Consider the following 62,894-nt stretch of genomic DNA (forward strand, 5'->3'; position numbering starts at 1 on the left):
TTTTTATTGGCCCTCGGCAAACTAGGGAATCCCGGCGATTATCTTGTCGGCGCGTGAAGTTCCCCGGCCCCGAGCTGCAGAGGAATTGACCCGCAATTGATACCAATCCACGGCAATCCATTACAGAGGCTAAGCGCACAAGTTGCATGTCTCATTATTGGCAATTTCAGAGCAGTTCGGGTAATTGCCCCAGCCTTTTTGCGGCGAGGTGGGTGCTGGCTGGCTCGGCATGACTGGGGCATTTACTCCGGCAACACATGGTATTTGGTTGCATCACGTACCGCTTAATGCCCAGATATACATATGTTCGCTCGAGGAAGTTGTCCCGGAAAGTTATGAAAGTTTCGCTAGTTCGGCGGTCATCAGATGAGTGTTTGTGGGTTAAAGATCAGTTAGGATCGGAATTTCAATGAAAAGTTGCACCACATGTACAAGCCTAAAATGTTTAAAAATTATTACCAGAAAGTTTAATAATTACAATTTAATATGTTGCAAAAAATATTAAAAATAATATTTTTTAAATTCACAAAACAATTTTGTTGTTTTTTTTAATAAATGAGATTTTATTTAACATATGCATACACTTTTTGAATGTCGAAATGATCAAAAAACGAAAAACAATCATTCGTAGGCTAGGTAAATACTTAAATGCATTTCAACGAACGCAATAATCATTTGGTGAGCTGCTGATATTGATGTCTGTCTAGTGTGATGGGTCTACAATCAATGATAAGGACACATGTTCAAACACTCCCGCTTACTCACACTCTCGCCGACACTTGCTATTTAATTACAACTGCATTCATTATTTATTATCAGTGGATTTACATTATTAAAAACACCAGAATCACTCCTAAAACTGTATTTACACGTGTTTACGTGATGCACTCAATAGGCAATCAAATGGATTTTATATATTTATTTTTACTTAATTTGTATTCATTGTATTTACATTCATTCTTCGTTTACTTGTTATGATTTATTAAATTCGCAAATGGTTTTCCAACAAAGGTGAAGTGTTTTTTAGTACTTTATTTATGTACAGTTTGGCTGCAGTTGCTTCGAATTATATAATATATTCTTACCTATGAAAAGATACCGAACAGAAAAATCAAACACAATAAAGAGTTCATTATAAACGCAAATTTTTATTATTACAAAATATAGAAAACTTTTCATACTCTATACACATAAATAAGATAATGCTTAAGCTTACGAAAAATCGTTTAAGAACTGAAACTTGCACTGAACATTTTGTGTTTTTACTCGTAATGGTTACTAAATAAAAAATTCGCTAAATTTTGCATTCATATTCCAACGAAAAAGGTCTCTAACCAAGAGGCATCTTTGAGATGCATCTTACGGAAAAAAAACCCGTCGAGAATCGAATTTAATTTTAAGTTTTACTTAAAGTAAAAATAAAATTGCTAAAGCACACATAAAAAATTGCCACACATCAAGTAAACATAGCTTAAAATTTTTGGTATATTTCTGCAAACCACTGGGAGTAGAGTTTCATTTATATATATTTATATATGTATATACGTGTATATGCTACATTACATATATAAATATTTCAACTATCTTATGTTTTGTCTTTTGAAAGGGCTAAGGAAATGTCTCTTTCCACTTTGTGTTCTTTCTCTCATCAATTTTCTTGCATTTTAGTGGTTTAAAAATTAAGTAGAACTCAGTGCCATTTAAATATTATACACATTCATATATAAAGACGTTATTGCCGCCATTTTTGGATTAAACTTTTCAAGTTCTCTGGGATATGTCAGCTGAGATTTGTGGCTCACAGCTGGGGCGGCCTAGAGAAAAAGTGGATTTTTTGAGAATTATGTACAAAGTTACAACAAAAATCTACAAATGGAAAATTATTCAATTAAGCTACGCGGCTCTTCCTGTTCTTTTTTTTACATTTTTCGTTAAACCTTTTTTTGTTTGTTTTGGGTCTTAGGATTTTTGGAGCGGGGCGGGGTATCTACAAGGTTGTTTTATAGCCCCATTTCTAGATGCATAAATAATTACACTACTTGACATCCACAATGAGAGGAACTTCGCTGATATCGATTAAATTTGGCGGCGATTGTTGCTGTTGCTGCTGCTGCTGATGATGTTGCTGCGGGGCTGTTGCTGTTGCTATTGCTGTTGCAGTTGCAGTTGCTGTTGGCGTCGATGAGGCAGATGACAGCGAACCAGCCGAGGACGACGAGGGTATTGCTGCGGTGCCATTGCTGTTGCTATTGCTATTGCTGTTGCTATTGCTGTTGCAGTTGCTATTGCTGCTGCCCGCGAGCAACATGCGCTGGTGATGTTGCTGCAGGCATTGATTTGCATTGACTGCAGCAGCGGCCATCATCATGGTGGCGGCATCGCAGTAATTAGACAGCATCGTCGTTGTGTTCACCGTGGATGTTGCCGCAGTCGCTGGTGTCGCATAAGCGGTTGTCGGCGTGGCCAAGTAGTCGGTATTGCTGTTGCCACTGCTGCTGCTGCTGCCGCCGAAGAAACCGCCTGCACTCATATGATTGCTGCTGCTGCTGCCGTTGTTGTTGTTATTGCTGTAGTTGTTGATCTGCTGATTGCAAATGTTGCCGACGCCGACGCCGCTGCCGCTGCCGCTGCCACTGCCGTTGTTACCGTTGTGGCAACCGCTGTTGCTGCTGCTGCCGCCGCCGCTGCCGCTGCCGTATGTTGGCTGCATGACAGCAACATTGGCGAGCTGGTCATGACTGGCAGCAACAATGTTGTGGCTGCCACAGCCAGCGATACCGATACCGCCACCGCCACCGATGCCGCTGCCGCTGCCGCCTCCGCCGGGATTGATGTTGAGCGTTGCAGCCGCCACAGCTGCGGCCGATGATCAAGTTGTTGTCAATTGGCGCCACATCGTGTGTCACATCGAAGGCAGATAGGGCCAGGAAAAACTGTTGCCGCTCAGCAGCATGTCGCGTATCAGCGTTTCAATTGGCGTTTTTCCGACTAGACGCACAAAAAACAATTGCTCAATGACCTGGCGAGAGGAGAACGGAAGGAAGAAGGAAAAAGATTTTAGTTAGGAGGGGAATTATTTAGTTTATATAAGGCTCTTTCCACTCTTTATTTTATGTGTTTCCAAAAAATATTTATAAATGAAACAGGGACTTCAAAGTTTAATTTAAAATCGAACTTGGTTTGAATTTCTGGCTTTGATTGTTACCAAAATATATAAATTAAGTTACAAATTTTTAATCTGAAAGCCAAAAAACAATATTCATTTATTATACTTTTTTAATTCAAGTTTGAGTATTAATCTTTAAGTTTTAATGACCATTGACATGAAAGTGCCAATCACATTAATACTTTCACTTGCAGAATCAATTGCCAATTATAATTTCATATTAATATTTAAAGGAAAACCCAGTTATTCCATTAAGCAAAAAATAAATATTATAAAATGTAATTCCTTAAATTAATTTTAAGTCTGAGGAGTAAATTTATTAATATGTATAAATCCATATTATAAAAGCAAGGTCTTTGAACTCGGTAATGAATTTTACTCTCTGTAACATTTTGGGAACCATTTATTTAGCATTCGGTAACCAATGCTTGGTTATTTCAATATTAAATAGCTTATCTCATACTTCATTAATCAAATAAACTTTGAATAGACTTACTTGTGAGGAGACAGTTCGCAGCGATGGTAGCCGGAGCAGGAGCTTGCCGAATCTCGTGGGCTGGTTGGGGTACTGCGTCCGGCAGTATTCCTCGAGGGCGCACTGGGACTTCTCTTGCAGGGATTCAATGTGCGTCACGTCGGACAGGCCGCAGGCATCTGAAAGACAGGCGAAGAAGGGATACCGTCAGTTTTGGATGCAAATGCCATACATGCTCGATAATCTTTGGGGCAGTTCACCTGGCGCCGGCAGAAAATTTCCAGCTTTCGATTGCCTGTCACGTCAAACCAATAACTGAACATGAGCGCCTGCCACGCCCACAACGGCTCAGTTCAATCGAGTTGAGCACACTAAATAACAACACAGCAACACTGCGGCAGTGGATCGATGACGAAACTGGGAGATTACGTCATGTCTACTTGATTTATGTTCAATTGAAGTCGCTCTACTGAGAACCGAACAAACAACAACATCACAGCGAGTACAACACTTGGGTTAATTAAATTGGGGAAAATTAAGCCCCAAGACAACGCCCTGTCCCCGCGAAAACCGAAAACAGAATACCGAAAACCGAAAACGATACGAGCCGACAGCCAATGAGTTTTCCGTCTTGTCAAATAGCCGTGGCATTTAATTACAGCAATGCCGGATTGCGCATACGCAGCGTGTGCCGTCGAGTGTTAATTGCCAGGCACCAAAAGTTTGCTTATCAATTGCCGCTGTTAAAACATCAACACAACAACGAACGAGCGGTTCTTCTATTTTTTATAAACGCTTATACATTTATGTGTACTTCTGTGTGTTTGACTGTTTGAAATTCAAATTAGACATCAGCACTTGTAAATTTGCATAGCTTTAAAGCGTTTTAAATGGTCGTTGCTGTTAAGAATGGCGTTTCGAAATTGCATATGAAATTTTGTTTGCTTAATTAGTCACTGCACATACACACGAGGACTAACTCGATTGCGCAAGGCGATTCCAAAAAAAAAGACCTGCAGCTGATATATCATTTAGCAGCCGAGCAGACTGAGCTAATGATTGGGCCATTTGCCAGCCGATATCATCGTGATTTGGGTTCATATATCCGATTGCCTGGCCGGCTGTCTGCGAATGCATGTCGTTAATGGCACGCAACTCCGAATCTACGAATCTTCGAGTATCCAAATCTCTGCATCTCCGAATCCGAGCTGGCCATAAAAGACGAGTGTCAGTTGAAAGGCAAAACCATGGCTTGTTGTTTGGCCAAGATCGTTTTGGCTCACAGATAAATGGAAAACATTGGGCAGTGGTTATCATATAAATTTCCTAGGCTTTTGGCCCCCACACAAAGCGCGTAAATCAGGCTAAATGATTTGTCGCCAGCGGCAGCAGGAATTCAATTAGCCATTATTAACCATTCGGTTTCATAAACAACGTCGAACAACGAGCCATGAACAGCCAGACGGACAAGAGGCAACGGCTATAATACAAATTAGACATGGTCAGTCCGGCGAGCTCAGCGAATCACTTCATTGGCCATGGCCATAATTGTCAATTGACTTTCCATTAGCTCGGCCGATCCCCGGGACCCTCGGAATGGGAAATCATAATCGCTGGCGGGGAAGGAGACTAGATGCAGTTGAAGTTGGAGGTGGAAACTGTGCCACAAAAAAAAAGCCACATTTTGGGCCTTCATTGAAATGCAGCGGAGATGACGAGGAGCTGGGATGCGATTTCTCGAAGCGGCGGAGGAGTTGGCATCGCCAAAGTGAAAGACATTCCACTTCCAGGTCGGGCGGCTCTGGAGAAATGCACTGCCACTTCGCTTCGATCGGAGCTTTCTCGAGGGGTTAGCCTCTCTTCTCGTCTGGGCTTTGATTTTTTTTTTTTTTTTAAATTTTTTTTTTTGCTCCGGCTTTTGTTAACTGTTTTCGGCTTGTAGTTATGTACGAGCTTGGCTTCGATTTGTATTTGTATTTGGTTTTCAGTTTTCAGTTTTCGGTACTCGGTATTCGGTTTTTGGTTTTGGGTCGTCGCAGTTACTAACTCAGCGAGGGAGAGATCGTGACCGCGTGTTTTAAATGCATAATGACCGTAAAGTAGTTGGTTGCCCAACCAACCAGACATATCGAAAAAGGAGCAGGAGAGACGAAGGAGTAACCGTCCGCGAAACGGACGAACTGTTTAACAAAATTATGAATTGCTGCATTATATTTTATTAGATTTGTGTTCTTTATGGGCTCCAGTTGTGCGGTTCTGGCCATTCGGGCAGTTCGTGCCGCGACCGCCAGAGAAAAACAGTTATAACTTTATTTAGTTTTAATAAGGATCGGGTCGTGTGGGGTCAACTGTGGAGACAGTGGAGCCGCCGAAGGAGTTCCGCTCTATCGAGCGGAGCATCTGGATCTTGGGCAAATACACGAGCGCCGAGCGAAAACCTAATATCGAAACGCGCCCTTAATGATTCTAATCAACGACGTCGGTTCCCGGCCCAAAAGTTACTGTTAATTGCCAGAGTCCCAGGCCCCAAAGGCACGTCGCCTGGCAATTTTCCAGGGGGAAAAGTAGCGCAGGCGATCAATGAGCGCCACAAAACGATTTGAGCGGCTCCGCGACTCCGAAACTCCAATCCCCAAACTCTGAAGCCAAACTCTGAAGCTTCGAAGCTCCAAAGCAGCGAGGCAGCGAGAAGCCAGCGAAAAACACACACAGAATGTTGGTCAAAAAGTGTGGCCAAGACATGAAAGCTACAACTCCTAACAACTGCAGCGAACGACAGCAATCAGCGGGGCGAGGAAGAAGAAGAAGATGCACCGCGGCGAGGTGAGGCATGCAACATTGGCTCTGGCAGCCGGAGGAGCAGACATGTCGTCAATGCGCTGCAGAAGATCTAGTAAGTCTATACCCGGTATTTTACTACCGCGATCGTGTCTCGTCTCCCACAATCTGCGACTTGCAACCATGGACTTCGCAGATTTGGGGAGCGGAAGCGGGGAAGGGGAAAGTGGGAGGGGGAGGGGGCTAGTGGGGAACAGCGATTGATCGGCTGCAGTTTATGGACTCATGCAGCCAATTCAAATGCAATTGCAGCTTGCCAGTCGGTCCAGGGTCTCAGCCAGCGAGACCACGAACTCCACGCCACACACGCCCCCTCAAGAGTTTGGTTAGCTGATCGCGGCATACACGGAGAAAAACTGGGAAAAGTAAGCGGAAAATAATCCGATAGGGATTATTTACTGATTTGTAAGGTAAAATGCTGATTTAAAACATTATTCAACGCATCACGCTTACCATTTTATAAAATTGAATATTATGGATTTTTAAATATTTTTCAAAGAAACTTCTAAATCTACAATTTATGTAAATAGCTTAAAGCAAATTGATTAATCACAAAATGTTTTATCCCAGATACAGTTTATAACACTTTGCAATATTTCAACATTAAAGCTTAGTATTTTGAAGTTAATGAAAACCCCTACAGGTCAGATATTTTCCTCAGTGCAACTTGGCCAAGCGACACACACAGCGTTTTGGAAATGGTAAAATTATTTTCATTGCAAGTTTGGCCAAGGCCTGGACTTGGACCATTGGTCCGTTGGTCCATTGGTCCACTGGTCGGCCGGAGTCGGGCTTGTAAGTAAGCGACATAAACGAGTGTTGTATTAATGTTCATAATGTGGTATCTCGACGTCAATAAACGTCGCCACAAAGAGCACGAGGGGAATGGGATATCTTTGAGCCAAGCCTGGCTCAGATCAGCGGAAAAACAATTGCGACGTGGAGCTGGACAGCTGGTTGACACGACACGAGAAAAGGGGGGAGTTCTAAATCAAAACCTAAGTTTCCCCCTTCCCTTAACGAACTTATAATCGCTAGCTTACTCTTAATTGCTAAACTTAACTTATGCTAAAGTCAAAGAAAAGCTCGATTCAGTCTATTTGCATACAAAACTTGAGTGATTTATTTCGCGTGGCACCTAATTGTCTAAAAATAAGTATGTTGTATAAGGCGTAAGGTTTTAAAATTATTTAAATTATTCGCATATAAGCTGGTGTGATTTAGTTGTGTGCGTGTGCAGGTTTTAGACGTGCATATGTGTGTATTCAGTGTGTGTGTGTAATCCCAAAGTCCAGAGTTTTGTTGCCACGTGCGGATGAGATTAAATTTTGTTTGTTTTTGTGAGAATAGCTTTTGTTAAAAATGAAATAAAAATGTGAAAAGATTAGTGTTAAATAAATGGGGGTTTTATGAAACGGAAAACTGTTAAGCTTGCTGAAATTATGAAGAATGACAATCAACAAAATTAAAAGTTTTCCATGACCTGAAAAATAATAACAATTCCATTACCTTGGGTTAAGAAAGTGCCTTAAATACTTAATCAGAACTGGTTCATCATTTTAAGGATCTAAGGCATATGCTTATTTGGTTTAAATCAATTCATTCAATGTTAAATGTTTGTAATTTAATATATCTGAAACTTTTTTAACTAGAAAATTGAGTTTTTGAGCGGATTGTTAACGGTCTACACAATTTTACACAAATCGTTTTTAATTTAAGGCAATAGCTAATTTCACGATGAAATGATCTTAATTTCTTTAAAATTAAAGAAGTTAATAGTATTTCATCATTGTTTTTAAAATGCTCAACTCACGAACAAATTTCAATGATAAAATTGTTTTAGTTTCATCTAAGAAACACCAAAAAGTTTATCATTGTTAATATTTACGGTACAATGTTTAATACGATCAGAAGATATAATTAACATGATCAACAAGTTATTTGTTTTTAACAAATGCTAGTAGGATCTCACTCAGAAATCATTAAAGTTTAAGCGTCTTGCAGTTAATGGCTAAGAAGCGGTGTTAGTCGAAGGTTGAAATCATAATACTTGTTAGTAAACCAAAATAAACAAATAAATAAATAAATAATACACTTAAAATTAGTCAACAAGCGATGTTAAGCATTAGTAAGCGATAACGAGTAAAAACACAGGCCAGGATTAGATTTTGTTTAACAGCAACAGCTTTATATATATTCTTAAGATTCTTTCTTTCTCTCCTCCCTCATCGATTCTTTGTTTTATCAAATTTTTGGCAAAGTTCACTAAACGAAACTAGATGAGATTACCACTAGACTAAACTATGCTTAGGGTAAGGCAATAAATAGGTAGAAACTAGCAGTAGGCACTAGATTAAGTACATTTACAGATGGATTCACCTAGAGGCTATAGATACAGATACATTTACATTTACAGAGGGTCGATCGACTTGGGTGAGATCCTACAACTGCCATCTACTACCGGCGAGGCTATAGGGCGAATACCTGTAACTGGGGCTGCCGAAGGACGCTCCGCCGCTGCCGCCCGAGTGGGCGAGGGCGTGGCCCACCCCCACGCCCACACCGAATGGCGTGCTGTGGTGGAACATATCGAAGGCCGAACCGAAGGCGGCGCGCGGTGGCGTCTGATAGTGGAACATAGCCGCCGCTGCCGCCACAGATGATGGCGTCTGATAGGCTCCACCAGTCAGCGAGGAGGAGGTGGAGGAGGCGGTTGAAACGGGAATGGGAGCGGGAAGGGGAGCGGAATTGGAGGAGGATGTGGGAATGGAAGTGGATGCCGTGGCAGGAGCGGTGGCCAGCGAATTACTCAGCGGCGAGGCGGTTAGGTTGCGGGAGGACGAACCGCTTTGCGATTGAGTAGGAAGCGAGGCGCCCAGTCCACTGCTATTGTTATGCCCGGAGGCGTCGCTGCTGGGGGGCGTGGCCTGGGCCTGGGCATACAAGCTGGCCAGCAGATCCATCTCGGAATTAGCGGACTTGGCCTGGCAGCTGCTGAAGGCGCTGCCGGCGGAGGGAACCAGCGGAGCAGGAGCAGCCGCAGCAGTAGTGGGTGTGGAACTCGAGGGAAGGGGATTCTGGGCCTGCTCCGCCTGCTGCACTGCAGCCTCCACGCCAGCAACGCTCTTCATAAAAGCAGCCAGATGGAGGGGAGCCTGTTGGAGAGGAGCCTGCGACTCCAGCTCCTGGCGGTTGAGCTCGTCCAGATGCTCACGCACCACACCGAGGACATCATCGTTGGTGGCGGAGGGGGAACCCTTGGCGAGGAGTGCTGAAACCTTGGCGAGCAGCGCCGGCACATCCTTGTAGAGGATGTCCAGCAACTTACCGGTGGTGAAGAGCACGATCGCCTTGAGGCAGGAGTACTCCGCGGAGTCGACGTGCAGCGCCTTCAGCTTCTCCACCTGCTCCTGGAAGATGCGGATGTGGTCCATGAAGGCCACCACGCGGTCGGCGGCCATCGGGGAGGCGTGCAGTCCGGCGGCGGCCAGCAGTGGCGCCACATGGAGCGGCATCGAGCACTGGCTGGCATTCAGCACGAACAGCTCCGACCAGACGAGTCGCAGCAGAGCCACCTGATCGGTGACCTGCAGCTCCGGGAAGAAGGGTATGTTCTTGGCCCACTCAACTGCCGAGAAGAGCAGCCGGGCGGCCAGTTCGCAGATGTTGTCGATCCCCATGATGTTGTTGGGCTGCATGCACTGGCCGTAGCGGGAGGTGGGGTACGGCTCCGCCCGCAGCAGCAGCGAGATGTAGGAACTGAGGTACGAGTGCCCGTTGAAGCCGGCGATGCCCATCGGATCCCCACTGGCGATTTGGTACTGGCCGTGCATGCCGGCCAGTCCGGGCTGCGTGGGCGGAACGCGGCCACGCTGGACAGCTGGAAAGATAACAAGGGATAGTTCGGGATTAGATTGGTTAAATAACACATGCAATTACACGCTAAGATAGTCTTAAGTTTAGTAATCTAATGGAAGTCTCATTTAACACATTAAACAATCAATGATGCCCTTTAAACTTTACTTGAACTGCGCAAAAACTATACTATTTGAAACCCATTTTTATAGAGTTTTAGATAAGGTTAAGTCTAAAAATCAGTAAAGAGGATATTGCATAAACTTAATTGCTTACGAGATTTATAATCATGGTTTTCTTAGCTAAAATTAATTTCATGTTCAATGTTGTTTATGTAGTTCTTGCAATGCCTATAAATGAATCAAGAAATATACCATCTACAAGATATGTAATCTCTTATATTAAAGATTTCGTTTTAGACTTTTATCAAAGTTAACAAATTCCAAAACACATCTTCGAAGAGAAGCAAGCACCCCGCAATTGAAGGACTCTTGTTTTTGTTGGGCTTATTTTGACCGCCACATCACACGCGGCACAATGCGGGGCATTCAGCTCTGTTGGCAAAGCTGCCACAGCTCACAATGCCCGCTATCTGGATATCTGAATATCTGAATATCCGAATATCTGGTCACCTCGATCTCAATACAGAGAACTGAGTTGCTGTTGTGGCTCGTCCTTTGTTGAGGCCGAGACATCGTCATAAGATACTTTCCTGCCACCCCAAAGATATTTTCAACCCCTTTTCCTGTGTTGTCTCGACTGCTTAGATATGCAAATTGAACTAAATACTTTCAACGCATCCTTCGGATACACACATCTTGCGGATACAGCAGATGTGGGGAGAGTCTTGGCAGATTTTAAAGAAAGAAAATAACGGACAGGTTTTTCGCAACCAGTGAGGCTTTTATAGTACACATAAACATTATAATTAACAATGTAAATGCTGAACAACTGAGTAGCTAAATGGAAAGTGAAAGGCCTCTTGAACTTTGGCCGGAAACGAAAATTCCCCAGAAATGGCGGTAGATGATGATACCGAGGAATATCTGAGGAAAGTTAAGCCCCCGCCACTTGGACACGCTCTCGAGTGTTTGGCAGCGAGTGACATGTGAGCGGGAACTTGAGCACGTGCTGGCGGCAGATTCATTCATTGGGCAATCAGCCAAAAGGGCAAGTCGGGCCAGGCATTATCTCGAAAGCCCACTCCGAGCACAAAAACCCATTGGCAAACCCTTCGCGCTGCTTTCTTGGCTGCTGTAATCTCGACCTGATCGCGGTTCAAAACCGAAACCACAGGCTTAGGCAGATTCTCCTTATTTTTGTTTTTTTTTTGCCTTTAGCTCCTTGGCTCTTCTTGTGGTCAGACAATATTTTCCCAGGCGCATAAATAAGGCACTGGACAGTGGACAGTGGACACTGGACAACCGGTTTGCCGTCATAGATCACCAAGTGCATCTTGTCGAGGGTCCTGCCGAATAACCCCCTCCCCTCTCACAATTACGCAAATGTATTGTGTAAATAGGTCTCCCCGTCTCGCTTCCTCCGCCGGCGGATGGACAGTGGTCAACTGGTTCGGGTGGTGCAACCCCCGGCTTAATTGCTCCGGCTGGGCGATAAACAAACACCTTCGGAACCGGGACAAAAAGGGATTTCGTTTGATTTCGCTGGATTTCGGGATGTGTCCATTGTGCGGAGTGACCAAAAACGCTTTCGTTTCCTGCGAAAGACGTTACGTTTTCCTCGATCCAGGTAGAGATCAGCGAATCCAGTTTCAGTTCCACTTCCACTTCCCTTTCCAGCTGCAACACCACGAGCTTCGATCAGCAGTCGATGCCTGTGCATTTTGGCCATTGCTTTGTCTTGGCTTAGTGCGGATTCGAATTGGCCTGGCCCAAGGCTCCGATTGCGTTGGCAAGATTGGGCCAGTGAGCTTAGGTGTGTCTAGGATGTGTGCTTGTATCTATTCAGTTTGCCTGCCAAGGTGTGGAGTTTCCATCTGGCCGTGGAGGTGTAAAAACCTTTGCCTGACCCACTTTTTAAACCCAGCTAGTCAAGTCTTTTCAACTAACTGAACAAACCATTGTCTGGCTAAAAATGCGTTTGACCAAGCCCAGGAATCGGGTGAATGCAGGTGTTGGATTGCAACCAGTGGAATTTCAGTGGTCAGAGGTTATGAGCAAGAGTTCACAGTGTTCGGATTGGTTCCCCTTCCCCTCAAGCGAAATCCCTTTAAAAAATCTAAAATAAATCCCAAATAATTTTACATAATTTTGCTACCCCTGAAAAAACGAGTTTTTGTGCAGGAAAAACTCTGGTTATTTGCAGAAGCCAACCAGTTTTATTCCTGGGCTGCCCAGCCCACTTCCCTTGACCAATTGACACTGCAATTTAATTAGAGCGACCCGGAACACCGATTCGATGTTGTTTTTTTCAGGTTTTGTGAGGCTTTTTGTGCGCCAAACCCGTACAATTTTCTTGACCCTGGGTCATTTCAGACGCAACCTTTGTCCCGCTTCGCAACTTAAAAAAAAGCATAAAGAGGGTAAAACTGAAGGAAACTCCTGTGCGGAATTGAGTTGAATTTTCTCACGATTTCTTGGCTTTGATAGTGCGGAACTAGTTTTACGCAGAACTTGTCATTAAAGAAATGTGACTCGACCGAACCCAAATCCAGAATGTGGCAAAAGGTGTTGAACTCTTTTGCGTTTAACGAGTTCTGGGGCAAGTACAGGGTGAGGAAATAGCCGACTTAATGGGCTTAACAGGTAGATCGGACTGAGGTTCGGACTGTGTCATTAGCCAAAAACTTGTCCGGTGGCGGCAACATTGACTTAGGTAAATTTCAAATGCTATTTTTCACAATCCGTCGCCGGCGACTAAATAAATGTTTATATTCATTTAATTACAAGTGCATTGAGAGGAGGCTGCTGTAGCTGCATTTTAATTGCCCATAGTCGCCATAAATTAACGTTTTCGTTCTTAACCCAAATCGATGTGTACACCGCACCACCACACAGCAGACCAGACATCTGAGTTGGTCGCTGCAGTTGCAGTTGCAGTTGCTTTTCGCCTTTGCCTTTGCCTTTGTTGCTGTTGGCTATTAGCATTTTGCGAAAAACCTGTCAATATTAGTGCAAATAATAACAGCTTAGCGTCCGCTAACTGCCGTGTATCTCTATCTCTATCTCTATCTGGATATCTCTCTGACTCCCTGACAGCCGCTAATTGTTAATGCTGACAAGTGTAACTTGGTATGGCCATATGACAGTCAGCCAGTCAACCAGTCAGTCAGTCAGTCACTTAGTCAGTCGGCCAGTCAATCAGTCAATCAGCGGCTGCGGATAACAAGTCTCACTCAGGTATGCCAAATATTTGGCTTGGCCGTGCTTACAAATTAGCTACACACATTGGGCTGCATTTGATTGGGTGATCAATTCACCTCGCGTTTCTCGCAGTGTGCCAATGCAATTATGAAGCGAGCGATCGGACAAGTTTGCATTTGATCTTCGGGGTCAATAAGCTGTGCAATAGGCTGCAATCGCCTGCCTAATTGTCTTCTCTATTAACCAAACCGACTTGCGTGTGGAAAATGGGAAAAACGAGTGGTGAAAAACCAAAAGAGCGAAAAGCGAATAGCGACCTGGGGTGATGCTAGATGCACATTCCCTGGCATAGTTCCTGCCACCCAAATAACTCAACTGATCCACACCGAACCGCATCCGAACCCGAACCCAATTGCTCGCCGCTGTTTTAAATTCCTAGCATGTGACATTTAGTCATCGCCGCTGCTCTACTTCCGTTCTTCGGCCGTTGATTTAATTTATTCTGTTTTGTTTGTCTCTCGGGTTTGACTTTTAATTGACCCCCAGCACATGGCATTTCTCTGCGCTGAATAACACACTTGTTGTTTTGTTCTTAGATGATTTTCGATGCTTACCTTCGCGTCGCATGCCCATCTTGAGGCACTTCTTCAATCGGCAGAACTGACATTGATTGCGATGGTGCTGGTCAATGGGACAGTTTCTGCTGCCGCGGCAAGAATAGGTGAGATTGCGTCGCACGGAGCGCTTGAAGAAAGATTTGCAGCCTGCAAAAAATAAAAAGAAATTCAGAATTAATAGGATGTAAAATATAAATATGTTAGTGCTAGGTAAAAAAAAGGAACCCAAATTCCACTCTTACTACGTTTTTTTGACTCTACAAATTCCCTGGCACTTTAGGCATCCCGAGAACAAAAAGTTTTGTTGCCACTTGTACGGCAAAGTGGCCTTAACTCCTTGACAAACTCCGCGTCACCAGACCGCGTCCGAAGTCGGGTTCCTGATGCCTATGTCAATGGTCATGTTACACGTTTCATGGCTTAACGCCTCCCATAAAATTACCTTTAATGGCTTTCAATTAACAAAGTGTATCTTGGGCAGCCGAAAAAAGGCTAAGTAAAAGAAGGAAAACTGGCAGCAAGTTCAAGTTCGGCTCGCCACGAATTTACTGTTAAGCTAGACGGCCAGATCAGCCATGGCTCGTTGGGCCTCGCTTTTGGCCAGCCACTTCAGCAACAGCTTCAGCTTTAACCCCAGCCTCTTTGGCCAAGTTGGCTAAGTGCTTTGGGCCGCAGTTGGGTGTTGTTGTAGGACAAGCCAGCGACACGGCAAGTTAATGTCGCCGACGCGTATCTAAACATGTGTATCACTTGGCTCTGCATCAGCGTTTTCTGCATAAAGAGCCTGGCTATTTGGTAGGGGTACACCTATATAAATACACACATATATATATAAAATATATATATATATATAGGAAGGCATTGTTTGGACCTGGTTTCTTTCCTTCGCCGTAGAGAGCAGCAGAAAAAACTTCTCACAATAACTCAAAACAATGGCATATGCTCATAAAATTCGTTTTAAGCTGTAAAATCATCATCAAACAAAATATGTAAGCGCTGAGCGTTTATGCAGACCCGATCCTATCCTATCCACTCCCCCGACCCACCCGTCGACTATATAGCATGCGATCACAGGCTATAAAAGATCTTTCAATGCTTTTTCTGCCAATGCGATCGTGTGGCTGCAGCCTCCCACCGAAATGGAAACAAAACGTGGTCTTCCAAATTGAATGTGATTGCAAGTCGATGGTTAAATGCACTAAGTGGAGATCAAATGAAAAGTAGATTAAGCAAACTCATCCAAAGTATTGACTGATACTCAACTAACTAATTTAAATGATCGCTGATCAGTGATATTTTATTTGCGAGGATACACTTCAGTTCGTTTGCCAAAGGGCATTCGGTATTCCCCACTTCTGGCCAACTACGAACACATCTAGAAATGCCCACTCACACACTGCCAGCCTTTACACCATATGATCTACGAATAACGATATTGTACCGAGTCACGATTTCTGCCAAAACGTACCGTTGCCTTTTGGCCCCCCCGTCCGCCTTTCAGTCTTCCCCTTTTGGCCATCAAGCAGGCAGGCAACTCTGACTGCGCTTCGCCGGTTTCGCGGACCTGGCCAGAAAGCCCGGCAAGAGAGGTAAATAAAAGAACTTGCAACAGAGGCAAACTGCCCATATGCGCCTATCGCAACTCTATCTAGAGCTGCAGCTCCATCCCGAGTATCTGGGCATCTTAACTCGGGGAAAAGTGAGGGGAAAAGGGGGGAAAAGGGGACTGAGGGGAGTGGATCCCCAGTGGACTGGGCGATGCGAAAGATGCGCGTCGTTATTGATGAAGATACGAGTACATGGGGCAGATACCGCAAACAAAATCCGCGACGGGTGGAGTGGATATCGTGTTATATCAATAACCGAAAAAGGGTGGATCGCTCTAGCGCTGCGATTCGAGTGTGGGAAGCCCTAGAATCGAATCCTGAACGACGGACGGACGGACGGACGGACTCACCTCTTCTACGGCTTCGGCTTAAATGGATGGACTTTTTGGCTAAGCCAAAGCAAGCCACGGCAAGTCGAAGTCGAAGGCAATCCAAGCCAGGCTAGCATTTGCGGTAGTTTCAATTACCGCTTCACCTAATTGCCAGCGGGTGGCGGCCGAGGAAGTTGGTTCGCGTGCGCTACGCGCCATAAAGCGTTCAATACAGTTAGAGCGGAGGTTCCGAGAACTTGGCTGAGGCTTAACTAAACTAAGCTAAGCTAAGCGTTTTATTAATTGAACTTCCTGAAAGTGAGCAGAGCTATAGAGCTATCTATCTGCACCACACGAGATCCCCCCGGTTGGATCCGCTCGGCTGCGCAATTTAAAGCGTTAAATTAGCTGACTCTAGCCGGCAATCTCTGGCTGAAAGTATCTGTATCTTTTGGCACATGCACTCGGGTGGCAGATGGCCCAATCAATTGCGGTGGGCACTGCTTTTCTTATTTTCCATCTTCTATCTACCACCTTCCATTTTCCATTTACCATTTTCCATTTGCCATTTCCCAGCCGCGGTCAACGATCGCTTGGCCCAGAGGAAGCGGAACGGAGGAGCGATGCAAAGTCAAAGTCGCCTTGACTTTGGCTCATTTTCTAATTACCAATGCACACACACATTCAACGTAGGGCAGCGTCATTAAGGTGCAATAATTAAATGTTAAGCTTACACGGAGCCACTAGCTAGCTAGTCAAAGTAATTAGCACACACCACAACACCACTGGAGTCCAGAGAGGCGGCTAGACAAAATATCTGGAGTACGACGACCAACGAAACATAATTACAGCCCCCGCCGACAGACACGAAACTTGGTTAACTTGGCTCATGCACTCGGAGCATCAACAAAATGCACTGATTATGAACGGGGCCCCCTGGCGAAAAACAGAATCAAATCCAAAACGGAACAGGTGCCCCTCTATTCTCTCCCTCTATATAATATATATTCCACACCTAACCAACTCAAGTTTATGGCCCAATATGGGTCAACTGTAAATCAAATGCCAATCTGGGAAGCTCCCCCGCATCCATTCAGAACTTTCGCAATTGTTTCGCTGGAATCGGAGCAGTTTCTTCCAGCTAGAAGAGCCGGCTTTCCATTTGCATCTCGCATATGTCACGTTGCCGCGGGGAAAATGCAAGGAAAATGCCGCCTCAGATAAGCGATTTGGCTTTGATTTAACTGATGCTATGCGGAGTTATGCAGAGAGCCGTGCAAATGCTATGGTCATGTACTTGTACTTCGGGCCTGGCCGGCGACACATGGCGATAAGCGGGGCAGCAAAAAGGGAGCGACTAGCCGTCCTGGTTCTCGGTTTTGGCCAAGTGCAGAGTCTCTTTTCGGTTTTCTGGCCCTCGAAGATGCACACAAAACGTGCCGGGAAGGCAGCATTTCGCTGGGCCTGATCGATTAGCCGAACTCTCGGTTTGAAAACGAAAATTGCGCATGAAGTGGCAACAGCAACTGCAACAGAAACTGCTGCAGTAGAAACTGCTGCTGCAACAGCAACCAGAAAAGTCTTTTGGCCCAAAGCCAGTTGGATAGCCAGGCTTAACATAATTAATTAAACCGTTACATTATAAAGCGGATCAAGTCGGTAGTTCACGATTTCCTTACCCCAGAGAGACTCTCTTTTATTTCGGGGGCCTTTTTTCGAAATCGCATCGTGTCAGGATGAATTTTTTGCGCCTCATTTTAAGCGACTCGACTCGACTGCACTTCCACTCCACTCCGCTCGAGTGAAGTGGTCGACTGCCGAGCTTTATTGGCTCGAACATTTCTTCTAAGTACAACGATTTGTAGTACAAGCCAGCTTTTAATGATTACAATGTCTGGCTGCCTCGGCTGCAGTTTGCAATTGTTTTCGCTGTTCGTCTGTTTGATTTTGTTTGTTTCCTCTGTCCCGGCAATATCTGTACAATTAACTTTTGTCTTGCCCGATTCTCCTCCTCCTCGCTGGGCCGCCTTTAATGAAGGGTTCAGCTCGGGGCTCATTAATGTTGACACAGCGTTGGGCAACGATCGCCTATGAGTATGGTTATTGTGACAAGAGCGTTGCCCGCTCGTTAACCCGCCAAATGGCCGGGAATATTCGCCATCGCGAGCCAAGGAAATTTGTCAAAATAAATTTCGAGGCCGTAAGTTATGACGCTCACTTGGGGGAGAAAGAGCTACCAAGTTGTAAATCAAAAGCCAGCAGCAGCCACAAAACCGCAGACTGCAAATCGCACGGAAGTTATAAATGTTTATCAAAAGGCGATTTATGTGATATATGTTATGGGCAAGAAATTGACTTCAAGCCATCCTGCCATGCCGCCAAATGCAAATTTTTAATACAAGCCTCGAATTTATTTTCCCTCTTGCTAATTAATAAATAAAAAATCCGCTGCTGCGGGCGTTATGGCCACGCCCACTCCCCCCACCCCCAATGGAAAAAATCCCCAAAACTGCAACGCCATAAATTGCAATGCTCGGTGGGCGTTGTTAATTTTCTGGATTCGTATTTACTTTGTTGCTTTTACTTACTTTGTTGCTCTGCGAGGGGCGGTGAGGTCGTATCAGAGACAGCAAATTGATTTATGTTTGGCTTTTGTTAAATGCTCAAAGTGGAATGAATTTCCACAGCCGAAATGCGAATTTCAGAAGAGCGCCATTTAACAGATTGTCAAGAGGTGCAAAGTGAAACGCAAAAATATATATTTTTATTGGGGGGAAGGCATTTAGTATATGGCTTTCTACAAAGGAAATTAAGATTTTATTGCTGATCAGCCCATAAATAGTATGTATTTGTCAAAGAATTAAGTCCGCTTCTTTATGGTTACCCCGAAAAAATAAATTTTCACTGCAATTCCTGTTCTTTTCCTCGAGATATTTGCCCACATCATAATGAAGTTAATTAAAAAGCCACACATGTTGAATACAATTCCGCACAAAGGCAGAAGACGAAGGAAACAAGATTCTCCCTCCAAAGAGATACTGAGATACAAAGATACAAACTACTGACCCACCGTTTCGCGACATCAGAAATTTCGGACATTTCCAGCGTAAATTTGTGATGGGTTCTCCCTTCTTTTTCCACCGGAATTGGGATTTGGGAGCTGGAGCCTGGGATTTCGGGTTGTGGGTCTAATTGCCGAACGTGGGAATCTATTTAAATGAGCTTGATGTAAGCTCGTTCGCGGAAAATGTAGCAAATGGAACAAGTCGGAGAGTAGGGATTATTTATGCTGGCCCAGAGTTGACAATCTGCGGCTGGCGGCTGCACTTCACACACATTATTTGTGGCAGCTAATGTGCTCCGCTGGCGCTTAACAATTAGTTGGGATGGCAATTCCTTACCACTCTTTATGCCCTGCTCTGCTTCTTAGCCGATGTTTGTTTTAATTAATTGCATGTACTAAGTAGTGGCGGTAAGTTTTCGCAAAATTTATTTATCATTGTCATGTGCGCGCTGCGGCCAAGTTATGCTAATTCGCTTTTGACATGGGTGCTGAGATAGTTGTCGTGTCAGAATTGGAAATTCAATTGGTTCGCAGAAAAACATGGTTTTAATATTTACAGCGAGCTTTTCCACTCAACGCTGATTGATGATGCAGCGCAACCGGCGAGATACGTGGCTTGAATCTCGGCTTTTGGGCCACTAATAGCCATGACAAATAGCCAAATTAATAGGAGATACGCGGCAAGGAGTGGAGTGGAGTGGAGGCAGCGCTGTCTTGCCACATTAGAGCCGTGCACTCATCATTAATATTATCGAGGCACTTTTATCAGCGTACATATACTCGTATTTTTCAGCCGACACTAAACCGTGACTTTTCGAGGCGGCCAAAGGTTACCGCTGCCGCTGCTGATGAGAAGTGCCAGACTTTCGGCTGCTCCTCCTTCCAATTTCACCAGCAGCTGGGCGCGAAATCAAACAAGTTGCCACCACAATGGGAGGACATGGGCTTTCCGTTCCTCGGATCCTCGGGAACAGGAACCTAAGCCAACCTAACCTAAACCTTAAGCGAAAACGAAACAGATACAGAAACGGACAACACGCATAAGCTACAATTAATCTTGCAGCTACGAGCGGGGTGTCGTGGCACAAATTCACATACCCATGCCCCTGAAAGCCTGGAAACTGGACACAAGGATAGACAGAAGACAGAAGGGACGGTCAGACGGACAAACGGACAGACAAACGGACAGACGGACGGACAAGTGAGCTCAGCACACACACACAACACACACACGATTTCAGACAGCCGAAAGAAACGAGTTGCCGCGGAGTGGAGTGGAGTATCTTTTCATTTTCTAAGAGCCACGAAAAGTATCTGCACCTCGAAGTGAATCAGCTGAAAGGACGAGGCGACGAGGCACATTCTCGGCTGGGGTTCAGCGAAATACAAAAAAAAAAAAAAACGAAAACAAAAACACAACGCTAAGGAAAAAAAAAACCCTGAAAACGCCGGCAATGATATGGGCTCTGCTGTGCGCTTTATTATGATTTTTCCTACGTTTTATTTCGCCAGCATTTGAGTGAAGCTGATTCCGCGGTGGAAGACGACGCAGCTCAAGCTTTAGCGTCTGGCGATTGCATAGAACAAAATAGATTGCTATCGTGGCAACATCATCAGGCCAACAGGCAACCGCGAGATACTCGTACCCATGCACTACATACTATATATACCCCATACTGCACTCAGCTATTCCAGGGGGAATCGGGGAAACACCTTCAGAATGCAACGAGGCGGTCACAGAGCCGCATATCTTCTGATTGTTGCTGTTGTGGGTTGCGCATGCGTACAAAATGCTCGGTGATTAATAATAATAGCAGCGCCCGCTGAACAGTGGGAGCCATCGGAGTGCCGGGGCGAGTTGCGAGAGTATCTGGGAATCTCTGGCGAGCCCACTGTGCCCAGTCACTACTTACATCTTGGCTGCTCCAGTGCCAGAACGTTTGAAGAGATACGAGTATGACAAGTTCACTTGAGGCTGCACTAAATGCCAGCGCCTATCGCCCTCCATCTCCGAATGCAGTTACCCATCCACCCATCCAGCTATCCATCCAGCCAGCCAGCGATTCATTCAGCTGCCCCGCGGCCTCCTCTCTTCCGGAACTCCAGGTTCCCCGAGTTGGAGAGACAATAAGAAGAAGGTGGGCGCTTCATTTAGCGGCCGCCGCACAATTTGCATGTTTGCACAACAATTGTTTGGCTTAGGACAAAGCACGGCCCGTATTTTATTTAGATAATAACTTTTATCTGACGATAAGGCAGCGGCGGGAGTGCGTGCCCAGATCGCTACGTATATATGTATCTGTATCTATGTATCTCAAGAGCTCTCGTGCTGCGCGTTGGATTGTAACGGTATGCTGACCAGAAGTGCAAAACTATTTGAGTTTTCTGGGAAATCGTAGAACAACGATTTGGTTGAAGTTTATCGCCCCTTTCCTAGCTAAACGCAGCTCTAAACTTTAATTATACAAAAATCGAGTATCAACAAAAGGCATAAATCTCGGTGGAGCCGAGCAAAACTATCGCTCCGATCATAAATGTATTTTTTGGTCGTTAAAACATCTGTACATGATTTGGGGCCCGATCAACTAACTGGCTTTGGGAAGCGAGAAGTGTTTATACATTCCAGCTGCATCGCGACTCCCGCCAAGATTTGCATGGCCCTGGGAAGAGGAATTCCCGCACACACACACACACCCACACCCACACCTGGCCGGGGTTCATTATTGCCAACTCATCAAACTGCCATAATTCACCGAAACTGTCAAAAATCAGCGGCTGGCAGGCACGCTTTTGTGCCCGCTTTCTATTACGTTGGCCATTTCTGTTTGGTCATCCCCAGTGCGAACCCAAGTACGAAATCAATTGACCCCCAATTGCACCTCAAAGGTGAGATCGCTACTCAGGCAGAAAAAAATATGTTGTGATACGATGCTCCCTTTTCTGATTTTACACGTCATCTTGAGCCACTCAGGGAATTTGTGCTCGTGAACTATTCAATTTGGCAGGGAAATATTTAGAAAATATTATTTAAGCTGCCAAAAAATTTAAAAACGGCAGATTTTACAGCTGATGAAATGTTAATTTTTCTTTGTTAAAATTTAAATTTCTTTAGTTTCAAATTCTGGCTCATAAAGTTCTGATAAGTTTTACTCGTTTTTTAAACAAAAATTCCAAATCGCTATTAAAAAAGCTTCCTAAAATTATAATTATTTAAAGTGTGTAGTTTGAGTTATTCAGCCCTTATTGCAGGTTTATTGAAGGTTTCACTATCATAATGCACCATTTAAAATTTGACTTATAATTTCAGATAAAATTAAAATTTTTTTCGGAAGCCCCCTTAAACTATTATTTTTTTCAGTGCACTCACCTTCGCAGGTAAATTGTCCGTAGTGCTTGCCGGAGCTCTTGTCCCCGCAGACGACGCACTCGATGTTCTGCTTGCTGTCGATCTGGGATCCGCTGTTGCTGCTCTGCGAGTGGGAACTGTTGGCCTGGGAGCTGGGCGTGGTGCTGCCACATCCGGCGGGCTGTCCCTTGATGCTGGTCAGCATGTCCTGGCCATGTCCCTTGATCAGGGGCAGCATGTCGGACCCATGGCCGGGCTGCACGCCCGAACCGGATCCCGAACCGGAGCCGCCGGAGTGGTGTCCGCCGGCGGATCCCCCATTGGCACTCGGCAGGCTGGATAGATCCTCCTTGATGCCGGGGTGATGGCCACCGGATCCGGCCTGGTTGAGACTGGGACAGGAGAGGTCCTGCTTGATCACCGCCGACTGCTGGCTGGCCACGCTGCTGGGCGTGGTGCCACCGCCGCCGGTGGCCACACTGCCACCGGTGGTGCCGGGTCCCGCGGACGCGGCGTGCAGGTGGCCGCCCAGGGAGCCGGGCGCCTCGTGCCAGGCGCTGTGCGGCGGCACACCGACGCCCAGGCCCATCGAGCGGGACAGGCCGAGGTCGAAGGCGGACAGCTCCGCGCCGGACTGCGGGCGCGGATTGAAGAAGCCGGGAGCCGTGGACGGGGAGGCGCACATGACGCCGCCGCCGTACACGCTCAGCGAGTTGTGCGTAATAATCTTGGCGGCCGGGTCGGAACACGGGGTATAATTGCTGGAATACACTTTGTACGCACTTCGTACGGTTCACACTTTTTTCGGGTTTACCGCAGAGTCCTCAGCTCTAGCTTTATCCTTTTGTTAATTTTTTGTTAATTTCTTTTTCTTTCGAAATAAAATTATTTGATTATTTTTAGCTTCGCATGCTATTAGCAACGCGGCGGTTCACTTAAAAACACTTGGTTTATTTTTTGCTTCTATTTCGATCTCGAGTTTCCCGCTCGGCGCACTCACGATATTATGATAACTTAAAGACTTGGAAATTTTTCAACTTCGCTATCTTTGCGTCATGCGGAGCAGCGAAATCTCAGCTGTTCTCGTAAGGCCTTTTAGAGCCTGACTGGCACAACATTCGTGGCAAAAGGTACACGACCCGACCCGACTCGACTCGACCGTTTCGACCTAACGACACATCACACAAATCTCTCGCCGCTCCTCTCACTCCACTCAAAGCGGCGCTGCTGCTGTCCTCCTCGCTCTCGCGGCGGCTGGGCAGCCCCGTTGGTTGAGTGAAATCGCCGCTCTCGCTCGCTCGCGCTGTTGGGGCAAGACCTTCGACGCGTTTGGCTGATTTGCCACCACCACCACCAACCACTCTCTCTCTGCGCCACCACCACCACCACCACGGCTCCCACTCTTGCTCTCTCAATGTATCTCTCCTTCTTGCTCTCTGAGTTCCGAGCGCCAACTGAACGAAGCAAAGTCACTCGTCCAACTAGAACCCGTTTGCTCTTATTAGCTCGCTGTCGGACGCATCTGTTAGATACTTTTACCGTTAGGGTTCTTTATCGCCGGACTTTTGGGGCTTCAACTTTTCAGCAATTTGTTTAAAATGAGTCTCCACCCCGAAAAAAAGTTTCCGTGGCTGTTTATCTTTGGTGGCGCTGCGAAAGGTTCTTCTCCGGTTGGTTGGCCGTCTTAAAGTGCGTTCTACTTTGTATCTTCAGAAATTTGGAGGGACTTAAAGCACTTCTTATCTGGCGGAAGAGTTTGGCGGCCATAATGCCCGTTCGCGGTTAAATGTTTGCTTTAAAGCTTCTTTTCTATTGGTTGCCAGTGAAAGGAAAGCGAGATAAGCTGGCAGTTTATAAAGATACAGCGATGATGGATGGCCAGGATGAGGTGGGATATAAAGGGTACTACGTGGTGAAGATAGGTAAATTATCTTTGGAATAGAACTTGGAATTCAAAAACCCAAAGTTATAATTTCTCAAAATGTATAGGTTTTTTTTGGTGTTACTTGTGGGAGGAGTTTTCTATATTATTTACTTTACAAACATTAGTAAAAATAGTAATTATCGTTTTGGCATTAATTTTTTTTTTTTTGCCATATTAAATTGCAAAGATATTCATAATATGTAACATTACAAAGCTTTTCTTAATTTAAAGACACTCTTATTCTATACAGATAACCTTATTTTTTTTATACCGTTTTAAACCCCTTTATAGACGTTTGATAAATGTCAAATAAACTTGTTTCGAATCAAACTTAAAAATTTCAATGAAATAACACCAAAAAGTAATAACAGTAGTTTTATCCAGGAACAAATATAAGAATTAGCATTAAATGATCGGAAATGTGGAACTTTGATAGTGACCCCAATGTTGTGTAACGCGAAACCCATAGTATTATTAATGCTCAATGTGCTCGGACTGCCCCTAAATATAAGTTTACCAACTGCGAACAACTGAAGCCCATTGACTGCTGTAATATAATTATAATATTTTCACTGGGCTAATTGGATCAGCCACTGGCTCCTCAGCTGCGACTTTTACTTCTCTTACTTTGTTGCCAAAACATTAAATCATAACGATAATTGAATTTGCTCTTAACGAGGACACCTCGCGCGACTTAATACCTATGTCCATTTGCCGACTGTTATTTCTGGAATACATTTCGCATTTCCATTTTGCGAAGGCCTATTTGCACGCAACTAACTGCTGCAGAGTGAAGACTTTAAGAAAATCGCTGGCTGCCACGCAACACTGTTGCCACTTCATTTTTCAACTCGCCGAGAGTGGGTGGGAAAATAGAAAATATTGGAAAAGTGTCGCAGGCTGCGGAGTGGCAAAAAGCAGAAAGCAAAAAGCGAAAACCAAGAGTTGCAGGCCAGTCCAAAGGGCCAAATTGTGGCCACCGCACTTTGCACTCCCCCGCCCCCCTTTGGCTGCCCCAAAAGGGGGCGTAACGGGCCACGGACTCTGGCGCCCTCTGGTGTCGAGGGGTGAAGGGGGGCCTGCGTTTGGGGTGGGAAGGCCATGGGAAGGCCAGAGCGAAGTGCAAACGTACAATTGGATGATGAACGATATGCCACCCCAACTTTCCACTCGAACGAGAGAGTGAGAGAGAGACACCTCCAATTGGACTCGTTTCCACTCAGTTGCCGAGTTTCGTTAGGTTTTTAGCTGCTCTCTGACAAGTCACGCCCCTGTACTGAGCTATTGCCCTCTCGCTTTGGCCTATATCCATCTCGCTTTGCTCCATGCCTTATCATTAACTGTATCGGAATTTTATTTTTGCCCCCTTAAAAGCGGCTGAAAAGGAACAAAAAGCGCTCGCTGGCTTTTTATTAACACCGCTAGATGTCTCTCTCTGGCAGCCCCATTTGGGGTCTAATTCAATCGGCAGCGTCTCTCTTTCTTTTGGCCATGTGACTTATGTGTGGGGTCTCGGCAGCGATGATCTCCCGATCCCCCTAACATCCTGATGGCTCTTCTTCTTTGAACCTAATCCTGCCGAGAGCAGGCACCTCTTGTTACTGCCTCGTATGTTGCGGGCGAAACCCACCCCACCCACTCCGAACCGCCCACTCGACCCACCGGTTACATGGACTTCTGCGGAGTTCGCGCAGTCAGCCGGCACCTCCAACCCCTGTGGGTTAAATACTGACAACCCCATTTGAGCGCCTTTTTGCACTCGCTGCCACAGAAGCCCCCCGGAACACCCCTTCCCCTTCCCCACCCCCTGCCCCACCTTGTTGGCCATTTTTTGTGCTCCTCTGCTTTGGACAGTTCATTGAAAGTGGGTGGGTGGGTGCACCATTGGGAAGTGGAAATTGTGGCCCCAGCTGGGCGGAAAAGGCTATGTGCAGAACTATGGTCGTGCAGATTTCAATTTATTCTGGGCTTGGGCAGCAAGTAAAAAATATTTCCTTAGCTACTATGATATTACTAGCTAAAATTTACAAAGTACTATGCACTTTAGTATTTACTAAATATTATTTTTCCAGCTCTTTAAAATATTTTAAGCCTTAAAACTTGAAGAGATAGGCATGTGACGTCAAGTTCATAAGCCCATTAAATAAATTTTTTAATTTATATATTTTTCGTCAATTTTTTATATTATAAGATACGATAAGGTTAATTTATGATGATAATGATGATGATAATGATTGATGATAAGGTTTTATAAGTTTAAATTTTAAAAAATTAGAGCACTTCTTATTACAACAAAATCTGGATTTTGTACTAAAAGCTAAAAACAGAAAACAATTATATAACCAATTAAATCAGTAATAAAGACAATATGTATGGTATTGCTTAAAATGTATGTTGGGTATTTTTTGGGTATTTTTTTCGCTGTTCACAAGTCCAGCTAACATTAAACAATTTTTCAGTTATGTGCAACATCTCGCTCTGCAGTTAGCTTGCCACTTGTGGATGCACTGCTGCACTCGAATGCATCCTGCTCAGTGTTCCAAGGACTTTGGCTTGCTCATAAGCATATGTACGTGCAGGGATATATATATAGTTTCGTTCCTACATGGATCTGCTCCCATTCCCGGACAAAGAAAGAGCTCTGGTGCAGCCACTCGCAGATTGCAGCCCCTTTGGGTCCCCTATAAAATAGCAAAACCAACTGGCATATAATTTACATTGTTGCCTGTTTCCTGTTTCTAGCCAACTCGCTCCCACCTCCTCCTCCCTTTCCCTTTCCCCCTCCCACATCCAACCAACTTTTACATTGATAAATTTTTAGTAATTCCTCTTCTCTGTGCTGTTTTTTCTATCTTTTTTTTGCGTTGCCTTTTGTCTTCCGTTGCTGGCAAGGACTTTATGAATAAGTGCTAAAATGCCAGAGACCAGGACCGCAATGGACCGGGCCATGTCATGCTGGTTAAACTGACGAGCACGCGCCCGCCTTCCCACCCCCTTTCCAACCAAACCCCTTCACCCTTTCCCCTTTCCATCCTCCTCTGCCAATCTGCCACACCCCCTAAGCCATCTATAGCATCCTTTTGGTTCGCTTGCAGAAAAAGTTCCCTCTGCTGGCTGTTGTTTTTAGCCCGATGATTCATTGTGAAAGTGGAGCTGGTCGTGGCTGGAAAATGCTGAAATTGTATTCTCTTTCCCACAGTCGCGAACACAAATGTACAATTTTCCAGCCAAAAAAAAAAAAACAAACATCATCTGTGAAAACAACTAGGAAAGTTCCCATGGTTAACAACTTTGTCAACCCAATATGCTTGATGGGGATTCGTCACCGGTTGATGGATCTGTTCCCCAAAAGAATGAACTGGGAGAGAGAGATTTGCCTGTTGCGGGAAAATATTAAAATTTTTGAAATAGAATATATATTTGTATATACAATATTTTACAAAGTGTGCTTCTATTGTGTTTGGGTTTAAATCTCGTTGTTTTGCTTTTCGTTTAATATGTTGCTATTATTTCATTTGTTATAGTGTGATTTTTATTTTGAACAGTATTTATTTCAAGTTCAAGCTTTAGACCTCTTAAATCTTAATTGTCAAAATAAAATTAAATTTAACATTATCTATCATATATTAAAAGCTCATTTATTTTTGAATAATAATCTGTGATTTAGTGAATCATTATTTCTTGCGTGCGTAGGCATATACTCGTATATTTCACTGAACCAATTAGGAATAACTGCAATTATTTTGTTCTGTATTTGTCTATTTGGAATTGCATTCTGCACTCGGGCCGAAACCTTTCCGTGGAATCCCCTTTGACATGCGAGCCAGAAAGCTGTTAAGGGTTCGCTTGGCTTTGGCCAAAGTAGGTGTACATGGCCGCAATCGATTGGGGCGGTGGGGAAATCGGGTGGGGGAGAGTTGAAGTGCCCATGTGTTTGTGCTCCACTCGAAATGTATTTCGAGAGCGCATGTCAAAGGTCAGCCACTGCTCACATATGTCAGCCGCTGTCGATGGGCGAGTGCTCATCGTATCCAAGTTTGTATGTACTTGTGTGTGTGTGTGTAATTATATGCGTACCTCCCCCTTTTGGTTTTTTAGTATGAGCTACTATAATGTACGCTCCGCCTTGTTTATGTGCCCGATTCCAAGCCGTATCCATGAATTAAACATTCGCCATAAAAGCATGTCACAAATCATTAGCACTTATTCAAATCCGACGACGGAAAGGCGTCCCCAGAAAACAACAGACAAGAAAAGCGGCCAACTGTATGCAAAAGATTAATGCAAAATATTCAAATGGAATATGTACATATTTTTGACCCCAGAAAGTTTGCCTAATTGCGTGAGACAGCCAAAGGTCAGAGGCGGCGGTGTTAACAATGGGAGATCACTGGACCAGATGCCCGAAAATCCTGGCAGCATCCAGGTAGCATTTTGAACTCGAGTTCGAGTGTCCAGCGGTGGACATAACCTTTGCGAAGGACGACAAGCTCGAAGATCGCTGCAGCAGCAACCCCCGAAAGAATCTCTGGACATTGTCCACAGTCCCTTCGAATTTTCTGCCCGATTTTCTTATGATTTTCCGCCGTTTTATGGGCTGCGCCAAAAGGGTTCCGCTTGTCCAGTCCGATTACCTGGGAGTCCGCTGAGTTTTTGGGGTTGATTTTGGGTCGATTTTATACGCATTTCCATTTTAATTCCATCTTCGGCGTCTTGCGATTTTGCATACGGTCCAAGACGCTCGGGGATTTATAGTCTCGTTCGCATCGTGGGAATCGGACACTGGTCAGCCATCCCGAGGACATTGGTCAGATCAGCTGTGGGTCCTTTGGCAGGAATTCAGATGGCCGTACGTAATCCGATTTTAATGAAGCGCAACGCTTGCGGTCGTGATCGCATTTCGGTCAGCCGAAATAAAAACGCAGTTTTGGCTTATTGCTAGGCAGATTGGTTGTTCAGCAAGGTTGGGATTATTGGGATAAAAAAGCTGTAATTAGGTTACACAATATTCAAGTTTTTCATGTTCAAAAAATTATAAAATAATGAATGTTTTTACTCATTAATAATTCCCCCGACTTTTGGCCTTCGGATTCTTATAGATAACAAAGTGGAATGTTAAACAGATTTTAGAAAAATAAATCAGACTTGTTTCTCAACTATAAAATACATAGCATAGCATATACAACCTTATAAATAGTATAGTATATATACATAGAAATAAAAAATCGGATAACAGACAAATATTTTTCAATGGATTAACGATTCTAAATAACATCTTGAAAAAGGCTTATAATTTTAAAGCTCTGATTTTTAACTGTGCAACATTTACTCCTTACAGAACTACTTCTAAAAAGATTTTAAGATTCAACGGCTGTTATCACCTTAATAAAAAACTGAAGGGAATTCAATAAAATCCTGTAACATATACGGAAGAGGGATTCGATTTCATCTCCTCCTATTCAAATGTGAAACATTTAACAGCCTTATCCCCAAGCCAACACTTTCTCGAGGCTCCATGCGGGTCCTCGCGATCTTTCCGCTTCTGCAAAGCCATCAAAGTGATAATTGAGCAGTCAAACCGAGATGAACCCATGCCAAAAAGACCACGGTAAAAATAAGACTCTCCTCCGAAGACCAAAAAGGCTTTTGTCCGAGTTGCAGCCCGCAACAATGGCAACTCATTTCACTCGGGTTGCGGCTGTGATGAATGATCTCATCAGCGAGGTGTCGACCGAGGAGCCACAATGATTGGCCCCAGGTTTCCACAGCGGAACAGCTCCCAAAAAAGCCCCCGATAAAACGGTCATCGTTTGCGGCCAAGTGTAAAATTTAAAATTTAATAATTAACAATTGTTTTTTAATTTCCTCACTGCGATCTAAGCCGGCTGCCCAAATTACTTTCCCCCTTTTTTCGGAGCTGTCGATCTCGGGATGCCCGAGATCTCTTTGTTAAGGCGATGATTAATGATGCAAAATTATGAACTCGCTTGTTCTGACGCGACTGGTTGGTTGGTTGGCCCGCCAGTTGTAAGTAGTTTTGTAAATCGGTTAAAGAAAAATGACTTCATTAAATTCATTAGCGCCCATGTGTGAAATTCGTTCAATTGGTTTCCGATGGATGGTTTCCTTTGTAACAGTTTGGTTTCTAAACGGGGGGCACTGTTCGTTTTTATGGCTCCATTTAAGGAGGCCGAATCGAAACCGCCTAATGACACCTTACACAGATCTCTCGCCCGCTTACCCTGCGATTTTCCCCGACAGCTATTTGCTCGGCCTGGGAAAATCAATACCCAAACGAGACCGGCAATTTTCCGGGAGTTGTGAGGGAAAAGCCAAGATAATCAAGGCGCGCTGCAGTCAAATGTGCCACATAGATGGATGGATTTGCCAGGTCCGCTGGCCGGACTCATGTGAGTCTGTGAGTCTGTCGGTCTGCCACTCCGGCCATAAGTCATCGGCATTGATAGCCATCAATCGCGACCGCTTTCCACGTTGCCAAGACCACAAAGCTCCCCAAAGTGGCGCGAAATCTAAGTACAATTAGTCGGGGGCTGAGTCTCTGTAGCTCAAGCTATGGCCAAACCTAAAGCTGAAGCTGAAGTTGGAGTTGTAGTCGCGGCTGAATCTGAATCCGAAGACTTGCCTCCGGGACTGGGCTATGGAAATCCATCCGAGTTGCCAGTGCCGCTGGGTTCGTTACCGACTATTACTCCAACGCATTTTCCAAACCTGGCCATTTTTCTTGGCGGCGGCTGCCCCGGCAACCGCAGTCCCCCTGCGATGCCCACGAACCGTGGCTTGTGGTCAGTCACTTTGTCAGTTGCCAGAGCCAAAAGTCTTGGGCCTGTCCGCTCATTCGCCCAGTCGGCCATTCGCTCGACGATGGCTCGTTGAACCTTTTTAACCGTTGCTTGGTCAAGAGTTGTTAACCATATTAAAGTGTTCAATGATTAATTACACGCGTCCAAGATTAATTGAAATCAATCAAAGCTGAAGTTAACTAATGGCAACACGTTTGTAATCCCCCAGCGCAAGTCCATTCTCATTTGGGGCTCTGTCTCTTTCCGTTTCTGTTTCTGGTATCTGGAATGTCGGGAGTCTGGACTCGAACTCCCACTCCCACTCTTCCATGTGCCTAGGTCCATCTCCCACTCCTCCAGCTGAGCCCCGCGAAGGAAACCCTAGAGCCACAGTAATTTTATTGGCCACATTATTCGGTTACTCGCTTTCGGTTTCCCAAGTTCCACTGTTGCGCATCTTTTGTGGATTCCCATGCTTAATTACAATTAGGGATTTTGTGGGCCATACGCATTAGTTGATGGATGTGTAGTTGGGAAAAGTAAGAGTATTAATCGGTGTGGGAATGGAGATGATATTGCTGGGATTTTTTTATAAGCAGAGATCCAATTAAATAACAGCTTCCATACTGGGTGTGCATTTGACCAATTCTAAAAACATACACAGATTAAAAACGTTGACTTGCAGTTTGTTTGTAAAAAGCAATAATATAAGAATCTTGTGTGGCTTATAGGGAAACTTTTTATTGGGATGACAATATATAAGATACGAATTACATTTTTGGTCAGAAGCCAAAAGAAGCTCTTTCTTACTTTTAAACTAACTATTAATATTTTAAAGCAATTTAGCAAGTTACGCATTATTAAGCTAAAATTGTCATGCCAGTTTTAATCCTTTTACAAGCTAACCCCAAAAGGTGTGCGGGCCTAATTAAAATGGAAATATTCCGTTTTTAATTACGAGGCGACTCGGCTTGGAAGTTGTATCAATTGCCCGACAGCCGACTAAGTTATGGATTACACCCCAGGGGCGGAGGAGGGGGCTTCCCCTGGATCGCTTACCGAGTTACACACGTGACATTAACGGGAGGAAGTAACTTTAACCGACGAGCGGAAGCAGTCAAAGGACATGCTAAACCGCTTCCCCCCACACACAAATACACACACACTAGCACACACACACACATGTGGTTAATTATAATTACGCAATTTTAATATCAAAACAAGCCAGGACGAAAAGAAAGAGAGGAGAGAGGGAAGCATGTCCAAGTCCTGTTCGGGGATCCGTGGAGGGTTGGTCGCGTTGAAAAGGCGAAAAGTGATGAATGAAATGCGATGATTTCCCGCCAGCGAGCAACCCCCAATGAACAGGTTGGGTTTTGGCCTCCTCACACCTCCCACCTCCCACCTCCCACCTTCCACCTCCCACTAGCCACAAACCACATCCACCCACATTGAGCCTTGATTGAGCATATCCGGTGGGATTAGAACGAGGGGTTGGCCCAGGTTCGCCCGATTGTCCGTTGCGGCTCGTCCAGCCAACCGAGAGTTATTAGCTTTTATGATATTGATAGAAGCCGATGTCTATTGACAATTAAACAATGACAGCACCACCCGAATCCCCCTCCCCCTCCATCAAATCGAGGGCGTACTGTGCTTTGGGGTAAGCCAGCGAGTTGGACGTTTTGTTTGCGCGAACCCCTCGAACCCACGATAAAAATCTATCAGTGGTTTTGGCCGCCAGTTAATATGCAGCAGGATAATTTACGCGGCTTTCATGTTGATTAGAAGGGGATTAGTACATCGTTGCGGGTGAGCCAATAAAACTCCGTGGAATATTAAGCGCATATGCTGCAAATTTGATTAGCTGACTGCTAAATGCCTAATTGTTAACTTGATGAATGGCTAAATTTTGCAGACAACTTGGTATCAAGTTGTATGAGCACCCTGACAGCCCTCAAATATTTACGTATTTATCTGGCTGTTGCTTCTGCAGAACAAAGACTCGTCCAATCCAGGCAGACAGAGATTGGCCCGCGGGTCCAGCTAATAAAATCCGAATGATAATTATGACAATCGTACGTGATAATTGCCGCAAGCCACGGCAAACTCCCACACAGGCCTCCTAATCTGGAGGAGGAGCTGCAAAGTGCCCCAAAAGAAGGCAAACAGATCGTGACAGGCAGCGGAACATAAACAAACACACCCTCCTGGACTTTTATAATTAGCATGGCTCGGGAGCAAGACCTGGAAAATGCACTAATAAATAAATGGAGATCTTCTGTTATTTATTTTTAAAATATTCCCCAGCACCCCAATCACGTCGTCGTTTTGGGTCACACACATTCATTTGGTCGAGGTCAAGTTGCGAGATAATTTGGGACTCCGCAGATCCCCGGCAAACGAAAAAACACACACACACAATCTAAATCTTCAGTCTTCGTTTATTTGTGGAAATATTAAGTAATATGTTTAGCCAAAGAAGGGACCTCCGCCGTAGAAGCGACGGCCATATCCTCCGTATCCTCCATAGAATGGTCGGCCAAATCCTCCGCCGTAGCCACCGTAACCTCCGAAGGGACCACCGAAACCTCCTCCGAATGGTCCGCCAAATCCACCGAAAGGTCCTCCAAATCCAATTGGGCCACCGAGGAATTGACGCTTGGCTCGAACTTCAGACTCCACGGCTTGGCCAATATCCTTTTCCACAGACGACAGATCGTTGGATTGGTTTTCAGTTTCCTCTAGGGAAACAACCAGGCTAAAAGCCAGACAAACAATCAGGCCGAACAAAATCGCACTACGCATTTTCACTTTCGATACGAGAACTTCCAATAACAAAGAAATTTCGGGGTTAACTGATTAAAGCCGGCACTTGTGAAGCGCTTTTATACTCGACTTGGCACGCAGATTCTAGCATTTATCGTCTCGATATTAATGAGATTCAAGAACAATCTAAACAAAACACAATGCCCACCAAATCGGGGAAACCTGTTCTAACCAGGTGACTAAATACAAACATCGAATGAGAATCCCACCGGCTTTTGCGGTTTCCTATTGTGCAATTCCAAAAAAATATTCCCAAACTCTATGACGAAATAAATAAATCTATAAACAGGTTCGAGCAGATATTTCGTGCTCTCCAATCAATGCAAATTTATTTGCGGTTATATTTGTTTAAAAGGTTTACAAGTTCTCAGGGGGTTCCCTTCTATTTCTTAATGTAAAATTTTGTCTGGAATACTTGAATATATTTAAATTAAATATTTTTCCTTGGATGCTAATTTATATAAAATATTCAGGGATGCTAAGCTTTTTATTGGGGAATGGTAGCATATCTAGCACAATGTGATGCCAAGTCTTAGGCCAACTTTTTCTAATCATGCTGAAAACTCGTTGGCAAGCCAAATTAAAGGTGTGAAGTGTTCGTCATCCCGATGTTGTTTACAAAGTATTGTTTTTTTTGGGCGAAACCACAGCGATGCGGAAATCGGGAGGAGCTGACAAAAAGCTGATAGGCTGCTAGAATCGTCTCGATTCTTAAGTAGGTAAACAACAACAAGTCTCTTTTTTGTGCTGACTGGAAATACCCCATGATCGGCAATCAGCAATCGTTGATCGATGATCAGTGCCCGGCACAAGCATATAAAATTTCCAGGGCACAAAGACTCTTCGATTCACTTTGATCTGCTTCTGCTCAAGTTGTCTGATCTGTCGCCCGTTTGCATGGCAATAAATCAGTGGAACTGCCGGGGGGAAGCTCCGATCGATCGACTTGGTATCAGTGTCGCTGTCCGCCTCCCTGTTCCACTTCCAGTCCCACTTCCAGGCCCATTCCTACACCCATTCCATCGGCACACATGTGCTGCCCAGACACTGTCGTCGCATTCGCTCTTCGATTCTCGATTTGTGTTGTTGTCATGTGATTTAAGGGTTCCGTAAATCACGCTTCTTGTCTAATTTTGTCTCGCTCGAGATTCCCGGCATAGTTGCCAACTCAATGGAATTATTTCTTCGTGTCAAGTGCTCCCCCCAAATGGCGATACCCCCAAAAACAACAAAAAAAAAAACAGAAACAGAAACAGAAACATTTTGCACATGATCGCGCCACTTCGATTGCTGGCAGCTGCACACTTGCAACTCGCAACTGTATCTGCAACTGCATCTCGAATCTGCATCTGCATCTGCATCTGAATCTGTAGCTGAATCTGCCATTTCAAGTTAACTCACTCCGCGCGAGGATCCTCAATCGAGCATAGCATTTGCAGACCTCATTGAGTTGTCTCCGCCACTTGCGGAAAAGGCTTTGCCACATTGTATCTCGAGTTGTCTTGCCAGACTCGTGGGCTTGTCAATTTGCATGCCGCAACTAGTTTGTCGAAAGGCAGTGAGTTCGAAGTATCAGGGTTTTTTGGGTGGGGCAAAGGCATCCCCATTGCTCAGTGGGAGGTAAGCCCCAATGTTGGGCCCAACCTGAACCTGAACCCGTAATTAATTTACATATAATTGCCGCAATCGGAACCAACATCAAATGACATAACGCTGTTCCCGATGACGAGCTGTAAATTTGTGATTATTACCGCTGCGCAGCGGGGACATTTAGACCACAAGCGCCACCCGACACGCCCCCGTCGTCATGAGCCGGAGGTAATTGTGTGTTCAGCCCGCTGTCCATTTGGCTGACAGGTGAAATGGTCTCCGCAACAGAAACCATTTGGCGTGCCATCAAAACAATGGCCGTGGCAATCAACACGCAATGGAGAAGTCGCCGCCGCCCCACAACTTTTGTTTGGTGGCTCTTTCTAATTTGGGAATGTCACCGATTTGACTGACGTCCAATATGATTTAACTAACTTTTGTGACACCAATTATCGTGTTGGACTTTTTGGGCCACTCGATTTGGACAGGTGATGTCAGCGCCAGTTAACTGGCTTTCGTGCGGAAAGACTTCTCTTTCATTTCCGTTGAATAAGCCCCCCCTTTCAACATCCAGCAAACATAGAACAATGTCGAGAATTTAAATTTAATTTCAACCAAGAGATTTATGAATATGCAAGGAATGGAAAATGGAATAGGAAAAATTTGCACATTTCGATACGCAAATAAACATTTGAATTTCCCCCACCACTCGCAATCTTTTGTCTGGCCAAGTTTAATTTGGGATTTTTCTCTGGGATTACGGGGTAGATTTTCGCACTCGCATTTGTTCGCTCCAGTTTGCACAAAAGATCTGTCCCATAATCGAGATCGTGATCGTGACGTGGGTCTCCCATGCAGCTGGACGTCTCCCAAGTTCGGTGGTTGCACTCCAGACATTTTCTCGGCTTTGTCTTGTTCTGGGTGAAAATTTACCTAAGATTTCCCCTGATTGCATGTGAATATTTGATGATCGGTTTTGCTGTATGCAAAACATGTTTGCAAATTTTTTAAGTGTTTTTTTTTCTCGGCCCCGCTGGGGTGGTAAAAATCTGCCCTGTTTTTTATTGTTCTTTGTTCGCATGGTCATAATAAGGCGGAACGTGTTGTAAGGCTGTTTGCTCGCCAAAAAATTGATGGCCTAGGGAGCTGGGATGGAAGTGACCTTAATTAGAAGATGTTGACCCCGTTCTTCGGAAGACTCTTAAAAACTAGTGGAAGTAGAAAAAATAACAGAGGATGCAATGAATTTATTTACTTATTATACTTTGGCTGTAGTACAATAACACAAAAAAATAGAGACTTAAAAATAAATCTAGAAGTAGCACATTTCAAAACATTTTTCATGTTCTTTGCTTATTCGTAAAATTATTCTTAAGTATAAAAAAAATTTTCAAAAAGCTGATACAAATATCTTTAAAAAAAATATATTGATTGCTTTAAATGTACATCAAACTTCTAGGGATAATGGATTTTGGGACTTTACTCCATTTTCTTTGATTACTCTCATTATTTTTCTTTCCCGCCAAAAGAAGTAACTGCATTCTGCCACCCAAGGTAAGGCTCTTATTCAAATCCCGAACTTCACGCCTAATCAGCGAACTGGACAATGGACAAATGCAAATGCTGCATACATTTTTCGAAATTGAAATCAGAGCATTAACACGGGAAAACTAGAGGAATTCTTAAGAAAAACCGCCCTCCTTCCCTCTTCGTTCTCCCCTTCCAGCGTTGATCTTTTGACCTTTACGGTTGAGTTCCTTAACTCGCCAGACATGCAAAATAATGCATATGAGATTGCATATATAGTCGGGCGACTCTTGGGCGACAATTTTTAGGGGTGGCAACCGCCTGAAAGGCGCGCACTTCAGGAAATGAAAAATGGGATAAAACTGACCTTTAGTTTTCAGTACAGTCCTATTGAAATTTCACTATAATCCCAAAATTTAATTTTAATTTTTCTGTATATTTCATCCTTTTGAATCTTCACTTTAATTTTATATTTAATTTCAAAGTTTCTTCATCTTTCATTTCCTCAGCTGTTAAAGTCATAAATGTCATATTAATTGCGATTTTCCATCAAACGATCATAAAACTCGAGATATCAAGTCTGGTAATTTGAAAAACCATTCGAAATGAATTTTCCTGCCCCATCGGCCAACTCAGGTGCCACATTTCCCCCACTTGGCTGCTATCAAATTTACGAGTTCGAGGCATGAACCCTTTTAGGGCAACTTCACTTGAGCAATTCGTTCGGGGAGGTGAAACTCCTTTCGGGGTGGAATTGTCATCCTCCAACTCAAGTGGAGATCGGTTGAGGATCACCCGATGTTCCATTCGCTATCCGCTGTGTTGACAGAATACTTTCGATGGAGCACCCACATCTTTGGACCGCGGAGCACGCGCCAACTTCAAACTGCAGGCCGGGCCATAACTTTTTCGGTTGTCAGGCGTTTAGCTACTTAAACACTTAAGACGGCATGCGGGCTGGTTCTCCAGATGATTTGGCTGCCTTAATTGCATTTCTTCGATTCCACGCATGCCACTCACTCAACTACTTGGCGCTCCATTTCATTTTCGGCGACATGGGCCCCTCTTTTCTCCCCGTATTAGTAAATTTATTTGGTTTTTGGCAGAGATTTCGTCTCTGGGAAAATTTATTAGCACATTAAGATAAAATGAAGTCGTTTGTGCCTCCACGCTCCACGTTCCACGCTCCACTCGATCTCGCGGCTGCCTCGTCTGGCATTAAATTTTATTGCCTTTTTTGCCCATCCCGTCGACGGATTATCGCGCTGTCCAACTGCTCGCTTCATCTCGATTCGGCTCCTCCTCCTCCTCAGAAGCATTTGGGGAATTCTGTAGTTTGGGTGTTTTGAATAATGTCAAGCATCTTTATGCTAGATTTATTCCGGCTAAGCATCGCTCAGCCACTCCGATGTGGTGGGGCCGCAGGTGCGGTTTGCTTTGGGGGCATTAAGTATGATTAACAAATGAGGTGCAAAAGACCATTAAGCAGATGGATTACAACTCAATAATGAGATCTTCAAAAGTTTATAACCAAAACTTATTGATTCCAATTCATCGAATTTGTATCTTAAATTATTTCATACTTTTAGTACTCTCTGTAATCATAAACATTCTATTAAAAAATGGATTCTGTGGCAGGAATACTTTTAGATATGTGGTTTTCTGATCTAAAGGAAAAATTATTCATTTCTTTTTCCAGCTTTATTATATAAACTTTTTTTGATAGTTCAACATGTTAATTATGGTAACCCATTTGCAAACAGTTTTACAATTGAAAATCTTAAAATTTGTTAGGAAATTGAAAGAAAAATCAGTTGCCATTTCGTAAACTACATAAGCTGCATTTATTCTTGAATTTAGTTCCCACTAAAAATTACTCCACAAAAGTCTGTTATCAGTGCTGTACCAATCTATAGTATTCCCAACTGAGGAGGTATCAATTAAAGGGTTCCAGTCAGAGCACGCAACTAACTGCTTCAATTAGGAGCTGCCAACATAAACCACAAAGAACCGCAGTCACTGATTAAAACTTTGGTCCTGTGGTCCTCTCGCAGTTGCCACCCCGCGAGTCCTGGCATTCCCATGGAAGGATAATGCAGCGAGTTCCGCTTAGGAAGTCGGACTTCCTGGAACGGAACTAAAAAACTGCACTTCATCGAGGGGGAGGACGGCGAACCGTCGAGCGCTGAAAGTCGCGGGGGTGAACTGCTCCTGTTGTCCTGTTTTGACCACCACTCCCGAGTGTCCTGCCACTGATTGAGTGCATGACTGACCAAGTTGACGGACTCTCGACTCTCGTTGACTGACTGACAATTAAGTGACACACAGCGGAAAATGCGCTGCATGCAACATCAAAGCGGCTGCAGTTGTCAGGCGTGTGAAACGCTGACTAGGAGATTTCCATGCCAAACAGGAAGTTGATGTTGCCACAGGAAATGTGATTTGTAGTTTTCCCTCTGCTTTGCTCTCTTTTTTTTCATTTTTATTTTGATTAAAATTTGTTTGTCCTGCGACAGGTGAGACGACGTGGACGGCAAAGCACCAAAGAGCGCAGCTGACTTTTCCACATCGATTTCCGAGCAGCTTTTTTAAAGTCCTTGCCGGGCCAGACGCCATTTTGATGGCAGCCAGCCAAGTCAACGATCCAGCTCCTGGCTCCTGGCTCCTTTTTTTCCCCTGGCTGCCGCCTTTATTTGACAACTCGTTCCAAATAGCACAAAAGCCAAGCTGACATGGATACACATGAAAGTTGTGAGCTGCGAGTCGCGAATGGATTTTTATTTCATTTTTTGCCCGCTTCTCTCATTTCCTCAGCGGCTTTCATTTCTCCTTTTTTTTCTGATTTTTATTTTTTTTGGCGCATGTCCTTTGGCGGCTGCGACTCAAAGGCGGAAGCAGCGGTCTCATGTGTCCCACTGTCCTGTTATTTAAGCAACACTTAAAAAAAATGTTTTTTAAATTTAAATAGTTTCGATAATGTAGGTGAAAAGTTGTTCATTAAATTACAATTTTAAATATTAGATATTTAATTTATCAAAATTACAAAACTTGTTTTTATAAAAGAAATAAAGTTTTTCTTTCCTAAATTAAACTTGTTTTGGTTGTAAGTTAACTAACACGTTCTGTTTTAAAATAAAGGCAACTAAAATTTGTTTTACAATTAATTTATTTTTTTTTATTAAAATGTAGGAAATATAAAAAATCTATAATTCTCAGTTCATAGAACTTAAAGTCCGATATTTTTGTCAGTGCTTTATTGCTTCTGTTACTGTGGTTGGTTTTTCATCGCTGGGTGTAATCAACATTTTCGCAATGCTTCTGTCTGTTGTCTGTTTGTTTATCAAAAGAGTCAACTGTGGCAACCTGGTGGCAGACCTCCCCTCTCCCCTCCCCCTTACTTCCCCTCCCCCACCTTTACCGTGTGTTGAAATTTTCAATTTAATTTTCTCCGCTGCCATTTCACTTTGTTTGCTTTGACTTCGTTTCTTTCTGGCTTTCAACTTCCTTTCATTTCTCTTTTCAGTTCTTTTTTTTTTTTTGATGCATGACAAGACGCATTTGACAGACGACGGCTGCACCTACACAAACCAATCCGAAACACAGATATGTCCTCCTGCCAGGATATTCGCATGCAGAGCAATGAGGAAGCACACGCGCTGCTCATTTGTCTCGTGTTTTTTTCCGAGCACAAGAAATTGAAGTGTCAAAAATTTTGACACCTCCGATTGTGCCCAATGACGGATCGGGGCTAAGAAGGAACGCATATGGCAGGGATTAGCTCATTGCAAGTCACTTGGAGCCCATTCATGGTACACATTTGCAGATCAATAGGATTGCCACCTTTAAAATAAAAGAATCATGTGAATAGCATTAAATAACAGTCAACTCGAGATATTCAAAAATATTAAACAGATTTAAAAATATAATTCTTTTGTTTGCTTCAAGAAGAATTTCCCTGCATTATTAAAAATTACTTGTTTATTTAAAATAAATATATGTTAAAATATTTAAGAGATAACCAATAATTAAAACACACTTTGGCTTTTATATTCAAAACTCCTGGATGTTGATTACAGGATCGTTTCAGATGAACTCTTTTCTTCGATTCGCAGCCATTCAAGGGAAAGTCGAACCCGGACGTCAGTATCCCTAAACGGGGCAAAAGGGTTTCCCTCGGGTTGCTGCAAAGAAAAATTATTATTTTATGCAGATTCTGGGTGAGCGAGTGTTATGTTGTTCGAGGGAGCGACAAAGATTCATTCCGTGTCATCAGTCAACTTGATAGCGTAATTATATAGCATTACAAAAACACAATAAGAGGAACAACCCGATCCGCGGCCGAAAGAAGTTCAAGTGGCAAGCGAGCCCGCAGCCGTGGAAAGTGTTAATAATAATGATGATGACGACGCTGCCGATGTGGAAACTGGATGCTGGAAACAGGATATTTTCGGCCGAATAATTGACTGCAGTTACGCGCCTGTTACGGCCCAAACTCTCCGACAGTTTATTAATTTAAATGTCACCGTTGCCGCAGTCGCCGTTTCGCTGGGAAGTTGCTTTTACATCCCGCGCCGATGTGAAAAGGTGAAATTTCAAACCCAAACAGTTTCTCAGTCAGATTGCTTTTGGTTAACAAAAACCAACTACGATTTATCTTCATTAAATTGGGGATTTTAACGAGCTCGAAATCTTCCGGAAGTGCTCTACCTGCAAATAGATTTCGAGAGTGAGTTGTTGCCGGCCTAGTTCAAAGTTTAAGCCCGTCCAGCAAGAAGTGACAACTTGAAATTGGTCTTATGATTTGGTTCCGCAACTCCAAGAAAGCCGAAATTGAGCTGCAGGTGTCAACAAACCAACTAAGGTGGCCTGGTCAAGTGGAGGCCATTAAAAGAGCGTTGGGCCAGCAGTTAAAGAGCCATAAAAAGACGGGAAATTTCATGTGCAGAGGTGATTTGGACCCAAAGCATAATGCCGTTTAAATAAAATTATAAAAAGTTTTTATGGTCCACACGAGTCAACGGACAAAGTTCACTTGAAGAGTTTATTTCTTCGTAGAGAAAATCTTTCCTCACCGGATATAATAATTACCTTTTTCAGGCTTCCTCTTTATATAATAAAAATGTAGTTTATAAAATCATTCTGGGTATTTATACATTTATCTGTATTTAATTTGTCTCAACTTTTTCCAGTTAGCTTAGTTTTGTTTAAGCTCCGCCATTAACTACTCGATGAAACTTTTATCGAGAACCGTTTTTCTTCATTCAGATACATTTCATTCGCTTGCTGCTCGCCACAAAATGGCCACCCATTCTAGGACTCAACACATGCGCCCTGGACATCAACTGTTGCCCTTTTGAATTGACCCCTTTGTCGAGGCGAGCAGACAAAGAGTTGGCCGTAATAAAAGCGAAAAGCGAACATTGGACATTGGCCATTTTGGATGGAATTCGCAAGGAGCTTGACCGATGGGCGATGGGCCAATCCTGCCGTCAGCAGGATACGCGTCCTGCCATTCAGTGGACACTCCCTTGGGTGCTGGAGGAACCGTCCAAACTGGTTGGAGCGATCCGCATTTGAATACAAAAATCATTAAAATTCATCGTGAAAACGTCTTAAGTTTCCTGCTGCTCGGACTGTGAGAAGAAACAAGAAAAAGTACGGTGGTGACCTCTGAACTCTGCCTATCCCGTTGCGAGTTGTCGTCCCGAAGGGGTAATGCCGGAATTACGTGCGTGACTGACCAATGCGCTGACCACTGTCCAGTTTGTAAGTCCTCGACCGCATCCTTCGAGGCTATCCCATCCCCATCAACCCCTTTCTCACCCGTTGTCCTTCAACCGTCCTGTCTCGAAAGCTGTCTCCTTAGTCATTAATAAAGTCTAATTTATGAAAATAATCTGTTTGCTCTGCGCAGTCTTTGGGTCCAGAGGCCCAACCAAGTCCAGGTGTAATCCGAGTCCACTCCGGGTGCCCAGACAATCGCTTTTGCATGGCTCCGGCGCAACTGACAGTCGCGAACAATGCTGCCATCAATCAACAGATTTTTGAGTTCAGCGCGAGGTTTGCGTTTCAGCCTTTCGGATAAGTAAACTCACGAATGTTTGCGTAATTAGCCTAATGGACAATTTGCGTAGCAGCGAAAGTTGAAAATTGGCTTAAGATTATTTGTAAACGAATGCGCCAAAAATACTCTTGTGCGCAATAATAATTTAAAGGCCAATAAACTATTGAGATATCAGTCTATTATTAGGTAAACACAAAACAGCATTTATATTTGGTAGTCATAGAAATATTTATAAAAATATTATTAATTTATTTATTTTTTTGTTTAGTAATTTTTAATAAATATTAGTCTATTTAAATAGTTATCATTCCAATCGTTCAACATACACATATCATTCCAATCTTTCGGCACGTGCAGCAAACCAAAGATGAGAGTGCAAAAGTCAAGCCAAATTAAGAGGCAGTCCTCAAACAGCATTCGACTGTCCCAGATCGAGATAGCCCTGCTGCAGATATACAAACAAATAAATCACATCGGATCCCTTTAGTGATCCAGTTCATAAAAAAACAAGATCAACGAGATCAACCCTTCGACGCAAACATTATGATCTTGGGCATTAAGAAGGAAAGGGCAAACAAAGCATCCGAAAAAAGGATAAAAGGCGAACAAAGGCCAGTGGAAGCTGAGTGGCCTAATTTGTCGAGTTTCAGTTGCGAGTTGTGAGTTGCGAATGGCGAACCCCCAGAACAAATGGGCCAAACACCCGACGAACCGCATTCACTAAATGGTCCACAAAGGATCCTCGAAGGAGGCTGCACGCGTAGGTTGCAAAGGTCGGGGTCCTGGAATGCGGCAAGGGTTTTTTAAGGTCCCGTTTCCTCATGATCGGCTTAAGTGGCGCATTGAAAGGATTATGGGTTCGGGATCTCATCTGTTTGTTTTTCAGTAGCTTCTTTGGCTGCTTCTTTAGCTCCTTTGTGAGGACACTTGAATGTTCAGTGAGTTTTACGCATCTGACGATTAGCATGGGCAATCCGCTTCTGGCGATGAGAGGATCTCCAGATCTCCGGATCCGCAACAATTGTGTTTTGGGCCCATTGTGTCTTAACACTTTTGAGTCGTGTGTTTGTGTGTGTGGGAAACGAGGGTTGTTCGAGGGCGTTGCCGAGGTGGGCGTGCGATGACAAGTGACGACGATTTTCCCACATTAAGTGGGCTCGAAAAGCGGCTCAGCGGGATTCCCCTTTTGCACTATCTGTTCCGAATCACAGAGTGCCATTGAAAAGGCGTTCGAGCGCGCAATTTCGCATGTTATTTTCGCTAAATTGCGCTAATCGCTTAAAGTTTTCAGCGACCACTCGTTAAAGGGTGTGGCAAATGGCCTTAAAACCGCATTGTTTACGGCTTAAGTCCCGTTTAATATGTGTTGTCATGGCGAAAAAGGTTTTGCGGCGCATTTGAATTAGGCTTTCCCTTTGCCTCGCAAGTCACTGATGAGCTGGGAAACTTTCCACTTAATTTTGATTCTTTTCATATTCCACCCACACTTGCTACACATCCTTCAACGGCCACTTGAGGCTTTTTGTCGCATCCTTCTATTCAAATCCTGGCGAAATTACATATTCATGTGCAAAGAGGCTCTTTCAGTTGGGTCTCAAGTGCTCGTTTGAATTATCCTTTTCAGGGTTTTTAAGGAAAATGTGAAGGGCTGACGGCATCAATTTATACCCTAGCCAGTAGTTTATATTTAATTTCATTGGTAGTTTTCTGTAAAAAGTGCAGTTCCACTATATCTTTTTTAACAGTTGACGCTGCACATTTTTGGGGTCCTAAACCATTGAGTTTAGGACTTGACATGAATTGCGGAAGGAAGCAGTTAGGCAGCGGGTAATTCAATCGATTTTGGGGACACTTTGTGGTCAAACAAAGCCGGGTGCATAAAGTAACAAGAGTTATGGCCCAGAAGAACCCGTAAAGGGCAGGAAGAATGGAAGGGATTTCAATGAGAATAGGCAGCCGGCCAATATCCTTTGAGTGAGTGACTCCCTCTGCGGATAAGATCTGGGAAATAGTCAAGCTGTGTGCGAGCGCCTCATTAAACGGTATTTTTGTGGCCATTCGTATCTCGCAGTTGCATCTTGTTATCTTGTCAAGCGATTTGAGTGCGAGTGTGAGTGTGAGTGTGCGTGGGTAAACTCTCTGCTCGGCGACAATTTTGCGTCATTTGCGGTTGGCCAAGAGTGGAGGGGGCTCTGAACCCATCCATCCATCCAACCGACCGACCAAGCAGCCAACAAAAGGCGCCTTTGTTTGGATCCTAAGCAGCAGTAGAAAACATCCGCAGCAGCAGCCGTCGTCGCTTGAAGTATCTGCTATCTTGAAGAACGTGTATCTGTATCTCGAAGCGCAGCTTGCACGTATCGCTGCTCCTGTGAGTGGGCACCCTAATGCGCTTCTAATAACTGCCATGAGTATCCACCTATTGTCCCTTCGCCAATGGGCAGCCTTTGTCTTTCGCAGCGTGGGATACAATTCGCCTCTTCCATTTCATTGTGAATTACGCAAATTCACACTGGCGATTGCGAAACAATTGCATTATCAGAAAACTACTGCTGGCTGGCTGGCCACGGTGTTAATCTCAATCGCGGTTCAACGTGAACCTAATTGAAATTGTTCACCCTAAAAATTGATGTCGCCAGAGATCAGGGAATGCGGCTGCATTCGCGTTCGCAGGACAAAAGTTCAGTGTGGCAGCTGAAATAATCGGGGAGCTCCACTTCTCATGTGGCCACCACTTTGCATCCTCAGCGAACTGATAACTGATAAGCGGCATCTGTGTAAACACTTGGAGCTACTTATTTGCTAATTATAAGCGTGTGGAACTTTTTTAATATTTTTCTATGCGCGGTTTGTTTACATTTTCGGGCTGAAAATTGACAGCCCGACGGAACGAAAACAAAGATGGACACTCGACTGAAAGATTAGCGCTGCTGCTTTTTGGGTTGGCGGAGGGTGGCGTTCGGGGGGCGGCAATCTCGAGAGCGCTTTTTGATGAACGGACGTACACAAGCCGCTGCTTAAAAGCAGGTCAATTGACCTCGCCTCAGTCGCTTTCTTAAATGGCGCTTATCAGCCACTTGCTGGAACAAAATGCTCCTTATCAACAACTGTCTGCAACGACACTGGGTGGAAACATCTCTGAGTGGAAACATCAAGAAAAAATTAGCTCGTAGGGCGAAAAGAAGCCGCAGAATCTTCCCCTCGATTCATCGGAATTGATATTCCTCTGCTGAAAACAGTTCTTTGTGCCAGCAATCTTCGATTGAGGGGGAAACCATATTGCGCAGACTTTCACCGATTAATGGTTTTCTTCAAGCTTAATTGAGAAGGTCAAAGTAATACTTTTCAAACAGATCTGCCTTTAGGAGGATTTTCTTCTAAATTTTAAAAAGAAGTGATATATAAACAGAATATGTCTATCATCAATCGCCAACAAATACTACATTAAGGAAATTAAAGATTATTTAATGCAAAAATAAAGATCATGTTTTTATTTATATAGTTCATATTATTTATATTGAAGTTATTTGGGAAGATTTTGATTTTGATTTTGATATCGTACCAAACTAAGGTACTATTATTTTCTTTCATGAAATTGAAACAATAAATGGAGGTCACACAATGTGCAACTGAACCAGTTTAGTTTGAATCAAAGGTCCTGTTCCCTAACAGCCATCGATTAAATGGTCAAAACCAGATACAGTTACCTCTGAGGAGCCGTTGAATCGGCTAGATCATTAATTACTCCCTAATCCATCAGCATCCGTCAACAGTTTGGGCCTCTCACCTCGCCCAGTCTCACCTTTGCCTCCAACTTTCTCACACTCAGTCGGAGCTGGATATTAATTAACCATGCCAAAATAGCGAAACTGACCATTAACACCGAAAAGGTTGAGAAGCCGTTCGGCGGACGAGGAACGTCAGGAACTATTATCTCTCTAATGGGCGAAAACACACGCGCTGTGTCCTGTAAGGGGATACTTTTTCCCGGCTCGTCAGATTCCGACACGGACATTCCATAACTCCACTGACCGCTGTCCACTGTCCACTTCGAGGTAGAGCAACCCCTTTCGCCCAGCTTGAGACTCCTTGCGGAATCCTTTCTTCTCTTTGCTTAAGCCTTTGTTTTCCCGGCATTGTCCTGGCCACCGGGCACTTTGCATAATCAATAATCCTTGTCGCTGGCCCGCCATTGTCGCGCTGACCAACACGTCTGAAAAGATAAATTATGGTTTGTAGTCAAATTGAAGGCAAACAATCCCGGACAAAGACGAGCCGAGCAGGGAGTGCAATGGGCTGGAAGCGAATGGGTTGGGGTGGTCATCCGATCGCCCGAAGACAGCTGCCGTGTGCGCAAACCGGACAGTGTCGACCAGCACAAAAAGTTGCGAGATTCCAGAGCTATAAAAGTTTGTTTTAATATTCCGGGATTTATGATTTAATTTGATTATATTCTAAGAGAGATTTTTTGGTTGTAATAAAAGGTGTAAGGTATATTTATTAAAATGTTTTATGAAACTTATTATGCACGCTATTTTACTTTTACATAATAACATATCAAATTGTAAAGTTTGTTTTAATATTCCGGGATTTATGATTTAATTTGATTATATTCTAAGAGAGATTTTTTGGTTGTAATAAAAGGTGTAAGGTATATTTATTAAAATGTTTTATGAAACTTATTATGCACGCTATTTTACTTTTACATAATAACATATCAAATTGTAATGAAAAGGAGTACAAATTAGTCAAAAGGAACTACAAGCAACTTAAATGAACTGCTTTCTGGTTATAAAATAAAGCTGTATTTTTCCATATAATAATAATTGTAAGCATAAACATTTCCTAAGTAGGGTTTCTATATATGAAGCAGACCCTTATATTTCAGAATACAAACTTCGTTTTTTTCCAGTGATATTCATAGTCAATCAATCCACAATCAAATCCCCTTTCAATATTTACAACCATAAATATGTTTATTTTCAATTTATATTACAATTTATATTACGTTGCATCGCAACGGTTATGGCCAAATTCCTGGCTAAAGCAAACATAATTAAAGATTTATTTAAATTGCAGACATCATTGCTTCGGGGAAAAGAAAGCAGATAGTTGACCTTTTCCACTCGCTGCAATGGCCAAAAGTCCGGGGACAAACGGCCAGCTGTGCAAATGTCAAGACGTAAGTGTCAAAATGCTCATTAATAACGTCATCCTTAACGGACGATGGCCATAAGATCGGAAGTGTAGGGTCTTGCCTGCAAGGTCCTTCCTGCAAGGCAAACACACAGGGACTGATATGGCGAAAGATGGAATCGATGAGAATGCAAAAAAGCAAAGGCAGGACTAAGCCGTCATCAAAGCGAAGTCTGGACAATGGGCAAAGTTCGTCAAAGGATGTTTGCGCAAGTAAACATTGGAAACTATCCGCCAGGAAGAAGGACACGATGGCTGCGGTGTTGTCTTTCTCCCGGGATGTGTGCGCTCCGTCCCGAGTGTATGGCAGTGTTAAATTGAAAAATTATGATAAATAGCGAAAATGGGTTGGGGGAAGTTGCACAACAAGCAAACCCACATCCCACTGAGAGAACGTCTTCCTACCGGTGTGTGAGTGATATGCAAAAGGATATTAATACCCGAAAGGGGTTGGGCTGGGACTCAGATCCAAGACGAACGACCATCGACGAGTGAGTGTTGCTAAAGTGTGCACTGGCCTATAAAGGAAGCCCATTCGCCACGGGATATCGTTTACGATGCGCCGTGTCGTTTGACCGCCCAACAGGATTCTGGATCCTGGACCGCTGCTTCTTAACCTTAACCCCTTCCGCCATCAGCTACCCGCCGGGTCCTTTGTTTATCTGCCCGGCAATAGTTCACATGAGCTTATCGTCCTCGACGCGAGTGTTTGCGAAAAGAGTTTGCCAATTCGCGGGGGGTGTGCGAAGGGGTTAGCCATGGTCCTTCTCTGTTGACAATTGTCGTAACTTTGGCTTTGGTCGGGTGGGATATTCTCGGCTTAGTCGTGTAATGCCCTTTGTCTTTTATGGCTAGCTGGTGATTACATTAAAGGGACTTATCCCGGCTATCACAGAACACATAACTTTAGATACTTTATTAGTGGGTGGGATAAATCGAAGTCAGATGAATGAGTCAAATCAATCGAATCAATCGATGTATATGTTTTTCACCGCAATCACAGACTCTTCTTTGTAGCCACACTTTTGGCGCCACTCCTCCAGTTCGGTTTCCCGAATCACCGGTCTCGTGGTCACCGAATCGATGGTGCAGATGGTGTCCCCCTCCAGTTCCTCGCCTGCTTGATCCAGTTGATCCAGTCGATCGTAGATGATTCCCATGGGACCGTGGCGCTTCAGGATGTTCCGAGTGTCCAAGCTCGAAGTTGAACTCCCGTACACGAATGCCTTCAAGCCATAGAGATGAAGTAAAGCCATCGTACCGGGCTTATTCAATATGGAATTGGCATGCAGACTAAGGCCTAAAAACTCCAGAGAGTTACTCAAGTTGACTGCGGTTTCCAGCACGTTTACTCTCTGATCGCAGTACTGGATTGGCGATTCTGGATCCTCAAGCAGAAGAGTTACAGGATAAATGTTCTGCTTGTACCGAATCATGGCACAAATATCCGCATCAAAGCTGCTGAATACAATGCGTCGCTTTCCGGCATTCTGAAGAACAAGCTCAAGGATCGTGTCCACATAAAAGTTCCTATCGAAAGTGGGCTTGAAACTGCCGCTCTCCCAACGCCGACAGTTGGTCAGCTGTGGCCACTTGACCTCTATGAGAAAACCCATGCTGGTGGGCAGGACTTCCTCCTGGAGGAGATCGAGGAGCAGGGGAAATGGCCTCTGATCCTCCACCATTCGGTCGCAGGACACGTCGCAACCCTTGCTGCCTGTAAAACGCAGGACTTTTACATCTTTCAACTGTTCATAGGTAAAAGACTCTAAAGGAACGGCAATAGTGTCCTTTCGCTTGCATCCTCCCATAGAAAGCAGCATCAGTCTGTTCAACTTCTCGTAGGGAAAGACCAGAAGGTCCTGCTTTTCCAATAGCTCATCATAACTTGGCATTCTTTGCAGTAAAAATCGCAGGACAAAATCATGATGCACCACAACCTGTGCATCTTGGGTAAGATGGACATCGAACTCCACCATATCCGCATTAGCCAAGGCAGCCTGTTTGAAACCATATAGAGTGTGCTCTCTTACCAAATCACTTTTTAATCGGTAGGTATTTCCCGATCCCTTGTGTCCGATATTCATGCACAACTGACCAGTTCGCCAATAACGCTCGTAGCTGCGACTCAAATCGCAGTGGAAGTTCTCGAGGGGCTTGATGATAAGGTATCTCACCCACAACTCCATCAAAGGACGGTGGGTGGAGCCACAGGCTATCTTAACCCGGGCACATCCCTCTGTTCCCTGCAGTTGATCCGGCATCAGGAAACCGTAACCGTAGATATATGGTGGTTCATCGGGAGCCGCCTTGTAAGCATAGGTATACAAATCAATACGATAAAGGGTTTCCAAAGGGGAGGCTATGGAGCAGTGGAACAACTGCAAGTCCTCACGACCACAACGAACTCCAAAATCCGGCTGAAATCCCAGAGGTTTCGGAGCACGGAGGTTGACCACCTCGACTTGGGCCAGTTGAAGATCAATATCGTCTATTTTTGAATTGCGGGATTCCAAATAGCGAGACAATCGCGTGGTCGACCCTCCTTTTTGGACGGGAAGAGACGGCTGTAGGCAAGAATCTTGCTGAAGCTCGAACATTGGCTGGATGTGGACATACAGAAGTCTTTGTTTCTGACGTTGCCAACAAAAAGGAGCATTGAAGAACTTCAGGTGCACAATGGTCTCCGTGGTGGCCCATCCTCGATCAATCCTATTGTTCTCATCCTCCTCGTGTGGAGTTCCAAAGTTGTCGCATTTCTTCAGCATGTTAAAGTACGTCTTTATGATCCTCGGCTTCAGTTGCGCCTCCCAAAAGCGGATGTACATCTCCTTTGACTTGGGATCGTATATCACCACACAGTAGCGATATTCTATATCGATGTTGCGGGGTATCGTCACAGTGGCTTCAAACTGATAGCAATTGCAAATGCAGTCAAAGCAGGTGTACTTTTCCAAGACATATAACTTTTTGGGATCCCAGTTTCCCAGAGATTCGCAGTTGCCACTTATGGCGACGTACTCGTTTCCGTTAAGAGGTCGGTGAAACTTAACGCAGAAGGGCCAGTCGGTAGTACGAATCGGAGGCGGAGTGGGAGGAGCTTCCTCCTCTTGACTTTTCTTTGATCCATCATCATCGTCCCTTGGCTCACACTCCTCCTTCTCGTTGGCAAAAAACCAGCGGTGCATTGTAGTAAATGAAGCGATACAAAAAAACAATTTAGACAACAAATATTTAAACAGGATTCAAAGTGTAAATGTCAAGTATGAAATCGCTTTTTGACAGATAACTTAAATGAACGTAGTAAGTTTCGGGTAAAACATTTAATAGTAGTAAAGATGCTAAAAAGTTACAAAATACGACTTTAATGATTATTTATACTCAAGAACTTTTGAGCTCCATTTTATGATCCCCATTCTTGCAAAACAATTGATCTAGAAATTCCCAAAGAACAGAGCTCCCTAAGTATAAATACCAAGTAATGTCTATCACATGACAAAACATATCATTAGCTAACCACGAAAAGCCAGGACTTCAATTCGAGCATTTTCCTCAACGTAATGAAACTTTCCCACCAAAGTCAGCTAAGCATCCTGTCATATTTCCCGCAGGAAGTGATCTTTTGATCCGGAAACTATAAAATTGGTACGAGGAGTCCGGAGAAATCTCTGTGTCGCGGAAAAGGCACGCAAGCCCGCTCTCCCCTCAAAAACTAAAAACTCTGAAACGAGCCACCTGCGACAGGATCGAGGGGAAAAAACAAGGATCGAGACAGAGACTCGCCAGGAACAAAAACAGAGGGTTGTACTCTTGCACTCCTGCTCAAATAGGAAAATTAGGCATAGTTATAGTCGGGGGAAAGAACATAATTAGTGTGGGCTTTGAAATTAAATTTTAATTGTAGCCTCTCCCAAAACTGTTGGTAAACTGTGGGAATTTCTGAGTCACCGAAACTGATTCCAAATATAGAAATGTCTGCTCTGAATGTTTGCGTCCGGAGCGGTGACAGTTGTCAATGAAACCATTTCGGGCACTTCCCAATTTGAGTATCTCACCTTACCGAAATCAGGGCAACACTTCGCTGGCTTCCAACTTGGGGAGTTCTCGAATTTCCCTGGTGCCTAATCCGCTTGTTTACTAAACAAATCAGCCGAAAAGGGGTGTCTTTAAAGGGGGGAAGGGGCTGGGGTGGAGGGGTCTCCAAGGATGGAGCGAAATTTATGCCCGTCAACAGCGATTAAACAGCAAACGAGGCAATCAAGACGATCTCGACACATGCCAGAAGACTCAACCCCAACCGCAGATGCTCCAGCTCGTTAACTTTTTCATTTTCCAATGCTTCTGTGTCATTTATAAAAAAAAAACAAGAAGGGATATATAATAATTTATTCCTTGCGAGATTAATTTCAGTAAAGGAAGCAAAAAGAACTTAGTAAAATTACTAGAAAACTTACTCGTTAATGTTGAAATAAATATTTTATTATTTTTAAATACTTTATAGATTCTGCAAAATAAAGATCGAATCATTTGGGCAAGGAATGAAACAATCCTATAATACTTAATATAAATTCTCGATCTTAACAAAATGCAATTATATTAATCCTCACTACAGATTCCTAATAGTGTTTTGTTTCCGTTTATTTTGCATATTGTTCTTTTAAATCTCATTACCCCATATTTGTTGTGTTTGACTTTCCAGATTAACTAATGTTTGCCTTGAACCTCCTCCAACCCTTTTTGTGGGCACGCTGACCTCAAGTCTGTCGCAAGCGAGCTCTTGTATTCCAATTTTATCCTCCTTCAATGACACGACAGAAAAATGTGGACACATGTCCGCTAGACCGCAGAACGAGTGCCAAAAGTGCTGTCCACCGGCCATGTCCGCTTTCCACTCCAAGTCCTTTTCTTCCGACCTCGTCCTGTATCTACAAATCAGCAGCTGGAACTGAAATCGAAACCGAGACCGCTGCGCCTGCGCACTGAAAAGCAGGTAGGAGTCCTTCAAACCTCTCCGTTTGCGGGTTTCTGCACTTGACTCAGTTTGTTTGTGGACCCTGCGGTTGAGATTTTATGGGTGTGTGGTGGAGTTGCAGTTGCAAGTGCAATTAAACGGCAAACAAAGCGAGACCGCAGCTTGTGCCCAGGTAGATCAGAGATCAACTGTCAAGTGGCTGCCGCAATTGCACGTGGAGCACTTCCTGGAAACCCAATACGCAATCCTAATTAAGCATAAAGCGACTAATTTCTACGCTATTGCCCCGGTGCTCCATTGTGTGGGAAAATCTAATTGGAAATCTGTGAACAACGAAGTCGCCTTTCTCGCGGTCTTCAAATTACTTTCTCATTGCAGCGAGGTATGTGCGCAGGCGCTCTGAACATCCAAGGAACGGGGGGATTACTGTGGAAAATTCGGGTTTTCCGCTTTGTTTTCGTGTAGTTGAATATCCTTGGGAAACCCGGCGATCTGGATTTCCTCAATGTTGTGTCTCAGCGGTAAGTAAATAATACTTTGCTCGATATTTACGTGATTTTGGAGCAACTCGATTTCCTGGTGGATGCCCTGCGGCAAACACGGATGCAGGATGTGCTTACAGGTTGGACAGGACATCCACAGGATATTCACTAGATAAACAGGTGTACGGTGGTATTTTCCCAGGCGAAAACCCAAGCATAAGTGAATTTTCCCCCTTTTTCGAACGGTAAACATGTCAATAAATCATCCCAACACTTTTATGCCATCCATCCACTCGGTGGAAATCAATAGCCGGAAAATAGTTTTCCAAGGCAAGCGTAAAACAAATCCAACACCGAAAACACCAGAAATCACAAATTAGCTACACGACAACTAGAGTGTGAGAAAAAAAGCCGACAGCCAGAGAATTTGAATACGGGAAAAAATTCATTGACACATGGGACTCCATCGGTTTTCCCGTCGAACTGAGTTTCAACCTTATAGCAACATCTGGACAAGTATTAAAAAAACAATAACAGACCCTTAAGTGACATCCACTGCGCCAGGATCTTTAACGGCAACTCGCCCGTGGAAGATTACAATTTATGGCTGAGGCTGATTCCTCAAATATTTAACCATAAGTTGGGGACACAACGTGCATTTCTGATGCCCATTGGAATTTGTTACACTGCAGTGGAGACGACGGAAAAAAAACCAGCAGGAACCAATTCTTAAAGATTTCCGTGAGAAACGATACAGGATGTGGAGATATTCAAATGAGAGTGGAGATTATTTTAATTGGACTTGGGGGAAATCTCAGTTGCAAGTTTCTTTAAACAACAAACTTAACAAATCCTTTTCCCAACGCTTCAGTTGATTTATTTACGATTTTTACGAGCCGTGATCTGAAATCCGAAGCTGGACTATCTTTCCAGTTGTAATTTTCTCCCCGCGATAAGCCTTTATCGTCGAACAGAATAACACTGAAAATTGAGCAGTTCGAATGTAATTTACGAGCGCACTGCCGTCCAAGATAAGTCCGATGAGATTACAGGGGATCAGAAATGCCATAGCCAACTCAAGTTTCACGTCCAACGCAGTCCGTATTATGACTCAATAATACTTTCAATATTTATATCAATTGTTATTAAATATTATTGGGCGGCAGAACAACCCTTACCCTCAACCCTTTTGCAATCGCTTCGATCCCTCCTGGAAATTGGAAACCGCAAGGAGCAATCAAAGTCAGCGGCCAATGTGAGAATTATTGGGTTTCAGTAATTTACTTTTCGCTTAAATCGAGGGTGAATTTGCAGGAGTGTTGGGTGTCAGGGTTCCGGTGGAGTTGAGCTTCTGTCGCCGATCGGTCCAAGTGGTCACTTGGAAAGTAATTAACCGGCTGAGCGAAAAGAAATCGTATATCACGGAGCATAAGCGATCCCGGATGTGTCGAATGGAATTAGCATAGGAACTCAAAGGTGGGACATGGATATGCAAAGCGAAGCCACAGATGTTTCCACATCGGAACCACTCTTATCGGTCCCTAGACTTCCGCTCTGTCCACCTCCGAAAACATAGAGATCTACATGGGTTCCCACACGATCCGCTCACCTGCGGATCTGGGAGGAGAACTATTTCGAGAACGACCCGACCCAGATGCAGTGTACTCATCACTATTATCGTGGCAAATATTTGCGCCCAGATAAACTGCGTTTGCATACGGTTCCGAGAGTCATTCTATTCATTAGCTTAGAACTTGGTTGGCTTGTTGACTTGTTACTGCATTACGCATACTCGCACTTCCTTCGTTCCTCGACTGAGTTGGTTCATTCATAAAATTAGACTCGGCCGGGCGACTGCTGCAATCCGAATGGCATCCCACAGATCTCTCACTATCTCCGAGATATTCGGAATGCCAACAAATGTTGCCGCTAAGTGTAAATAAGTTTCGGGCAAATTCGTTTGTTTGCCCGCCGTTATCTGCGCGTTCTTTTGATAAAAGTCTCCTCAAATGCGGCAAGCAGCTGGCTAAATTCGAGAATCTTCCCACAGAGTGCATACCCATACACTCGAACAGTTCTAGTTCGGACTGGTAATATTGGCCCGTTCTGGATTTTCGGGCTAAGTTCAAAGGTCACGCTCGAGAAATAAGTACAAAAAACCGAGCAGAAATTGGTAGTAAAACTAGTTTTTTCCGTGTCCGAAATCGAGTTGGTTCCTGATTTATTTTTTAAGCACCCGAGCTGACCCATGAGAAGTTTTCGTCCATTTTGACCTTTGACACCGAGCGACCCGAAAGCACTCACCCCTAAGAGAAGCCCGCCAAACGGGATAGTTCGAAGCTAAGCTGTTTTTGCTTTCATACAGAATGAGATTACTAGCCCCGGGCAGTTCCGTTGCCATCATTTGATTATGAATTAAAAACTCAATCTGCGATCAGAGTTCAATTGCTCAATTAGCCGATCGGAACTCCTGTGCTGGGAGTTGTGAATGGATGCCTCTGATCATAACTTCCACGCAATTACCCGAACCAATGTGGAGACGCCATGCGGAGTGGCCACAAAGTGGGGCCAGCTGCCAGTGGGGCTGGCTCTTAATCATGTTAATGGCATTAAGCAGCTTAATCGACGGCAAAGATCTAAGCCCGCGCGTCGATAATCAGCCACGGAGCGGAGACCACCCAGCTTGGAGCTCGACTCCTACTCCGAAGTCGTCTAATTAAAAACAAAAGTCCGCCGCCTTGTAAATGTCAAGCGATTGCCACAGATCACGAACTTCTGCCTCTCTCTGTTGCCTGCAGTTGCAAAATCAAAATGCATTAAGCAAAAAGCAAAAAGCAGCCACAATTAGCCGGGAGTTCGAAGTCGGCAAATGACAAACAAATGAGCTGGGGAAACCGAGTAAGTCGAGCTGGGCAGAAAACAAAAACCAAAAGCAAAAAACAGAGGAGAATCATAATAAAATAATTGACGGAACTGGGGAACTGGACCCCTTGTATTGACATTTGTCCGCCTGACATTTTAATACGACCGCTTGCGAAAGCCGGGTTTCTTCTCGTGTTTTTGTCAAACGATTTCAAAAAAGTGTAAGGAGTTGAAAGGGGTCAATGGGGGTCTGTCTGTCTAATGATCTTGGACTGGGAGCAGGGTTTCGGGGGGCCAAAGGTTCTGCGGCTCATGTAAATGTTTATGTAAAGTAGTGCCGAAATAGTTGTGTTTCCCTGACAACTGCGGAGCATCGTAAATCTTTGGAGCCCCCATATCAACATCTTTTTGCTCGGGGTTCTCACACCCGGAGCATCTGCTCGAAATGAAGACAATAAGCCAGGTTGGAACGCCCACAGAATGACCATGAAATTGCTTACGGAAGGAAGTTCGGCTGCCACTGCCACAAAAAGTCGGCCTAAAACAATTGCTTAGGCATTTAGCACGTGTTGGGGGAGAGGGCAAGAAACTATACTAAAATAGTTGTCCCCGAATGGAAAACCAATGAATGAGCCCTGAATGAGCAAAGGGAAGTGTGCCGACATGAAGACATAAAAGGCTAAAATGTCCATAAATATGGTCAATTATTTTGGTAGCCGGACAAACACCGGCCCAAAAGGGGCTCGCTGTGTAGGCGGTGGCCGCATCCTAAGGTCCTTTCGTCAGCCCGTAAATCAGGCACTGTGAAAAGGACAGGGAAGCCGAAAGACAATGGCACTTGGGTAGGTGTGTCACCTTGCACAACAATGGCCAACACCTTCTGGCCAAGACAAAGACATCTCGGGTCTAAACTATTTCCTATTTGGTGCACACCCACGGCAGATGGCCAGAAGTCGATGCCCAGAAGTCGAAGCTGATGCGGCTAATGCGGTAATTAGATAATACCTGAGGCCGATTGAGGCACGCGGCACTTCCCCTTTTTTCGCCGACTTTGATTGCCCGAGGCTGACAAATACGGGTTAACAGATTGCAATCAGCCGGGTAATGCGATACTCGGGGCAAGTAATGTAGAAAAAAAGAAACAAACACAGAATATCCGCAATTGTCGCGGCTCAACTCGTTGCCACAGCTCAACTGCTGCAACCCCTTGGCAGGAGGCAGTAGATCCTGCCCAGGATCTGTATCAATTTCGGTGACTTCGGGGCATCCCTCAGCGAGCATCCTTTGAAATCGAAAACCGCAAGCATTAGTAAGCCCATTTTTTGCGCTCCTCTGTTCGTCGGCCGCAATTGTAATTTTATAACCCAATTTGCGATGATTTTACCCTGCCAGAGGCAATTAAAAAATGCTGCGGGATTGCTCAACTCAATTGAAATTGCGGCCAGATTCGCGCGATACTTGATACTTTGCGATAGATGTTTTGATTAGGCTTTGCTTTTAGTGGGAGAGGAAAATGCTTTAAGCATTTGTTGAGGCATTTGCAATGCTTGAAGCATTTTCCAAAGCATTTCCAGCATCACAGTCAACCTCATTAGGGCTACCCTTTTCCAAAATCTTTCTCTGAACTTTGAGCTGGTCAACCCTTTGGGAACCCAGCTGACCAACGGTCAAATGTCAGTTTTCGGTGATCTCACTGCGAAAAGGGCAGCTGCTTCTCTGATCTCTCCTCAAGATGCTGCTGCATCCCTGCCTCCAATCTTGAGTCAACCCTCGGGGTTAACATCTTGTTTCGCAACTTTGTCAAACACAATTAAAAAACACACACGAAATAATAATGAAATTTTGATTGAAGTGCCAGCGGAGTGTCAATCAAAGCAATATGAGGACGTTTTCCAAGGATCTCAATTCGCAAAATGGTATTGTAATATTAATTAAGTAGAGAATGGCAGGGGAAAAGTATAAAATCAAATGGTTCACTAAGCATTCGCTGAACGTTTTCTCGTTCTTTTTATTTTTCGGAAACCCATGAGAAATTTCATCAAAAAATCCCTCTTTTTATCCCAAAAAAATCTAGTTTTTCTTTTGAGGAAAATTATACAACTCATGCACCCAAAGAAAGCGGGTAAAACTCCTCGAAATTCATGATGTATGCAAATGCAGAAACCGTTGCGGGGTCATCGGGGTCACTGCTGTCCAAGCCGAAGGGTTGCTCGACTATTTATCCAGGTGTGTCCCAAGGAGATCGTTCGCTGATGTGATTTTTCATTAGAAATCCATAAAAATGAAATCGCAAATTCTGCTGCCGGACAGCTTATTATGCGTGACAGCATTTACTACCATGACAATCGTATCGCCATTCGCATATCTTCTGGGACTTCAGATAGTTGTATCCCCGGGCAGATGTCCTTTCATCAGATACTTGCCAGGATTCAATTAGCTGCAGATTGAAGGAGTTTTTGAGGGAGGAAGAAATGTCTTTGGCCGCCAGAGTTTTATGTTTTTATGGGGCTTATCAAATGGACTTTGTCAAAAGGATCCTTCGATTGGGCAGCCCTCAATTAGTTTGGCATTTTGAACGAATGTCTTACTTTATTAAAGTGTGATAAAACGTTACTTTTCTGATCGTTGATACCCAGCAATCTCAAGAGTTTTTGGCGGGATTTCTACTTTTATTTCACCCAGTTTCTGCCTTCGAAATTCGATCAACAATAAATCCAATTTCTTCTATTTATATATTTTGGTGCATAAAAACCATTCTAAAGGTGCCAAAAATGTATCATAATCTTAATGAAAATTTGGCGAAAATCTCCTTGGGCTGCACTCGAACAAAACAAATCCAAAACAACCTATTGTATGCAACGGATTTCGATCTGAGCTGTCAATAAATATTTATGAATATAATAAAGTCAACTCCGAGCAAGGAACAAAAAAACTGATGCCACGCGGCTTTTCTTTTTTCCCTTCGCGAGGGAAAACAAATTTGTTTGCCTTCAATGCCGCTGAAGTGTTCAAAGGACTCAAGACGGTGGCTCATGCATATGCAAAAGGTAAGCGAAAATATTTGCAGAGCCCAAGGAACTGGGTCAAAGGTTGCTGCACACGCACACACACACAAGCCAACACCCGTTTTCCTGAGCCTGGGGATTTTCTCCGGGGTGTGATTTTCTATGAAAACGCATATGCAAAAACCGCGCAACCTCCCCTCGCCCTTTTTTCCCCTTACCAACACCACGTTCCGCCTGGCAATTATTTTTGGCACATTTTCAATGGATTTTTCGTTAATTTCCGTTTGATTTTTGAATTGAATGCGCTGCTTTTTTCACCCATTTTTTTGTTCTGTGCCCGGGGAATTGGGAAAGCGAAGTGCGAAAATTTGATAGTTGCAGTTACTGTTCCGTGGCCAGTATCATTAATTATAATTTTCAATTTGATGTGTCGCCGCGACTAATTCGATTTTTATGTTCTGCCTGTGATGTGGCGAAAAAGTCGGTTTAATTTTTGCTGCCATGAGGCACAATGATTTCCACAGCTAGTTTTCACTCCATGGAATGACCACATAAAATTAAAAAACTTTTATGCATTTTCTTTGAGATTTCATTTTATTTCAGATGAAATTTTTCCCGAAAATGAATCCCCACCTTAAAGTTTCCCAGGAAAATCTCCGTTTGGTCCAGTTGTAACGGTCAAATGTCCATCAGATGGCAGAAGTTCAGTTGTTTAACTGGACCAAAACAGCTTGTCACCTCTGAACCCGTCCAATGTCAGCAGCAATTAATAAGTAAAGTTCAGTGTTTTGCCCTAAAAAAGGAGAGAAGTGCTGCACACTTCTTGATTTTCCTCCCAAAAGGCCAAGCATCTTTGATCTTCCGAAGATCGCCTTGTGAACCCCCTTCATCATCAACAGCATCATCCCTTTAACCACTTTTTACCCTCTCCTTTCCTTTTTGTTTGCCTTTGACGAACTCTTTAAAAGAAATTAATTTTTTCGGGTATTTTGCACCCAAAAAATGTCGAAGAAAAAAGGGGAACTAAGCATCTTTTGATGAGGCAGCATCTTGGTTGTACGGGTTCAAGGATCTCGAGTTAAACGGGTGAGAAGGGTGAGAGGTTCGTTGCTTTATTGGCAAAACAGCCATTTATTAATTGCCCCTATTACGTTTTCGGGAGCAAGCTAAAAATAAAAAATATTTAAATTTCCAAATCGAAATCAGTCTCTGGCTTTGGATTATCTCATTTTCGATTAGGTCACTCTCCATATTTGTTCTCAACTATACTTTATAGTCAATTTTAATACGCTTCGCTGATAAGGATTCCCGGAAAAATACATTTTAGTAGCAACCAAACCGAATCGAGCAACACTAAAGAAATTAACAATCCAAACAGTGATAAGCGACCAAGAAATCGGCCAGATAAGCCGCACTATATTCGAAGGGAGCGCTTAAAAGAGGAAAAATCATCCGTATCCGTGGGATGACATCGATTCTTTTTGGATGCCGCGTGCGCTCCACTTTACTGCTGCCTTTGTGGTCGCCAACTGGGAAAATCTCTTGTTTCGCTGGTTTCCTTTACAAATTTTCCAATTTTCACCCCCCACCCCCAATGGCTTATCTGCCATCTCGCTCAAGCGGTGGCAAATTGAAGGGGGGAGTTCGGGGAGCACAGTATTTGATTAACAAATAAAAAAGAGCTCTGCTTGGCTCTCATGCCCACAAACACACACACACTCACTCGCACACATTTGCTCAAGGGGGCGTGGCCATTGGTTGAGTGAGTCCGCTTTGAGTGAAACCGAGTTTCGTTAAGAATACTTCTTATTTGGTTCCGTCAGTGGGTAGTTTTCGAGTTGGCTTATCTAACAGGAAGAGCTGGCTGCTAGTTAACAGACTACTGTTAATAGAGTTCTGTTTATAGAGAAATGTTTATAGGAACGACTCGTGATTTTTATGGCATAACGGTAAGGGAATTTGAAAGGATTTTTAAAATTCTAAGATTTAGACAGAACCATTAACTTCAGCTTCCGCAGTAGTAACCTTTTTGTTTACACAACAAAAAGATATGTTTGTAAACCTTAATAAAATAAAAGTTTGTTGATGTAGATTCAGTATGTTAACACCTTTAGAAAGCTTAACTAAGATCCAAATCTTTATAAATTATGTATATTAGTTCCGAATGATTTAGATTTTATTAAAATATTGATATGAATATATCACCCCTTCCACCAATAACCTCTTTGCACTTGTTGGCCACTTTCTAAAGCCTTATTTCTTCATCAATCAATAAGAACTAGTATTGCCTAGCATTCCCGTTAAACTAATATAGAAATCGGCGGGAAGTGAAAAATGTAAAATTGCGAAATTCCACTGCGAAATGTCTATCAATTAACAACCTTTTGAAGGCAGTCCGCTGGCAATCGAATCCGAGCTTCATCCACTCCCAAGAAAACTCGCAGCTTGTGCCTGAAATAATTAATGATGTGGCGCACTGTGTCTCAACTTTGCGCCGTTGCTGTGCAAATATTAGCAAATTATTTTAGTTTTAGAAAATCTCGCTTCCCCTGGCTGTTTGCATTGCGACAGCCGTTTGCGTTTGAGCGTTTGAGCGTTTGAGTTTGCCAGAAATGTCAATTTCCTTAAATAGAGGAGACCCAGAGCGACTTCGTCTTCGAGTTTCTCTTTGAAGGACGAAAAGTCGACTTCCCCTGCTTCCTCGTGGGGCCACTAATGATGTTTCTGGTCCTGTGTGGGTTACACTCACTCTCGGCACACTCACCCTTCTTCGTCCCGAAGACTCTGACAATATTTGCACTTTTCCATTTGGCTAAATGCTGTCTTGTCCTGAGCTGTCCCAGTTGAACCTTAATTGTTCCTTTGTCAACTACTCGGAGTAATTAAAAACACCTTTCAACTGTCGAACGGGAGAAACTCGTAGTGAAAGATGTCCTTCCAGCATTTCTGTTTGATTAGCAAATTTGTCGAATTTGCGGCGAAAATCCATTTATCAATCTCCTAATGATTTTCTCTATAAACACATCGCAAACTGGGAGAAATCT

The 62,894-nt window shown here is 43.9% G+C and overlaps 5 protein-coding genes across 6 annotated transcripts; all 5 read right to left on the minus strand.

Moving 5' to 3' along the window:
- Positions 1-1,125: 1,125 nt before the first annotated feature.
- On the minus strand, positions 1,126-2,728 carry LOC108087990 (homeotic protein ocelliless-like). The gene has a single exon (XM_017185594.2). The coding sequence runs from the start codon at positions 2,708-2,710 to the stop codon at positions 2,036-2,038; it is 675 nt and encodes a 224-aa protein (XP_017041083.1). The 5' UTR covers positions 2,711-2,728; the 3' UTR covers positions 1,126-2,035.
- Positions 2,729-2,902: 174 nt separating this feature from the next.
- On the minus strand, positions 2,903-23,795 carry LOC108087988 (steroid receptor seven-up, isoforms B/C). Of its 2 annotated transcripts, XM_017185593.2 has the most exons (5): positions 22,624-23,735; positions 14,272-14,421; positions 9,808-10,359; positions 3,663-3,820; positions 2,903-3,019 (listed from the first exon to the last, which is right to left on the minus strand). In XM_017185593.2, exons 1-5 carry the CDS (start codon positions 23,285-23,287, stop codon positions 2,903-2,905), a joined length of 1,641 nt encoding a protein of 546 aa, XP_017041082.1. In that variant the 5' UTR covers positions 23,288-23,735. The 2 variants fall into 2 exon arrangements, with proteins under 2 accessions (XP_017041082.1, XP_017041081.1); XM_017185592.2 differs by lacking the exon at positions 2,903-3,019 and having other exon boundaries at positions 3,730-3,820; positions 3,902-10,359; positions 22,624-23,795.
- Positions 23,796-33,749: 9,954 nt separating this feature from the next.
- Positions 33,750-34,169, minus strand: LOC108087922 (glycine-rich RNA-binding protein 3, mitochondrial). The gene has a single exon (XM_017185507.1). It carries the CDS (start codon positions 34,129-34,131, stop codon positions 33,796-33,798), a length of 336 nt encoding a protein of 111 aa, XP_017040996.1. The 5' UTR covers positions 34,132-34,169; the 3' UTR covers positions 33,750-33,795.
- Positions 34,170-42,607: 8,438 nt separating this feature from the next.
- LOC108087893 lies at positions 42,608-42,859 on the minus strand. Its single transcript, XM_017185470.1, has one exon. The coding sequence runs from the start codon at positions 42,857-42,859 to the stop codon at positions 42,608-42,610; it is 252 nt and encodes an 83-aa protein (XP_017040959.1).
- Positions 42,860-49,430: 6,571 nt separating this feature from the next.
- On the minus strand, positions 49,431-51,797 carry LOC108088080 (glycerophosphocholine phosphodiesterase GPCPD1). The gene has a single exon (XM_017185732.1). It carries the CDS (start codon positions 51,715-51,717, stop codon positions 49,498-49,500), a length of 2,220 nt encoding a protein of 739 aa, XP_017041221.1. The 5' UTR covers positions 51,718-51,797; the 3' UTR covers positions 49,431-49,497.
- Positions 51,798-62,894: the final 11,097 nt, after the last annotated feature.

This window comes from Drosophila ficusphila, unplaced genomic scaffold (assembly GCF_018152265.1).
Source record: "Drosophila ficusphila isolate 14025-0441.05 unplaced genomic scaffold, ASM1815226v1 contig_791, whole genome shotgun sequence".
NCBI classification, from domain to species: domain Eukaryota; kingdom Metazoa; phylum Arthropoda; class Insecta; order Diptera; family Drosophilidae; genus Drosophila; species Drosophila ficusphila.

What these genes read in the sequence shown, in the direction of transcription:
- LOC108087922 (XM_017185507.1), bottom strand. Translation starts at nt 34,131, where the DNA reads ATGCGTAGTGCGATTTTGTTCGGCCTGATTGTTTGTCTGGCTTTTAGC.
- LOC108088080 (XM_017185732.1), bottom strand. Translation starts at nt 51,717, where the DNA reads ATGCACCGCTGGTTTTTTGCCAACGAGAAGGAGGAGTGTGAGCCAAGG.
- LOC108087893 (XM_017185470.1), bottom strand. Translation starts at nt 42,859, where the DNA reads ATGATTTTTGTATTCAAATGCGGATCGCTCCAACCAGTTTGGACGGTT.
- LOC108087988 (XM_017185592.2), bottom strand. Translation starts at nt 23,287, where the DNA reads ATGTGCGCCTCCCCGTCCACGGCTCCCGGCTTCTTCAATCCGCGCCCG. An exon ending in CGGACAATTTACCTGCGAAG is followed by an intron (nt 14,422 to 22,623) that starts GTGAGTGCACTG and finishes TATTTTTTGCAG; the next exon opens with GCTGCAAATCTTTCTTCAAG. An exon ending in GATGGGCATGCGACGCGAAG is followed by an intron (nt 10,360 to 14,271) that starts GTAAGCATCGAA and finishes TTATCTTTCCAG; the next exon opens with CTGTCCAGCGTGGCCGCGTT.
- LOC108087990 (XM_017185594.2), bottom strand. Translation starts at nt 2,710, where the DNA reads ATGCAGCCAACATACGGCAGCGGCAGCGGCGGCGGCAGCAGCAGCAAC.